The sequence below is a fragment of the Hibiscus syriacus genome, unplaced genomic scaffold (assembly GCF_006381635.1).
Source record: "Hibiscus syriacus cultivar Baekdansim isolate YM2019G1 unplaced genomic scaffold, ASM638163v2 tig00112968_pilon, whole genome shotgun sequence".
Taxonomy (NCBI): domain Eukaryota; kingdom Viridiplantae; phylum Streptophyta; class Magnoliopsida; order Malvales; family Malvaceae; genus Hibiscus; species Hibiscus syriacus.
The window spans coordinates 19,367-91,455 of record NW_024063428.1 but is presented as its reverse complement, the minus strand read 5'-3'; the positions used below and the strand labels follow the sequence as shown (position 1 = coordinate 91,455).

At 33.8% G+C, this 72,089-nt stretch overlaps 1 protein-coding gene and 1 non-coding gene across 2 annotated transcripts; both read right to left on the bottom strand.

Moving 5' to 3' along the window:
- Positions 1-35,616: 35,616 nt before the first annotated feature.
- Positions 35,617-47,660, bottom strand: LOC120184896 (diacylglycerol kinase 4-like). The gene is made up of 12 exons (XM_039189256.1): positions 47,195-47,660; positions 46,985-47,107; positions 46,460-46,597; positions 46,291-46,376; positions 46,008-46,095; positions 45,411-45,486; positions 38,400-38,482; positions 37,529-37,599; positions 36,661-36,738; positions 36,400-36,487; positions 36,148-36,264; positions 35,617-36,039 (listed from the first exon to the last, which is right to left on the bottom strand). Exons 1-12 carry the CDS (start codon positions 47,552-47,554, stop codon positions 35,881-35,883), a joined length of 1,467 nt encoding a protein of 488 aa, XP_039045187.1. The 5' UTR covers positions 47,555-47,660; the 3' UTR covers positions 35,617-35,880.
- Positions 47,661-56,862: 9,202 nt separating this feature from the next.
- On the bottom strand, positions 56,863-56,969 carry LOC120184902. The gene has a single exon (XR_005522080.1). It is a non-coding gene; the product is annotated as a small nucleolar RNA R71 (small nucleolar RNA).
- Between the last annotated feature and the right edge of the window lie 15,120 nt (positions 56,970-72,089).

Genomic DNA, 72,089 nt, shown 5'->3' with positions numbered 1-72,089 from the left:
ACATTTTGCTTGCGGTGGACTATGTTTCAAAGTGGGTTGAAGCAATTGCTACGCCAAGGAACGACTCTAAGACGGTGCTCAAGTTCCTTCACAAGAACATATTCACTCGATTTGGAATACCGAGAGCCATCATCAATGATGAAGGAACCCACTTTGATAACAAATTAATTGCCAAGGCATTATATAAATATGGAGTGTGACATAAGATTGCCATGGCATATCACCCGCAGACAAATGGGCAAGCTGAAGTGTCCAATCGGGAAGTCAAGCAAATCCTTGAGAAGGTGGTGAACCCTCGAAGGAAAGACTGGTTCCCTAAGCTCGATGAAGCATTATGGGCCTATAGGACGGCATTCAAAACGCCTCTGGGAATGTCGCCTTTTAAGATGGTATATGGAAAAGCCTGCCACCTCCCAGTTGAGTTAGAACACAAGGCATATTGGGAAATCAATAAATTAAACTTCGATGCACAACTTACTGGGGAGAAACGATTGCTCGACTTGAATGAAATGGAGGAGTTTCGAGCACAAGCATATGAAAATGCCAAGCTCTACAAGGAAAGAACCAAGAACTGGCATGAAAAAAATATTTTGCCACGGCATTTTCATGTGGGCTAGAAAGTTATGCTTTTCAACTCAAGGCTTAAACTCTTCTCTGGCAAACTAAAGTCACGTTGGTCGGGACCGTTTGAAGTTCATCATGTTTACCCATTTGGCACTGCTGATATCAAGAACATGGACGATGGATCCATTTTTAAAGTCAATGGCCAGCGCCTGAAGGCTTACCAAGGAATCCCACCTGCACGTGACAAGTAGGCGTTACTCCTACACGATGTCGATACTGGTCCACATCTTAAGGATGCCATGATATTCTAAATTTACTCTTGTGCATAAATAATTTTATATTACTATTATTTTAGTCTTTATTATTTTTAATTAATTCTGTTTATTTTATTTTTGTTGCAAGGGACTTCCTACGCATATTGCACGTGAGGCGTGTAGAGAAAGTTAGGAAAAATTTGGGCGGCAAATGAAAACAGAAAAATGAGGGAAATTTTTAACTTTTTGACTTTTGACTTGGGGGCTAATTTTTTTTTCCTTTCATTTTGTTTCTTTCCCGCCTAGACCCCACCTTTTATTTAACCTTTCCCCACAAAAATCTTCATTTTGTTTGTATCTTCATTTCACTTTTTTCTTTCTCTTTTTACTTTAACTTTCTTTCATCTTCTTCCTCCCTTCCTTTTGACTGAACCTCCACAGCCGGCTAACCCAAGTTTTTCTTCTTAGTTCCTTTGTGTGTTCTCATCATGGTATGTTCCCGTCCCCCTGCGCCATCTTCGCCACCACAAATTGTGGATGATTCCACCGTGAATGATTCCAAACAATCAAGAACCGCTGCGTCCTTTTCGAGTTGGGATTTGTCTTTTCTGAGGAAGAAGATGTTACCTTAGGGAGTGAGGTTCTCGATGTTGTCACCAAGCATAAGTGAAATAAATTTTCCAAGCATCTCGCCGTCAACACCACTTTAGGGAAGGAGTTTTACTCTAACATATCCGAGCCAAACTAGTATGCCGTAACGGTTCGCGGTATTTCTATTCATTTTACTCCTTCTGCCATTAATCGTTACTTTAAACTGCAGGGTACAGAAGATCATCATTTATCTTTTGCGCAAGAAGCTGACAATGAAACATACCAAGGCATCCTTGAAGACCTCTATCTTCCCAACACCCAGTGAAACGGTCAGCAAATGAGCCGCAAGACCGTGGATCGGGAAAGGCTGCTCCCGCCGGTGAAGTTGTGGAATCATTTCATGAAGCACAAAATTTTACCCATATCCCACAACACTACTGTGTCCTGCCAGCGGATGCTCTTGCAGCATTCAATCATATTCAGACGAGCCATTGATGTAGGCAAAATTATCGTGGAACAGGCTCATCTATGCCTGAAGCGACCTGCGAGTACCTTGGTATTTCTGAATCTCATCACCGCCTTATGTCGAAAGAAGAAGGTTCATGAAGAAATGTTTGATGAGATTTTACCAGGTATTACTGTAATTACCAAAGCAAAGATCCCTTTGTTGTGGGGATTGAAGGAAGCAAAGGGGAAGGAAAAAGAGGCTTCCACATCTCATTTTTCACCATCTCCACATGCCAAGGCATATTCAGATGCCCAGGAGCACGTATTCTAGCACACCCACGATCATGTCGGGTAGCTGTCTGACAAGCTGATACCATATTTCTCCTATGCCAAACGGCGAGATGAATTTCTCACCAACGCCTTGATGGAATTCCTCCCGCACGTAAACTTCACCACTCCTGTCTTCCCTGACATAATCGTTCCACCGAATGAGAATTCGAGGCATCTGCAGAAGCACCTCGACCTGCCAATACCGATACCCCTCAATCGCACAATGCAGAGGGTCCCCAGCTACTGAACCTGAAGTGCCTGCTGATGCTGAAGAGACTGATGACCTTGATCCCGTCCATGTTGTGGCACCCGATGCCGATCAAGAAGCCAACCTCTAACTCGTTCATTATCCAGAATCTCCCCAACATATTGAACCCTTGGCAGCTAAACACCTGATATACCGCAACCTGCTGTACCCATGAAGAAGAGCACCCTGAAGTACCCAATCCCACCGAGTCAACCAAGGAGACACAATCTTAGATGCCATGGTAAGCTCCTTTGCGTAGGAGCCGACGCCGCCTTAGGAAGACATCTCAGCATCAGGAGCCCCCGCTCCTAGCCGTTCCAGAAGGACCTAACACTCTTCAGCGTACCTGCATCTGACTTTGAGCACTCTAGCCCCGCCAAGCTACAAAGCGCACTCGTCGCGCAGCCACTGCACCACCACCTATTTAAAGCCAGGTAATTTGCATTTGCATTGCATTCATAGCATGTATTTCATTTTCCTTAGTTTTAGTAAGGATTGGGGACAATGCTTCTCTCAATTTTGGGGGAAGTAGGGTTCTCACATCATTGCATGACAGTATTAGTAAAATAAATATGCCATGACATTAGTAATTGCGTGAATAGTTTTTTGGAATTAGTTAAGGATGTCGATGATGATGAATTTGATGGCTAGGAAATAATGTACATGACTGGTTGAGGATGATAGAACCAACTCTAGGACTTGCTTCTTTAAAACCCTTAATTACACGATTGTATGTTTTCCATGCTTGAGAAACTTATAAATATTTTATAAGAGAATTCTTAAAATGTCGTGGCATAAAACTTTGACTGTTGAACGCCCCGTCTCTTTGCGTTAAAAAAATTGAAGTTATGAATAAATGCCAAGGCATATCTGTAGAGGGACACTCCACTATGCTATGGCATATGAGTGAATGAAAGATGTCACGGGATGACTCTACCTTACTAGCTCGGGGGTGGAAGGTATGATCCCTTTCACTTAGAGTGTGGGATGATAGAGTGATAGGCTATCTCCCCTTGTAGAAGAACTAATAAAAGAAAAGAAAGGCAAGGTGGGAGCTGATTTAGAAAATGTCATGGCAAATTAGGAAAGCTTGCTTAGAAAATTTTTAATTTGTTAAGCATGGACTGGATACAAACACGCACAAACCCACACAAAGAATCTTTCCCTAGGGGACAATACTAGATTTCTCGACCTAGTCTATCATGTTGAAGCCATAGGTGTTGAGGGCTGAAATTTTATTCCATGAAACTATTTGGCTTCTGAACTTGTCATGGTATTTTATTGGCTTATTATTATCCATTGCTTGAGGACAAGCAATACCTTAATTTAGGGTGTGATAACTCCGTAAAAGGCCACATTTTGGTACCTTTTCACTTAAGTTATTGAATGTCTAAAAGCCTATTTAGGACCATGTAGATGCATTTAGAAGCATTTAGTTGCATGTGGTGATTTCGATTTATCGTGGCATTTTATTTTTACAACGGTGCTACTTTATGGGAAAGGTACTTGTCTGATGTTGTGAAGGTATTGAAAGCAAGGAAAAAAGGAAAGAAAATGTCGTGACATAAGGAGATTGCTGAGCAAAATGAATTTTCCAAGTTCAACCGGCATTTCGAAAGTGCTTAAAGTACGGGAAGATATTTTTGAAGCCAGTTGTATCCAGTTGTCCAAGAGCTCTACCTGAGAAATCCACCTTGAAGATACGCCTGGAGGGATCAACGCTACAACCACCGGTTCTACTGATGACGTCACCTGACCCTACAGATCCTGGTTGTCCTTGGTGTTTGCCACGAGATTATGCCGGTCACTCAGCCAGCTACCCAGGCTGTATCATCACCTGTCTTGCCCAACTCCCAAGCAAAGTTAACCAAGGTTTGGGAAAGTTAACTCTTAGTTCAAGGTTAATTTTCCCCTATAAATAGAGGATGAAGCCACATTGTTAGAGACTTTAGTTTCACACTGGTTTGAGTTTAAAAAGCTAGAGTGAGAAGGTCTCAACTCTCTCAGTCAATCCGTTTCCGTGGCATTTCTCCTTGACAAGCCCGAGGGAGTGGCGTCCTGAGCATCCGAGAGGATCCAGTTCGCTATGAGCAGTGCTTGGTGGACGAGGGAAGCATTGGGCAGTGCACGTCGAAGGCTTTCTCTCCTCCCTTAGTTCTTTGCTTTCTTATTTTGTTATTGGGTTGTAAGGAACGAATGATACTTGCTCTGTGCTTGTTTATTTCGAACCCCACCATGAACTAATCCTATTTGGTGGGAGTTCACTTGAATGTTTAAGTTTTTATCTTAATGAATGGTTACTTTGCTATGCATTATTCTATTTTGTTTATGAGATGTAAAGCCTTAAGGTTGTAGGAGCTACGAGAGTAGCCTTTCCTTAGGAGGTTCCTTAGGTTCGAAATAATACATTGAAAATTATCTTTAGTCTTCGAGAGAAGCTAGGGAGGAGCTACATAAACAACAGGTTCTAGGTAGTAACTATGCCTAATTCACTTTAGAGATAAGGATAGGATTTCATTCGACTAAAAGAGTAGAGCATAGCCGATAGGTTAGATATTAATGTTGCTGCAAAAAGGTATTGCCGAGATATATCTTGTTATCTGAACCAATAGGATCACTGCAGGGGTTTACTCCAATCGGACTTGCCAGGGCATCTTTAATCTATCGAGTCCCTTACTAGAGATATCATAGGGCACTTCAGTAGACTCTGTCGGGTAGGGTAAGCATAGAGGAAATACCATTCAAGAAATAGACTTAGGTTTTCTAGTGACTTCCATCGCTCATTCCCATAGCTGCTTGTCGTGTAAGAAATCTAAAGTCCTATATATTAAATCTAGTATTTGCAATTTTATTTTGCCATGGCATTTACATTTGTTTGCATGCATTACATTTTAATTTACCACAACATAACCATTTGCTACCACATTACCATCACACCAGTAATTCCATTTTGCCACAACATTATAATTTGTATATACCATCACTAACTTTACTTAGGTGACAAAGTAAAGTGCCTTGACAAACCTATTTGATTTCCCCAATTCCCCAAATTTTAGTGTTTGTGTTCACACTAGGATTAATGAAATTTATGATGAATCTTGATGTTTTTGAGGTTGTAGATTTATATTCAAGCTTGATTTATGATTAAAACATGTTCAAACTTCTTAGAAATGCTTCTATGATTTTTGACCAAATGAAGAAATTGTAGAACATTGTGTTTTGATGAGAACTGATTAGGGCTTTGATTGTAGAGATGTTGTGAGGTTGATTGGAAGTTGATTTCAAGTTTGAATCGAATCAAAATTGAGCAAAATCATGAAAACCTAGTTTTAAAGGTTTAAAACATTCGACCATCATATGTTTGATTGAGAAAAATTATGGAAAAATTATGTAAGGGATTGAAATGATGTAGGAAGTATTCTACAAGCCTAGAAAAATTAGGGGACCATTTTGTAATTTTTGAAAAGTTGGGGTACCAATTCAAGAATTTTAGAAAAGTTGTGAATGGTTGTATAATTGTTTAATAGTTGATGTACTATGCTGGAAATTATGTTTTAGAATTGAAATTATTGTTAAGATGTGAAATATATCATTTTGGGAAGTTTGAAAAGTTTTGGGATTAAACTGCAATATTCGTATAGTTGTGGTTCTTAAAGGTAATTGTGCCTTTGTAAAAGCCCTTTTATGGTAATAATTTCAATGTTGGAATTTTGGTATTAAAAATTTAAGTGATAAAATGGTGAAGGACCATTTTGTGTAAATTTGAAAAGTTGGTGCCAATATTAAAAGAATTATTGAGTGTTGAAGAATTTTGGTACAAAATTTATTTCAAGTATAATTATGGATTTTTTTTGGAAATGTGTTTATGTTAGTACAATACTAACATATGTATCGCTATCAATATGTGATTTTGAACAAATCGTTATTGATTTTGTGATCAAACCAAGTCATGTATAAAAGGACTTATTGTAAAACATAGTGAGGCACATCTTTTGGATATATAAAGTGTCAAGGTGAGTGCAATACATACATGACATTGTACATAGATGTTTTATACATCATCAGGAAGACTTGCGACAAGTCTACCTTATTTATATCAGCATGATATTATGTCATTTTTATAACTTCAACATTACATTGATATGTCATAGTGTGAAATTATAATGCTTTGATCGCGAATAATGTGATATTTTACCATGGATGTTATTTTGGGTATGAACTACCCTAATGTTAATTATATGGTCAATGATACCATGGATGAATGAATTAGACTATATGCCTAAGTAAGTTGTTGAAGGACAGGATATAGTTGGCATGCCATAGAGTATAGCAACTGCAGGTTTATATTAGCACTATAGTGTGTGAGGGCACTAAGTGTATATGGTGGGCACGACCTTATGTGTAAACACTACGTTGCATATATTACTCGAATACCCAGGGTCATCACAGGTTTACTTACGGGCTATAGTTATTGGTAAAAATGATAAATATTTATATCATATCATTTTGAATATGGTAAAATATTGGACTTGCAGGTAACATGATCTTATGGTATTTGAATATGACATTAAATTTCATGCATGAGTTGTATTACACTATTTATTGTTTTGATTGCCTCACTAAGTATTACTTAGCGTGTGATGATTTTTATGTGTAGGTAAAAACCAGGTTTAGAAGTAAAAGTACAGAGTAACTTCAAGCATCAAGGAATATACTACAATAGCAGTAAGACATCCTATGATGAAATTTTGACGTAATTAGTGGCATGTACTTACAAATGTCCTATTAGCTCTGTTTAACTATTTTGAAAAATGGTTTGTAATGGAAAAACTGAATCGTTTTATGTTATTTTAAATATGGATCATATGAACCAGCATTATTATTTTAGTAGACATATTTGATTAAGATATATATATATATTTGTTTGTGTGTGTTTTAAATATCATGTGATAGTTTTACTTGAGATAATATTTTTATATTATCAGTTACCATTTCAAGAAAATAAATTAATATCACTTTTGAATTGGGAAATGTTTTAAGAAATTCATGTGACATCTATAATATGTATTGGTATAATTATACGAGTTTTAGGTGTTACATTTATTAGTAGCTACAGGTTTAGATGTTTCTGGACATGGAAAAAGTCTATATTAAGTTAAGAATGTATAAATGTCAATAGGATGTCAAAAGTTTATTGATAGTTGTATATATACTATGAGATGCTTATTAGTGAGTAAAGTTACTCTTTACTAATGTTATATGATTTTGATTATGTTTAGATGATGGAAACAAAGAACAAAAGTAAGAAAGTCGATAATGTTAAAGGGAAGGTCGAGATTGAAATCGACCCAACAAGATCCGATATTCCTTCAGCATTACACCTTAGAAGAGTTAAAGCTATTAGGGATTTTTTTCCATTCTGTGGAAGAAATGCCCCAGTGTTTAACGAAGTTCTGCATTAGAGGAAAAAGAGTAAATTTGTTAAATAGTGTGACATGAGCATTAACTGCTATGAAGTTATTGCTACAAAATTTGTTAAGTTTTCTTATTGTACGATGTGAACATTTAGACTTTCATTTGAGATGGAAAATATTTCAACTACTCAAGAATAATTTCTATGAATCTGGAAAAGTTATACAAATTAATTTAAGAACGAAATAAGGAATTCTAAATTAGATATATTCATTTCAATTTGATATCAAGTGATATTATGACGAAAAACCTATGAGCCATGATGCAAGTGTTAGTTGGACAGGTATTAAATGTCCGATAATGATTCAGGAGCTTACGTTCCTAATGAATCTGATAGGATTATCATTTAATGAGTTGGTTGTCTTTGCATTAAGGTTGGATTAATGGTCGCAAGAAGTGATTAATTTATAAAGATACAGAGAAACTGGAAATTTTAGTTATTGATGAAAAAGCGAAATCATCACAACGTGATATCAGCAATAGTTACGATTAAAATGATGTAAGAAGTATGTATAGCTTTTCTAGCTAAGGTGATAGATACTCAAGTATCTGAAGTAAGATAGTATGGTATTCCCAAAACTCAGGAATTTCCAGATGTCTTTTTAGATTAATTATCTGGGTTACCTCCATATGGAGGGATAAAATTCAAGAATTATGGCTCTCAGGGCATTGATCCTGTTTTTATGGTAAAATATCAAATGGTTGTGATTTAGTTGAGATAATAAAGTCTCAATGGTAAAAACTACTAGATTGAGGATTCATTAGACCGAGTATTTCACCTTGGGGTGCTTCGGTGATGTTTGTGAAAATGAAAGATGGATTTATGCAATTATGCATAGATTATCGGCAGTTAAACAAAGTAACTATCAAGAACAAGTATCTTTTTCCGAGGATTAATGACTTGTTTGATCAGCTTAAAGGAGTATCATTTTTCTCTAAGATTAATCTTCGATTGGGATATCACCAGTTAAAGATTAAAGAGGAAGATATTACAAAAACATCTTTCAAAACATGATATGGGCACTATGAGTTCGTGGCAATGTCGTTTTTTTACAAATACACCGACAACATTCATGGATTTGATGAATCGAGTATTTCAACCTTACATTGATCAATTTGTGGTTGTATTTATTGATGAAATTCTGGTATACTCGAAGACAAGATAGAGCATGATGCTCATCTTTGTTATGTGCTTGAGATACTTAAGGAGAAAAAGCTATATGCCAAGCTGTGAAAGTGTGAGTTTTGGCTTTCAGAAGTTTCTTTTTTTTCATGTTGTCATGGCAGAAGGCATAAGAATTGATCCTAAAAAGGTTCAGGCAATAGTGGAGTAGAAATGCCCAAAGAATGTTATAGAGGTCCGAAGCTTTTTGAGACTTGATGGTTATTATCAAAGGTTCATGAAGAACTTTTCGATGAGTGCCTCTCCTTTGACCAAGCTTTTGAGAAGGGATGCGTCATTTTCTTGGACTGAGAAATGTCAAGAGAGTTTTGAAGCTCTAAAGAAGATTTTAACGGAAGCACCAGTGTTAGTACAACCGAAATATGGCAAAGAGTATATGGTGTATAGTGATGCATCTCATCATGGTTTGGGCTATGTACTTATGCAAGAAGGTAAGGTGGTAGCTTATGCTTCCCGATCACTAAAGACGCACCAGAGAAATTGTCTCACTCATGATCTTGACTTAGCAGTAGTAATATTTGCTCTAAAGATTTGGCGTCATTATTTGTATGGTGAGCGGTACTACATCTACACGGATCATAAGAGTCTGAAGTACCTATTGACTCAAAAAGAACAAAACTTGAAACAAAAAAGATGGATAGAACTCTTAAAGGTCTATGATTTGATCATTGATTATCATCCAAGGAAAGCAAATGTTGTAGTAGATGCACTTAGGGTCCGTTTGTTTTACTGAAAATGTTTTTCGTAAAATGAATTACATTATCTGGAAAACTTTTTACGATGTTTGGAAGATGTTGTTTAAACCCTTTTTGTACTAATTGATAATATTAAAAAAAATTATTTATAATAAATATTAAATACAATAAATAAAATTATTTATTATAAAACTTAATATTATTATTTTTAAATTATTAAAATAATTATTTATAATTAAATTATTATTTTTTAATTTTATTAATAAAAATATTAATATTGGTATATTTTATTGAAATAAAAATATTATAAATTATATTAATTATTTATTAAAGTAATAGTGTTATTTTATATTTTAAAAATATTAACTAGTATATTTTAAATATTTTTATTAAATTGTTATTAGATTATTATATAAATAGTAAATATATAAATAATATTATTCATTATTAATAATTTAATAATATTATTTCTATGAAAATAATAAATAATATAAATTTTATTAATAATTTATTACATATTATTAAAAATAAAAAATATAATATCCTATATTATTATAATATAATTGATTATTTTATCATAATATTAAAATTATAATTTTATATTACTAGAAATATTAATAAATATATTTTAAATATTTTAATAATTAATAATTTGATTAAAATGATATTAAAATATTTTATTAATATTAAATTTATAAAATAAAATTATTTTGAGTATTTATTCTTTGAAGTAAAAAGTTCGGAAAATGACTTACTGAAAATCAGATCGTAAGTCATTTTCCAGAAAACACAAAGGAAATTTTGTTGACCATGAAATAGTTTTACGTTGACCAACTATTTTTCCTCCAACCAAACACTGAAAAATTAGGAAAACATTTTTCGGAAAACGCTTTACGTGAAATAAACGAACCCTTAGTCGGAAAACTTTTACAGCTTTACGAGCTATGGATGTGCGACTATTGTTGAAAGAAAATGATGCACTATTGGCTGAATTAAGGATAAAGTCGATACTTCTAGTTCGGATAAAAGAGTTAATACTGAGTTTGTCGCTACATGTCTGACGTGTCAACAAGAAAAAGCTGAGCATCAAGTGCCTTCGAGATTGTTGCAACATATTTCTATTCCTGAGTGGAAGTGGGAAAGAGTCACTATGGATTTTGTTACAGGGCTACCTTTGACATCAAATAAGAAGGATTCCATTTGGGTGATAGTTGATCGGTTAATGAAGTCGGTACATTTCATTCCAGTGCGAATGGACTATTCATCAGATAAGTATACAGAGTTGTATAAAAAGGAGATAGTTCGACTGCATGGAGTGCCAGTATCGATCATAACTGATAGGGAGCCAAGGTTCACTTCAGGATTTTGGAATTTTTTGCATAAAGCTTTAGGTACTTGATTGAATTTCAGAATGTCCTTTCATCCGCAGATAGATGGTCAGTCATAGCATATTATTCAGAAATTAGAAGATATGCTGAGGGTATGTGTTATTGAGTTCAAGGGATCATGGGAAACGTATTTGCCTTTAGCAGAATTTGCCTACAACAACAGTTATCAATCGAGCATCAAGATGGCTCCGTATGAAGGTTTATATGGGAGAAAATGCCGAACACCATTGAATTGGTTCGAGTTAAAAGATCAAAATTTTGTTGGCCCGATTTATTGAAAGAAATTGAGGATAAAGTAAGGATAATTCAAGATAATCTCAAGATGGTTTCTGATCGGCAGAAGTCTTATGGAGACCTGAAGCGAAACGAGATTGAATTTCAAGAAGGCGATAAAGTTTTTTCTTAAAGTGTTGCCTTGGAAAAAGATATTGCGCTTTTGGGTGCAAAGAAAAACTTAGTCCAAGATTTATTGGACCTTTGAGATCTTAAAGCGAGTTGGACCGATGGCTTACCAGTTAGCATTACCTCCGGAGTTAGACAAAGTTCACAATGTTTTTCATGTGTCAATGCTTAGAAAGTATTGATCGGATCCTTTACATGTCATTACACAGGAGGAAATTGAGATCCGACCAGATTTGACATTTGAAGAAGAACCAATACGGATCTTGGCTTGAGAAATCAAAGAATTTTGTGGCAAGTCGATTCCTCTAGTCAAAGTGCTTTGGCAAAAATCATAAAGTCGATGACGCTACCTGGGAAATAGAGGAGAACATGAAGAAGCAATATCCACACCTCTTCACATCAGGTACGTCTTAAAATTTGAGGACAAATTTTATTTAAGAGGGGGAGAGATGTAATACCACAAATTTTAGATAATGACCAAAATGCAAATTTTGAAAGTTTAATGACCTAAGTATAAACTTTGGAAAAGTTCAGGGACCAAAATTTGGACTGTTGAATTAATGTGGCAAAATTGGTATTTTTAAAAAAAGTAAGGGCAAATCGGTAAAGTAAGATTTTATTTGTTCATCTTTGACTTAAGGAAGATAATAAGGTTGAGGTGTCTAGGTTTGATGGTAAATATGAAATTTCATTAAGGGTAAACTGGTCTTTTCCCAATTAAATGAATTTAATATTCACTAAAGTTTAAATTAAAGGTAAATTAGCATGAAATTAATCAAAAAATCATGCCAATTTGTTATCAACTTCTCTAAGTTACCGTGAGTTATCCTAAGGTAAGGGAATTTTTTTCCATTTTTGAACAATTTCCTTTGGATTTCAAGTTATGTCGTGAAATAGAAAGTTGATCTATTTGAAAAATACTATTTTTTGTGCCAATATGCTTACTTTCAAAGATCCTAAACTTTAGGGTTTGTGTTCACAATAGGATTCAAAAAATTGATGATGAATCTTGATGTTTTTGAGGTTATAGATTCATATTCAAGCTTGATTTATGATTAAAACATGTTCAAACTTCCTAGAAATGCTTCTATGATTTTTGGCCAAATGAATAAATTGTAGAACTTTGTGTTTTGATAAGAGTTGATTAGGGCTTTGATTGTAGAGATGTTGTAAGGTTGATTGAAAGTTGATTTCATGTTTGAATCGAATCAAAATCGAGCAAAATATGAAAATCTAGTTTTAAAGGTTTAAAGTATTCGGCCATGGTATGTTTGATTGAGGAAATTATGGAAAAAATATGTAAGGGTTGGAAATGTGGTAGGAAGTTTGGAAATAAATTGAGGAAATCTAGTTGTGAATGGTTATATAATTGTTTAATAGTTGATTTAATAGGCTGGAATTACTGTTTTGGAAATAAATTGAGTGTTAACATGTGAAATATGACCATTTGTGAAGTTTGAAAAGTTTTGTGATTAAAATGCAATATTCGTATAGTTGCGGTGCTTAAAGCTAATTTTGCCTTTTTTAAAAGAACTTTTATGGTAATAATTTCAATGCTGAAATTTTGGTATTAAAAATTTAAGTGATAAAATGGTGAAGGACAATTTTGTGTAAATTTGAAAAGTTGGTGCCAATATTAAGATAATTATTGAGGTTGAAGTATTTTGGTACATAATACGTTTCAAGTATAATTATGGATTGTTTTGGGAAATGTGTTTGTACTAACAAATGTATCGCTATTAAACTGTGATTTTGAACATATCGTGATTGATTTTGTGATCGAAGCAAGTCAAGTATAAAAGGACTTATTGTGCAACATAGTGAGGCACGTATTTTGGATATATAAAGTGTCAAGGTGAGTCCAATATATGCATAACATTGTATATAGATGTTTTATACATCATTAGGAAGACTTGCGATAGGTCTACCTTATTTATATCAGCATGATATTATGTCATTTTTATAACTTCGACATGACATTGATATGTCACAGTGTGAAATTATAATGCATTGATCGCGGATAATGTGATATTTTTCCATGGATGTTATTTTGGGTATGAACTACCCTAATGTTAATTATATGGTCATATGATACCATGTATGAATGAATTAGACTATATGCCCAAGTAAGTTGTTGAAGGGCAGGGTATAGTTGGCATGCCATAGAGTATAACAGCTGCAAGTTTATATTAGCACTATAGTGTGTAGGGCACTATGTGTATATGGTGGGCACGACCTTATGTGTAAGCACTACGGTGCATATATTACTCGAATACCCAGGGTATTCATAGGTTTACTTACAGGCTATAGTAATTGGTAAAAATGATAATATTTATATCATATCGTTTTGAATATGGTAAAATATTGGACATATATGTAACATGACCTTACGACATTTAAATATGACATTAAATTTCATGCATGAGTTGTATTGTACTATTTATTGATTTAATTGTCTAAGTATATACTTAGTGTGTGATGATTTTCATGTGTAGGTAAAAACCAGGAATAGAAGTAAAAGTACAGAGCAACTTCAAGCATCAAGGAATATACTACAATATAAGTAAGACATCATATGATGTAATTTTGACGTAGTTAGTGGCATGTACTTACAAATGTCCTATTTGCCTTATTTAACTATTTTGAAAAATGGTTTGTAATGGATAATATGATTGTTTTATGCTATTTTAAATATGGATCATATGAATTTTAAATATGTGGGTTTAAATATAATGTTATCGTTTTACTTGAGTTAATATTTGTATATTATCAGTTACCATTTTAAGAAAATGAATTTTAAATAACTTTTCAATTGGGAAATGTTTTAAGAAATTCATGTGACATCTATAATATATATTGGTATAATTATACGGGTTTTAGGTGTTACAAATCAAGAAGAGATCTATGTATCTACCATGAAGCATTTTTGCACTTGCATTAAGCACATTGTTTTGTTTGAACTCGTTTTGTTATATCTTTTGCTTAAATATTTTTTAAGTCCTTTGATGATTGAGCTTATGTTACCTTCTAAGGTTGTGAATAATTGAATGAGTTTTAGTCTTTTAGTTCTTTTAATATCATTTGAAGTAAGAGCTCTCTTGAGAATTAAGGTTATGGCCTTTGGGCAAGTGACGATATTGAACTTTTGTAAAATAAGAACCCTTAATCTTACTCTAGAAAAAACTCCATAATACATACCCTTGTCTTGCAGGGACCAAGCTAGCTTTCTTCTCGTATGAAAAGACAATTAAGGGCTTGGCATTCAGGTCTGTATGGATGTGGACAAAATAGGGTGTCTTGCACATAAGATTGCAAAGCTGATTAGTTTATACTTCTATTAATGATGTTCGATTATGATCATGATCTTTACACATGGAATAGTCGAGTAGGTTAATCTAGTTTAGGTCAGTTGCTTGGAAATTGAACTCTAAGGATAAGATTTTCTAACTTTCAACAACACCTGGACTATAACAGGTTCTTCTTGACAAGCTTAAGAAATTGAATTCATATACCCAGAATGTAATTATATATGTATACAATAAAGCTTGAGCTATCCCTCTAGAGTAATTAGTTAAACGCCATGGCTTTATGAATAAATTCAACTAGCCAATTAAAGGCAATTATAAAATATATATGTACAATAAAGCTGAATTAAGCTAACCAAACAATGGCTAATTAATTCGAATTTACTAAATAAGGAGTTTCTGTGAAGATGGACTAAGGAAGTTAAAGAACATCTGTTATAGTCAATTTCACATGAGCTCTCAGGAATTTCATTTTTAGACAGATATTTTTGCATTGCCTTTGTTAAAGAAGTCTATAAAGCTTGAACAAATGGAAGATTTCAAAGAACTGAAATATAAGTGTTCTAAAAGATTTATCAATTGATTATACTAGTTAAAACATTTTGTTCGTACCCAATTAAATGCCAAGGCAGAAATAAGGGGCATGTATAAAATTTTCCAAAGAGCAGGGACAAGAAGAATAACTTGATGGCTGAAACCTTAGAAAATAGGAAGCCAACCTGAAACAAATCCCTAATCCTGACTCTTGTCAAAGAGCTATAAATTTAAAGGAGTGATTAATTCTTTGATATCCAATGAACTTTTGTATTATGATTTGTCTCAATTGTGAAACCTAGAAATAAAGAAATGATACATTTGTGGCATTATTGAAGGTCCGTATCATATAGGAATACAAGATCATTGAATTGATTATTTTTAATGAGTCAGAAAGGTGTGAAGACTAAAAATGGTGAAGCAGAGACAGTGGAGCTTACTATATATGACTGTTTTATCAACCATTACAACATATAGTTGTATCATCTGATGATTTGTCATGCAGTAATATTGAAGTCACAAAAAATGATGAATGCTTTCTGTATCAGTAGTTACGAAGTTGAGCCAATGTTGAGTTCATAAAGGGTTTCTAAATCTTAATTAGGAGGTCGTGTTCTGTCTACACCAAGATCAAAAGTGACAATGGGAAGTTCTCTTTCCGCTAAATGGGTGACATAACTTTGAAAAAAATCAATGCAAAGCTTGGAGAGCTGAATTCAATGTTAGGAATTGAGCAAATACCTTCAATTTTGATTTCGATCGCCTATATGGCTCCAACTACCATTTTTCCATGGATATATAGTGGGGCTCGTCAAGGACGTGGATGTCCCATCGATTACTGTAGCGGTATATCTAGACAGTGGCTATTGATTATCAGTTATAAGATAGCAGCACATACATAGTCTCCAAAGCTTGAAATGATGGATTCTCTTTTTAAAGAAAGAATGAAAGCTCTTTTGGATTTCTACACAAGTTCAGAGAAGGGAAGCCAAATTTATCAGGGGAAAATTTTCTGGGGCAAGAAACGAGTCAAGAATTGTAAGGATGCACGTTGGTGCTTCAGAGTATGCCCAAAGACCAATCATATGATGATTGTAATAATACATTTATTTACCGATTTTATTGAATAAAGGCATTGCCAATATTATTTTCAGTTATATGTATGTGTTTAACATAAACTAAAGATAATAAAGTCCATATAATAACATTATTAAAAGATCCATAGTCAAGTATTATTATGGGCATGAACAATAATAATATGATTAAGACTGACATATTATTGATTGATGACAAGGAGTTGTCATTGACATAGAGATGTCATAATTGATACATGATTATATTATTAGAGAACAGTGTAATGGATTGACCCATCATGAGCATATGTCTTAGATTATTAAGTAACGATCATAACATTGCTCATGGTGATGACTATATGTATGATCCTCAGACTTGAGATCAATATCATCCCGACATATATTGTTGTATGTTTTGATACAGTTAATCATGCTCCGTAACTGGTTGCACTATAAAGACTGTTATTGAATATATCTCGATATATATAGTGGGGTGTATATGATTAAGATAGGATTTTTCCTTCCTACATAATAGGAAATATATCATAGGCCACTTGATTGAGTGAGACTAGAAATACATGGCCATGCTCGAATAGGTTGATATGTGATATCACAAATTATTCGTTAATTATAGTCTACTCTAGATATCAAGAAACAATAGATGGGCTATACAAGTGTGACTATTCTAAGACTTGTGCCTATTCTAGATATAAAGGACAAAAGTATTTAATACATAAAAAAGTTAATCACGAAGATGATATGACGAATCATAATTTCTTATAACTTAGGTAACAATGATATATTGCTAGATGTCACTCATTGTATGTAATATTATAATTGTTCTAAAATTAATACTAATGTTACAAGAATCTACAGGGTCACACCCTAGGATTGAAATGAGTAAAGATGTACAATTTGTTGTATGTTACTAAAATATATCTATAGTTAAGATATGTATATTTGATATAAATATGATTTTAATTATCCTGAATATAGTAAGTAAGCATTAAAAGAATGTAATTTAGATTACAACTCTTTTAATTGATATATATAATTCGAAATATTAAATAAGTTTTTAAATAAACATTAATGATTGTAATTTAGATTATAAGTCTATAATGTATATTTAATTTGAATTAATTAAATAATATTTTATTTGTTAATTTGAAATAACTTTAAAAACCCTAAATGTTAGGGTAATTGATATATTTAAAAGGAGGCAAGGTCTAGCATCTGTTTTGCACTTCAGTCATTTTCTCAAAACAGATTTTGGGAAAAAGAAAACTTTACTCTCAATCGGGTGAACTAAGTAGAGGTCGAGACGTGTTTTCATGGAGGCTTTCGATTTGAACAGTTTGTGATCAACACTTCTCGTTGCTGCCTTTTTGTTTTTCAAGGAACCCCCTGTAAGTATTCGCATCCCTTCCTCCTGATTTCGGTTTTACGTACTTGGATCGCTGGTGAGACCGTCGAGTTTTATTTTTGTTGAGTTGTGGGGTGCGCTAATGGTCCCAACAGTGGTATTACGTACTCAAAGAAAATGAGCAGTGTCATTCTTAGACAATTAGACTTCCTCAAACTGTGTTATCTTTAAATTATCCAGATTGACTAAATTTCCTCAGTGAGAAGGAACAATGTCATATGAAAGTGGCTAGAACTCTTCAACATGAATGATCAATGTCATCTTTAACATCGATTATCTCCATATTGACCCAATTTCCTCAGAGAGAAGGAACAGTGTCAACACCAAATTATCTCTTGATTGACCCGACGTCTTCAGAAAGAATGAATAATGTCATCTTCAAAAGCAACCAGATCTCTTCAATGTGGATGAGTAATGTCTTCTTTAACATCAAGCTTCAAAGCGAAAGAGAGAACATGACAAAAACTCGTTGTCTTGTTGTCTTTTCCCATTCTTGTGTTCTATTCTTGTTAACACAAGAATGGGCAAAGAGGGGCAGTTATAGACACTCGTTTTTATCTGGATTTTAATTATTATTTATTATAATTAATTATTATTAATTGTTATTACTACTACTATTATTATTATAAATAAAATACTAACATTTATTTGTTTATAGACATATCTAAAATACAAAATTGGCCCAAATGCTATTAATTACAAAGGAAATGGGCCATTATAGCCTAAAAAGATCCAAGCCCGATACAATTGTCCAGGCCCAATAATGAGCCCACTCGTGTGGCCCGAACCCGACTAGAGTTTCATCTTAAGTGATGCACTACTCTCATCCACACGATCTAGACCAATCCAATACTCCATATTAGTGCTACAAATTTAAAGTTTCTTAAACCCTCAACAGTAGACGCTGTCGTCACCACCGGAGCTCCACGCCACCACAGTCATCAAGACAGATTCGAGCTGCTCCTGTTCCAGAAAAATCCACCAAAATAAAAAATCATATCAAATCCCAACATATCCCAAAAAATCCGAGAACCATACCCCAAAAATCTAGGATCTCCGTAGCAACACCACGCCATCACCATGCCTCACCCATGCCCAGCATGTCACCAAACAAAAAAGAAAATAACTTTTTTACTGTCAAGTAATAGGGATAAAAACCAAAAATCAGATTGTAAAAAAGGGGAAGACTCTCCCCCTGATTTTTTCTCTTCTCTCTCAAAAAAAGAAGAAAATATTTTGTAACAGAAAGGATAGCAATAGAAAATTGAAATCTTTCAAAGATATCCCAACCTTCATCTTTCATTTCCAGCATTCAATTTTTTTTTCAAACCGAACAAGGTCAAAAAGAGAGAAAGGGTTGAATCAGTTTAACTTAGTCAGCAAAACATCGTTGTAGTGGAAGTCTAGTCGAGTAGAGTTAGAGGTTGATTTTTGGATTTTAGGCTTCGATTTTTTGAAGGAGATGATGAAAAGTTTAAGGGAAGTTTAGGCTAGCTTTAGTCTCCTCGACTATCAGTTGTGGTTATTGAATGAAGAATCGACCACCATGGTTTGTGGTCAATGTTAGTTTGGCTCTTTTAGGGGTTTTGATTGAGAATTTAAAGTGAGTTTTAGGGAATAGTGGATCGAGAAGGCCGAGTCATTTTAGCCTTGTTTGGTCATCGATGTTGGTATCTGGAGTGAATAGAGTATCACCATTTCACGGTGGCCGGAGCAACACAAGTTTAGGATTCTCGGCGATCGTGAGTTTTAGGAGAAAGGGAGAGCATTTAAAGAAAAGGTGGGTGCTTTGTGGCTAGGGTTTGGCTTTTCATCCAAAATAGTTGAAAATATATATTTATAGCATTAATTTTTGGGTTATTCACACAAAAGTCCTCCTAGTTTTGGCACTTTTTCACATTATTGTCTTGCCAAATCACCATATGGTCCCTCTAGGTTTGCATTGATTTTGCAACTTGGTCACCAGATATTCCTCTTTATTTATTTATTTCTAATTCAACATGCAAATTTCATTTTATTTTATTTTGGTCACTTTTTACATATTATTTATTTTATATTTGGCTAACGTTCTTCATTTTGTTTTCATTTAGTCACTTGTTTGCTATGTTATTTATTTGAAATTTGTCACTGATCTTTATATTATTTTATTTTACCCACTGCTTTTACTTTTAAATGTGAGCTTTCATGGGTATATTATATATTTCATACTTACTGTTTTGTTTCTCTTCTGATTTAATCCTCACATAATTTGGCCTCTATTACTTTTATTTTTTTACCATATAAGTATGTTTATGTATGTTTATTATCATTATTTTATCATATTTTATTCGAATGTTTTCAAGAACACTCTATCGTAGAATGGGAGTGAAAAGCATTGCTTGATCGATGTAGTGTGATTCGATACGACATTCGAACGCAAAGTGAAATTGAAATAAGTTGAGTTTATTTTTATAAAAATGATAATTAATTCATTTTATTTTAACTCAAATGATGGCAATATTTTTTTCTTTAAATAGTAACTTATTTTATGCAATCACTGATATTTAGTTTATATTCGACTCATAAATTCTTAGTCCCATGAATTAAGAGCGGGCATTCTTTTATAGAAAAGAAATCGATGAGATAGCATTCCTAGTAGTTGGGGTACAAATCTCGTGGTCTCTTCTCAAAATATGGAATGTTCCTTAACAAATAATTCGAAATAAATTAATTTTCAATAAAAAAGAATCTTTAGAGAAGCGCAAATCAATTTTTGTATTAAAAATGATTTTTCTTAAAATAAATTTAAAGGACGTTTTTAGGTATTCGATCTACCTAGCCCAAAATTCGATGGCGACTCCCAAATAAATTAATCAAAATAAACACAAAAATTCAAATTTTCCAAAATAAGTCGTAATTTAGGGTTTTCATTGAAAAATCATTCGTTCGTAAAAAAATATGTTACGATAGCTTGGCGACTCCGCTAGGGACACTTTAGAGAGTCAGGCTGTAAGTCGCTTATACATTGTCTTTGTGGTGTGGAAATTATGAGTTTGAGTTTAGAGTTAGCTTATGATCCTTTTATTGAAATTTTGTAATTCTATACATTCTTTATGTAAATAGTTGTACTAATGTTCAGATTCATGTTTTTAGCTTCACCAAAATTTCTCTTGAAAGTACTCTTGTTATTTTTTTTGTTTTTGTTTTTGTTTTTTTTGGTCGAAGGTTTGTGTATTCCTCCTCACACCCTATACCCGAGCTTCGTCCCAAGTAAGTAGGAGTGAATGATTTACCCTCGTAAAAATTTATTCTTCGTATGAGCCTTAGTAAATAATCTCTGGGGTACACATGCCTTATACCTTCGTAGGGATTTATTCCTCGTATGGGTGATAAGATGCATATTAGACATATATTCTATGATATTTTCCTCATATTTGAATAACTATAATTATTTAAATCATGGATTTTGATTATATTTCGTAATTTATGGATTAGGTTGAAGATTTGGATAAAATAAGTTCAAAATCTAATGATTAGCATGATCTTCACAAAATCACCAAATTAAGGAAGAAAAATTGGAATTCAAGAAGTTGTCAAGACCAGAAGAGGTTTTCGCATAAGGCGTGGGCACGGCTTATTCATCCTGAGCTATCGCAGAAGAAATCTTCAGTTAAGGCGTGGGCGCGCCTTATCAGTCTGTACAACCCTAAATTAAGGTTACGAATCTACAAGGGAAAAAGAGTTTAATGACAGTTGGAAGACTGTTTTTAATTATTCTTATCTTTAGAAAAGGATGTGGGCATTTAAAACTCCTATTTTTGTGAGATTTTCTTTAAGTGAAACTTCCTTATGTAGAGTAGGAAAATCCTTATAAAAGGGGAGCTAGGGCAATCAAGTTTGACATCAAGTTTTTCATTAAGTTTTGTTTATTTTATTTTGGTTTTCTTTCAATTATGAGTGGCTAAATACTTTTGTTCCAACTGAAGGATAATTGAAGTCTTGGTTCTTCAAGGATTGTGAGATCTAAATAATTTTCATTGTTCTTTTACTTCTTTGTTATTTATATATATTTTGTTTTTATTAAGAATTATTATCTTGATTGATTGTGCAAAGGTCACGTTATTCAATTGTCAGGTTGATAAGTTGTCATTTAGAACTTTAAATTCGTAATTGTTTAAACGTTCTAATATTAGTGGTAAAGTAACATAGTTGATTTTGATTATGTTATGAAGGTATGTAACCTAGTCTAAATGAGCCGTGCTTGTGTATTCGTTGGCTAGAATTGGTGGTCCCTCTAGTGGTTAATGTTGTTGATGGATTAAATCTTAAGAGCTTATCTAGGGTTGTTCATTAACAAGGGAAATAATCAAAGAGTTTCTCTTGATTATCAAGAAACTAAGGAGAGACAGGTTGTTAGAGTTTCTCAATAACCATAACCAATTTAGTGAAAAGTAGAAGATTTTATCATTACATCTATGATCAATTCTCTGAACCAATTCTGAAATTATACCTTTAGTTGGATATTTGTTTTATATTGATTTCTCTAAATTCTTAATTGAATATAATTGCTTTTTATTTTTATTTTTCTCAATTTAAAAACCCCCTTTATTTACTTTAATTTTCATTAAAATAAGTCTACCCAATCCCTGTGGATTCTATCTTGTTTATCACTACTACAATTTTATATTTCTAAAAACAAGTATTATTATTTGTTGGATTCGACACCCACCAAATTTTTGGCGTCGTTGCCGAGGATTGGTGTCATTTAGATGTGTTTTAATGCCCCGTTCTTCTCGTGCAAGTGAACTCCAATACGACCGTGAGAGCGAGAAGACCACTCAGAGGTTAAGAAAAGAAACTAACTTACACAACAAACAAGCTTCTTATTCTTCATCCCCTGAATCGAAATTTGCACTCAACTTGGTTGATTCATCTAGCGATTCTGAAATAAAGGAACAATGGCCAACGAAGAAAGAACTCTAAGAGAATTAGATGCACCAAATGTGATCAACAACCGCTCAGCATTGACTACCCAGCTTTGGAGGTAGCTTTTGAATTAAAATCTTGTTTGATTCATTTGTTGCCTACTTTTCATGGACTTGAGAATGAAGATCCTCATAAGCATTTGAAAGAATTCCACGTGGTATGCTCAAGTATGAGACCGCAAGGAGTGACTGAAAAGTAGATAAAACTGTGTGCTTTTCCATTCTCACTAACCGATAGAGCTAAAGATTGGCTCTTCTATTTACCCCTTGGTTCTGTAACTACTTGGGCCGAGATGGTATGGATGTTTCTTGATAAATGTTTCCCTACTTCAAGAGTCGCTGGCATTCGAAGGGAGATATGTGGAATAAAACAAAAAGATACTGAGACCCTTCACGAGTATTGGGAAAGATTTAAACGACTGTGTGCAAGCTGCCCTCAACATGGGATTTCTTAGCAACTTCTCATCCAATATTTCTATGAAGGACTACTACCCATGGAGAGGAAGATGATGGATGCAGCCAATGGAGGTTCCATAGTGAAAAAGACTCCTCACGATGCTAAGGAATTAATCTCCATCATGGCCGCCAATTCACAACAATTTGGCTTTAGGCAAGACACAACTTCAAGAAGGGTGAATGAGGTAGGTTCTTCCTCCATTAAACATCAATTATCGCATCTCATCTCCATTTTTCAATAACTAGTTGTAGGAAAAATGCAGCAAGTGAAAGCTTGTGGGATATGTGTTGCGATTGGTCATCGAACTGACATGTGCCCTACACTTTAAGATGATTCTCATGAATACGCCAATACAGTTGGAAGGTTTCCTGGTCCACCACAAAGGAAGTATGATCCTTACTGAAATACCTATAATCTATGATTGAGGGATCATTCTAACCTTAGCTATAGACCAAGACCATCGTAATTCCAGCGTTTTCCACCTGAGCAGTCTTCTTCAAACCCAGGTATATCCCTAGAAGAAATTGTCAAATCACTTGCAACTAATACACAACAATTTCGGCAAGAGACAAGAACAATCATACAAAATTTGGATAATCAAGTGAGTCAATTGGCATCCTCCGTGAGTCGGTTAGAATCCCAAGGTAAGTTACCTTCATAAACATTGTTAATCCAAAGCAAAATGTTAGTGCAATCACATTGAGAAGTGGGAAGGAGTTGAAGGAACCTAGTCCATTGGCACATGGGAAAGCCTTCGTGGAAGAAAATGAAAAGGAAGTTGTTGCTCCCCATACTCAGAAATACCAACCTAAAGGACTCAAAAGCAAAATACCGAAGGAATTTGTCATAAAAACACCTTTTCCTGCTAGATTCGCTAAGTCTAAGAAAGAAGCAGAAGAGAAATAAATTCTTGAGACATTTCACAAGATCGAGGTAAATATTTCTTTACTTGATGTAATTAAACTAGTAGCTCGATATGCTAAAGTTCTTAAAGAATTGTGCACCAATAAGAGAAAGCTCAAGGGTAATGAAAAGGTAAGTATGGGGAAGAATATTTTAGCTGCCCTCCAGAAAACCTACCCCCAAGTGCAAAAATCCAGGTATGTTTATTATCCCTTGTAAACTCGAAAAAGTTAGGATTGAGAGAGCAATGTTAGATCTAGGAGCCTCAATAAATATCATGCCTATTTCTATTTACTCAACTCTGAATGTTGGTCTTTTGAAAGAAACAGGAGGGATTATTCAACTTCCTGATAGATCTAATGTATATCATGAGGGTGTTTTAGAGGATGTTTTGGTACAAGTTAATGAATTGGGTTTTCCTGCAGATTTTTATGTGCTTGATATGCAAGAAGATGATTCTTCTAAATCAACAACAATTTTGTTAGGAATGCCATTTTTTAAAACATCTAGGACAACAATTGATGTAGATGATGGTACACTTACCATGGAATTTGATGGTGAAATTATTAAATTCAATATTTATGATGCCATGAGATGTCCTAGTGATATGTCCTCTATTTTTTTCATGGATGTTATTGACCCTCTAGAACAGGAAACTTTTGATCAAAATGAAGATGGCAAGTTGAAAGATACACTCAACATGAATTTAACTTCTGAAAGATTGCAGGGAATCATAAAAAGTTTGTGTTGGATCTTGATTTGCAAGATACAATCCAAGAACTAGAATCACTCAAACCCATGAGGTACGATGTATCTTATATTGAGTCACCTCTTTCTCACACCAAGCTTCTTCCTTCTCTTGTGCAGGCACCAAAATTGGAAACGAAGCCTTTGTCAAATCATTGAAGAATGTATATTTAGGAGAAGAGGAAACTATTCGGTGATCATTCCCAATAAACTCTCTCGTTAGAAGAACAGAAGTTGGTTCGAATGCTTAGAGAGTACAAGGAAGCTATTAGGTGGAGGAAATATTTCTCTATCGATGAAATACAAAATTTGGACAAGGTCAAATATTTAAGGTCGATGATCATCATTTCAAACCTTTTTATGAAGGTTCTCTGGTGCATATTGTTGGTCAAACCATTTTGGAGTACCCAACTTAGGATAATTAAGAAGCTACGACGTCTAGCCAAAGACATTAAAGAAAGGCGCTCTTGGGAGGCAACCCAATTTTTCCATTTTCAATTTCTATTTTCGCTCTTTTTATTTTGATTTTATTTTTATTTTTTCCTTGATTTTTCAGAGTACAATTAATCTTGCTTTCATCTTTAGGTCAGAAGATGAATTTTTGTAACCCGTGGGCACGCTTTACAAAAGCAAAATTATTCCTAAAGTCTCTCACTATCCAGAAGATGTTTTTGTATAAGACGAGCCCACGTCTAAACTCAATGCCACTTCTGGTTCAGGAAACAAGACTCAAAGAAACTTTTTAAACATAAATGTGCCTTATCTTTTCTTTATTTTCTGTGCTCCTTCAAAAAAATACGTGCCACCAGCTGTCCTCTCCGCTCCACCCGCACCATGCCTCCGCTCATTCCAAGAACCAACCTAGCCAACGAACAACACCTTCACCCCCCAGCTCGTGACAGATATTGTGGTTAATTACCAACATTTTCAAGGGCATTTTCTACTTTTATTCTTTTATGTTTTTGAGCATCTACTTTTGATAAATTGAGGACAATGTATGAATTTAGTGTGGGGGAGAGTATTTCATACATGGTTTTGCTTTGAACAGGATTTTGCTTCACTTTTTTTGGAAAAACAAAACAAGTATGTTTTAGTTCTTTTTGTGATTTTTCTCTTCGAAATTCCAGATTCGTTCGATGTTTATCCTTACATGATTTGGATTGTTGTGAATTATCGAATTAAGTTTAAACATAATAGGGGATTAGCTTGAGTAGTTGAATTCTTATTTGTTGCACACTGGTTGATTACTCTTGATGATTGATTGAATGAAAAATGTGTGGGATTTAATACATGTTTACCCTCTTTGCGAGTTTTTGGGCCAATGAGCACTCATTTTCAGCATGCTCTATTTCTTGATTGAGTGATTGCCATACATAGTTAATTTTTCCAGAACTTGTTTTCTATACATTTCAAAACCACAATTTAGAATTAGATGCATCAAGAACGATAAGGGCATTTAAGTGAAACCACTTTTAGCTTCCATAAAGAGCCTACCCTGATTATTATCCTTAGAAAGCCAATTTTGAGCATAAGCCTTATTGTTTGAAATTAACCATGGTACAAGCAAATATCAATTCCTTTTTGTTAATTTCTCCATTTTTGAACCTTGAATTGGAGGATTATATGAGCTTCTTCACTTGAGAATTCAAATTATCTTGAGAAGATCGGAAGATTTTGGAATATAGTGACTCGAGTTACAATCTCTTTCATTAGAAAAACAAAAAGAAAAACAAAAGAAAAAAAAAGAAGCAGAATTGTGCAAAGGAAAAGAAGAAAGAGAGATTGTGTAATAAAAAAAGTTATATGGCTTGAAGAGAATATTTAAAGATTGAGTTTCATGTGGATAAGTTAGTATGACTCCTTCAATAAAACAGCTCAAATTTCTTTCCTACCAAACCTCACCTAAGCCCCATTACACCTTGTTTAAGACCCTGAGGTTTTTATGCATTCAATTCATTGATTAGTGGTGGTGATGTGTTAGGTTAGTAAGCTTATGGTAAAAAAAATTTATGTTTTAGCTTGAGAGTTTATTGACACCCTAAACACTTCGAGTGTATTGAGTGAATCCAATGTGAGGGTATTAGATCCCATTGTATTTTGACTTCGAAAAGATTGATGGAGTGATTATTCATGTGTGTTGGTTTATGAGAATTTGTTCTACGAATTTCCCGTTCCTTACCTGTGTCTAGATTTTAGCTTTAAGGCATGACAATTTTGATTGTGGAAGGATGAGCAAAGGAAGAAGGATTGATGTCGAGAAGAGTTATGAATTTGAACTATTGTATGCTTGAGTGCAAGCATTGGTTTAAGTGTGGGGGAATTTGATAAGATGCATATTAGACATATATTCTATGATATTTTCCTCATATTTGAATAGTTACAATTGCTTAAATCATGGATTTTGATTATATTTCATATTTTATGGATTAGGTTGAAGGCTTGGATAAAGCAAGTTTAAAATCTAATGATTAGCATGATCTTCACAAAATCCCCAAATTAAGGAAGAAAAATTGGAATTCTAGAAGTTGGCAAGTCCAAAAGAGGTTTTCGCATAAGGCGTGGGCACGGCTTATTCATCCTGAGCTATCACAGAAGAAGTCTTCAGTTAAGGCGTGGGCGCGCCTTATCAGTTTGTACAACCTAAATTAGGGTTACGAATCTACAAGGCAAAAAGAGTTAAATGACAGCTGGAAGACTCTTATTAATTATTCTTATCTTTAGAAAAGGATGAGGGCATTTAAAACTCCTATTTTTGTGGGATTTTCTTTAAGTGAAACTTCCATATCTAGAGTAGGAAAATCCTTATAAAAGGGGAGCTAGGGCAATCAAGTTTGACATCAAGTTTTTCATTAAGTTTTGTTTATTTTATTTTGGTTTTCTTTCAATTATGAGTGGCTAAATACTTTTGTTCCAACTGAAGGATAATTAAATTTTGGTTCTTCAATGATTATGAGATCTAAATAATTTTCATTGTTCTTTTACTTCTTTTCTATTTATATATATTTTGTTTTTATTAAGAATTATTATCTTGATTGATTGTGCAAAGGGCCCGTTATTCAATTGTCAGGTTGATAAGTTACCATTTAGAACTTTAAATCTGTAATTGTTTTAACGTTCTAATATTAGTGGTAAAGTAACATAGTTGATTTTGATTATGTTATGAAGGTATGTAACCTAGTCTAAATGAGTTGTGCTTGTGTATTCGTTGGCTAGAATTTGTGGTCCCTCTAGTGGTTAATGTTGTTGATGGATTAAATCTTAAGAGCTTGTCTAGGGTTGTTCATTAACAAGGGAAATAATCAAAGAGCTTCTCTTGATTATCAAAAAACTAAGGAGAGACAGGTTGTTAGAGCTTCTCAATAACTATAACCAATTTAGTGAAAAGTAGAAGATTTTATCATTGCATCTATGATCAATTCTCTGAACCAATTCTGAAATTATACCTTTAGTTGGATATTTGTTTTATATTGATTTCTCTAAATTCTTAGTTGATTATAATTGCTTTTTCTTTTTATTTTTCTCAATTTTAAAACCCCCTTTATTTACTTTAATTTTCATTAAAATAAGTCTACCCAATCCCTGTGGATTCGACCTTGCTTATCACTACTACAATTTTATATTTCTAAAAGAAAGTATTATTATTTGTTGGATTTGACACCCACCAATGTGTATAAAAAGTGAATCCCTCCAATTTTACTTGATCCGTTTAAGCCTATAATGGGTGAGAATTGAGGGCTTGGCAGCCTAATGGGGCACCGACAACAAGGATAATTCGAGTAGTTTTCCCTGTTAGAGCCGAAACTATACATATAGTGAACCATAGAGTGGTCACCTTAGGTAAGCCATACAAAACCTCTGTCCGTTAATAGGTACCAAAATAAGTGTGCATGAAGAAGAATGCCTCTAAACCTTTACATTTTGCTTTAAATTCATAGAATAGATTTCTTTTCAAATGAAAGTTGCGAACTAGATACAATACGATTAGAATCAATTTCTTGAAGTAAAAGCATGCCAAGTAGAAAGCATGTATGGGTAGGATTGTTATTTAATAAAAGCATGCTTGGGTAGATACCATGATGGGGTAGGTATTATATTCATCTCTAAATAACACTTTTATCTATATCGATTATCTTACCTATACTAAGTTATATTTTTTCTAACTTTTTGTGTTAATTTTCATCTTTTTACATTGCATCATCATAACATAAAGCAAAAATGTTTATCCGCAAGGGGATATGTAAGTGAAAATTTTCACAAAGAGAGATAAATGTTTTCAATCAAGCAGCCGCATACACAGACATGCACCGAGGGATAAAACAAGTTTAGAGAGTACAATAAGGAAACTTGCGTGAAGATCATGCAACATTCGAGACTGGAAGGATGATCCATTGATCCGAGAAGTAATCCAGTAGTAGAGTTTTACCTGCGATCATTCCATCGTTAATCACCAAGGAGTGACGTGTGACTTCAGCACCGTAGGGGCATTAACTGAGTTACGTTATAGAGCGTTTGAGTGGCATAATTTTCAAGGACAAAGCTCTGAGATGAAGCATCGACCCCGTTTAAGCTCAACGTCTAGGCAAAATCATGTATATAAAATGGACTATCTTGTAACTTGAATACTTTTATCTCTGATGAAAATTGTTCTACGGTATTCGTCGTTGGGATCAACTATTTTTGTATCTGCATTTACATCTTTTCATTTCACACCTGCATTTCATTTATTTAAACATTTTCACATGCATCATTCATGAAAACATGGGGATTAATTTATGGAGAATTTGATGGAAGTGGTCCTAGTCACGTGGCCTAATGGAAGCAAATTTCAAAAAATTGAAGGAATAACTACAAGAGTATTTATAGAGAGTTCAACAAGATTGGGAAGCTAAATTAGAGCAATCATAAAAGGATACCATATACCACATCTTACAAACTCAAGCCAGCATGATCGATCAAATTGTTGAGAAATTGGCTAGGCTCAATCAGGATAAAGGCAAAGAGCATGCTTTTTCATCCACGGAAACCATTGATTGTGTGATGGCACATTCTAATCCACAACTACTCATTTCACCCGAAATGCTTCCAATCCATCGAGTAGGCTTCTCCGCCACTAAGACTCAAGTAATTGTGTTATATCCTCGGGATAACCCTACTGATCACAACATGTACAATCCTGATGAGATGGAAAAAGCCAAGAATAAGATCCCTGAGAACTTAAAAATTTTGTGTAGAGAGACATTCAAAGGAACGAGAGGACAAAGCTCTCATAATGAAATGGATACAAGTGAATTAGTTTTGGTTCCTGACTTTATGCTCCCACCTAAATTCAAAATGCTCGATTTTGAAAGGTATAATGGAATCAGTTGCCCTACTACCCATTAACGATGTTTATTCGAAAGATGATTGGATACACTAACAAAGATCAGATTTGATCCACTATTTTCAAGACAGTTTGATTGGACCCGCTTCTAAGTGGTATAATCAATTGATTCGTATTCAAATACACTCTTGGAAGGATTTGTCTCATGCCGTTTTGGGTCAAGACAAGAACATGACTAATATGGCCCCTGATCAAACAATGCTACAAAATATAGAGATGAAACGTAATAAGAGCTTCTGATAATATGTACAATGATAGAGGGATGTTGAATCTCAAGTGCATCCACCAATGATTAAAAATGAGTTCATCACTTTATTCATCGATACATTAAAATCTCCATATATCAACCATATGTTAGGTATTGCCACTAAGAGTTTCTCTAATGTCATCATGTGTGGAGAAATAATTGAAAGGACGATCAAGAATGGTAAAATAAGGAATACAAGCAGTACTGACACTGAGAAAGAAGCTGAAATCAGTATAGTGGGAGCCTATTCAACTGGTCGTAAGGCTGAGCCTTATAGGATATTCCAAGAAAAGAGTTAATTTGACCCAATTCCAATAACTTATAAGGAATTACTTCCAATACTGATTGAGAAGAACTTAATGACTCCAGTCCAATCCAAGCCGAAGGTACAGCCATATCCTGAAGGCTACGATGTCAATGTCGTATGCAACTATCAAACAGGAAGTTTAGGGCATTCCACTGAGAATTATGGGGCATTGAAGTGAAAGGTCTAGAATCTGATTGATTTAGGGGCATGGACATTCGATGAATGATGGGGCATTCTGATTCTTATCAAGAAGAGATCTTGACATCTACCATGAAGCTTTATTTCACTTGCATTAAGCGCATTGTTTTGTTTGAACTTGTTTTTGTTCTATCTTTTGCTTAAATATTTTGTGAAGTCCTTCGATGATTGAACTTATGTTACCTTCTAAGGTTGTGAATAATTGAATGAGTTTTAGTCTTGTAGTTTTTTAATAATATTTGAATTAATGATAGAATGATATTTGATCGCATGATTTTAAACATATATTGTACTAGTTAATGAAACCTAAATTTTGAACAAACCGAACTGTTAACTGAATCAAACCATTGACCATTGACTTTCATCGTTGACCATTAAATTTATTCGTTGACTTATTCCAATGAATTTTTCACTTCTTTTATATTTTTCGACGCTATGTGTCTGTTTTCGTAGTCTGTTTTACAATATTCTAACTCGAAAGCCTTTTTTACATCATTTATCGTTTAAAGTCATAATTATGTTAAGTATATTATGTGATTTTGGACTCACTTTTAATGTTATATTCTAAAGGTGATCACGAGTCTCTGCATCATTCTTCGATAAATCCTGACACTCCTATTCAGCTCAGTTCGATTTTGTATGTTCATCTCGAGATACCCGTAAGTGTTTTTTATTGACTTAATAGTCTATTTCTATTTAGATATATGGTTTCTGTACTCATAGAATGATGGTTATTTTTAAGTCATCATTCCACAAGACCAAGTACTACCGACCATGGGAGGCGTAAGACCTACCCGGTATTGATTAGCTACTATAGGTGTGTCCCCTTGACCTGTATGATGCATTTAATATTTTATGTTATTTTATTGTATGATGTTTATGTATGCATGTTCATATTCTGATTATGTTTATCTATGATATGTCTAATTTCTTATTAATGTTGCATCACTTTTAATTTGTATGTTGATACATTTCTGTCATCTGCATGGGATCCTCTAAGAAGGGAAATATCCCCATTTGTTTCTGTATGAGATCCTCTTTAGAGGGTTATATCCCCATTCTGATTTCTATTTCTACTTGGGATCCTCTACGGAGGCGATATCCCCATCCTATTTCTGACTGAGATCCTCTACGAACCCCATCTTGATTTTTGTATTCTAATTTAGGTACATCTTCGGAGGGTAATATCCCCATCATGTTTATCTATGGTGAAAGGTAATGTTGTGTGAAATTTTCTATTATAATATACATGTAATGAAATGTTAATTTGTTGCGACCTGTGTTATGATTTACATGCCATATCTTGTCTGATGTACTTAAGATTTGTTATCAATACCTGTTGTATTTAGAGGACACACTGAGCTAAATAGCTCTTTTTTTATTTATCCATGTCCCTAACTTTACAAACGTTACCACTTTAAGTGCCCAAAACGTAACGTACTTTAAAAACTCCGTGAAGTGACATGTGTCACATTTTGGTAATTTTGAAAATTTTATTTTTAAAAAAATAAAATCATTTTTATATTTTAAAAAATAAAATTAATTTCTCTTTAATTATAAAAAAACCCAAATTCTTAAAAAACCCCTAACCTTAACCCGCCGTTGACGCCATTGCCGACTAGGACCACCACTGTCGACGTCGTCCTTATCATCTTCCTAATCAAACGTCGTCATCCTTGTAGTCGATTCATCATCAAGATAAATTTGTAGCGTCAGGGTTCATCAAAGTACAAACATCGATTGGCTCTTGTTCTGGTGGATTTTCATGGGGTTATTAGTCTTTGGGTGGATGTGGGGTCGAATGGAGGTTCAACGATTGCAAAGGGTGATAATCAGTGTGGGTTTAAGGGTTGAAATTAGGATTTTTAAAGTTTTAGGTTTTTTATTTTTTCCAAAATTTTGGGGTTTTTAAAGATAATAAATTTTGAATTTTAATTTTAAATAAACTTTTTAAAATTACCAGAACATGAAACGCGCCTTTTAATGACATAATTTTATGTTTGTTACGGCCGAAGCACCTAAAGTGGTAACATTTTTAACATTAGGCTTCTGGATAAATCGAAAAAAAAGTTTGGGCATCTATTTGAAAAAAATGTATAGTTTAGACAGTTTTTCTAATTAAACCTTAATCTTTATGTGTGAAAAATGTAATCATAAAAACATAATTATTGTGACAAAATTCATTAAATTTTTCACTAATATAATGACGAAGTTATTAGTGACGACGTGTGATGACTAAAAATTTTTGTCTCTATGATATTAAGTGACTAAATTTCATACTTTTAATGACTATTCTTAGTGTCACTGAAAATTCAATTTCTTGTAGTGATTGTTTGAGTTCATAAAGAGCGATTTAACTTGAGACCAAGAGGGTGCTAACAAAGAGGGAGAGATGGTAGTTCACGGGGAATCCCCACAAGAAGATGAAGATGAAGATGAGGAAGACGACGAAGGTTACCACTCACTTGGTGAAGATGATATGGAGGTAAATTTAGCTAGAAAGATAATTATATATGATGTCATATTATCATATATCCTTTTGAGATAATTATATAACTAACTTTTTCTATTTAAAGTGTAATAAAATTCATATTGCATGATAAAATAAAATATCATATGTTCTTTATTAGAAAGTTAAAGGTAAATAGAATGAAGAGCATCAATTTCAAAACTCATGGGAAATATTTTTGAAACTTTTGAGACATATTATTTTGGATTTTAAAACCAAACTCAAGATTTCGAAACCTTTGAGATAGTCTATCTAAAGTTTTGAAACTCATCTTGAAGATTTCAAAATTCTCAACCTAAATTGACTAAATTGATCATTTAATTCTCTTTTGATGTTTTGTATTGTTTAGGGACTTCCAAGTTTATTATAATTGATAATTTATTCCTTTATAAAGTAATTTATGATGTTTGCAATAATGAAATATTCGATTTGTTTTCAATTCGAGTATGATTCAGTTAGTGTAAATTAATGTGATATATTTGACTCAATTTTTTGACTAGATCAGATCGAAGGTGTTACAAAAGATGACAAAACTGAGATACCTATTTTGAATTATGATGACCCCGTTTTGATTGGTGATAACCTTTCACATGCATGAAATATATTATGGTGTAATAAGGGTTTTTGAATTCTTAAATATGCTACATTTAACTTTATGTCACTTGGACTTTTTTATTCGTATACTTAGATGAAGTGTCCATTAGAGCTCTTTTAAGAAAAAGATATTATGTTGGAAATTAAGGATTATTGCATCAAAGGTTAATAATGGTGCTATTTGATGATTGAGATAAATTGTATAATGAGCTTCTAGTGTTATTACAAGTAATGAAATGATTCATCTCATGAACTATTATGAAGTACATAACGATGTCTACATACACCTCGAAAAGTCATCTATGATAAAAGAATATTCCATCAATTGTTTTGATATTCAAATCATACATCAACGGATTTTCATTTTATAAACATATGATCCAAGTTGATGATACACAATTGTATGAAAAGTACAAACAAATATTGTTGCTGACAATTGCATAAGATGATTGAAATATCTTTCGAATTATCTGTCATTGTTGAGGTCAAGACAACGAAGATTGAAACTTCTTTTTTATGTAATTTGCGTATGTCTATCATCCAATAAAATGAGGTTTGCTTGATATCTGATAGAGCGAGACACATTCCATCTATAGTTAAATGATTATGAAGTCATTTGACGTCTCTACATGCATATCTTGTATTCTATCTGTCATATTACAATAAATAGCATACATCAGTTTTATAATAAAGAAATTTGTAATTAAATTTTAAACATGAATAAGTTTTTGCATATAACATTTAATTGTGTGTATCCATTATATTTTTTATGTTTTCTTTAGTCTTAACTACATATTTTAAAACATGATATGAATTGTCCCAATTAAACTTCGATGCAAGGTTAGACACTATAAAAGTTCACATTAATAAGGTTTATAAATGCGTTAATAACATTAAGAAGAAAAGGTTGACGCTACATACACATGACAATCTCGTTGAGACTATAAATATAATGTTGAAAGAGACATGATCTACCAGTAGCAAGTTTGGTGAGAGACGTACATGTTGGGTAGAATTTAGGTCGACAAAAGAAAATGTAACGCTAGTTAACAAAATCAATAAAATGCAACCTTGATGTTTATTCACAAGTTCTCATGAATGAAGTTTTTATTGTTGATACGTTAGTATGCCCACTAAAATAAGGTGTTTCTATATCATATCAAGTCAAACTTAAGTACAAATGGTATGATTATGGTCAGTTTTGGGCACTTTGATACAGTGTTCTCGTGCAAGTCATTGCTTGTATGTTCCTATTGACATGTACACTTATGTTAATGAATGCTTTATTCAACACACGATGTTAAATGTTTACATATACAAGTTCAAAGAGATCACGAACGAAACTTATTACCTGAAAGAGGATCATGATAGATGGGTATTGAATCTGTTGCTTCGTAAAAGATAAAGGATCAACATGAATCTACTCAGATTCAAGTTCATGCGTCAACCTAAATCCACTCGAATTCATAACTATATGGATAAATAACTGCTGCTACATGCAAAGCTTTAAAAGCCAGTTGATGAATATAATGGATCATTTATAAATCCGGTTCCTAAGCCATTGTTTGGGGAAACACATACAATTTACAACTTACAAGCCCAAGGTGAGAACCATGAAGGATGATGCTTTACAAAGATGATGATAATGGTTAGCCAATAGCCACTGTCATTCTCCACTTATCATTACTGACTGAAATGGCACTCTCTTAATTTCCACTATGGTGGAATACTCCCTGCTCATCGGCTGTTTCCATGGCTCCCCATCCATCTGCAAAAATGCATCTCTCCATTCCCCTCCCCTTAACTCCAGTCGAATCGATGCCGCCTAAAACACCAAAGGAACAAAGTTCAGTCCATCCTAATCTTGTACTCCTACAGCATTATTTTAAACTAACTTCGACTTGTTACCATGAAAACTTCCTGGTTACAGTACCTGTGCGATGTGTTTTGCAGATATGAGTTCAACCATTACAAATGATGCATGCCATCCTTGCTTTAAGCCAAAAATTTCCAGAAGGCCATCATCAACATGGGCCTCAACAAAGCCTCTCTGAAAAAAAAAACAATGAAAATTGAGGCCAATTGTTTTAGAATTGGAACTCAATCAAGCTCCTCCATTATCGTAAGTCGGACATTGATCCATACAAAGAGTATTATCAAGTAATCTGAAGAAAATGTACCATACTTTTTCCAAATACTCTGGCTTTAGATTCCCCCATGGGTTTCGTCCACTTCCATAACTATGAAGATTTAGAGCAACAATGGCTCTCACACTAAAAGAAAATAACATACTATTAGAGAGTGATAAATCATAAGCCTAGCAACAATTTCCAATACAGTTTGTTATGTATAAGCTTCATTAAAAGAAATATTTATGGATATACTAAAAAATGATTGATTAGGGTGCTTATGCATCATAAGGCAAAAGTAAATGCATGAAATGTACCTTCCAGGTATTGTAATTGGCTCCCACTCTGAGCAGTTGGCCCTTTTAATGTGGATACTTAAAATGTTATTGAGTCCCCTGCATTTGAAAACATCTTAAGAATATATTTACTAGAAAAGGAACGTTTGTTCACAGCAAAACACCATTAACAAGAAAGAGAGTTTCTTCATAGAATTCATGGTTTACTTTCTCTCATAAAACAAATTCTATTAAAAGAACTTCTTGGTGTAAATGTAAACAAGCATTTCAAGACCACATGGATTACAACAACAATGATGTTTTACTAGTTTGAGAAATGTTTAAGACGCAAACAATGTGTTAAAGGCAGAAGAGACCGCCAAGGCACATAGACTTTGTATTAACAAGCACGAAAATAGATTTGCATGAGCAAAGCAATGTGCTGATATAATACAAATAATATAAATGGAACCCTTTAAGGTTTCGTATGAACACATATTATCAATTCCGAGTAGTGATTTAAAAAACATAAAAATAAAGGAACACTTCACAGAGGCACTCATCTTTCAAAACAATGTGCCTAACCATCAAGGGCTTATCTTAGGTAAATGCACCTTTCAGCATTATTCTAAGGAACAAGGAGGCAAGGATGCCTTAGATACACCTTCTCCATATGATTCAAACCTTAGCTGAGTGCTATTACATTTAAGGCACTTCATGTCTTGTGCCTCAGCACCATCTCCAAGGCCTTGGCTAAACTGTCTGAGGAACAATCACATCTTAAACAAATGCTAGTTACACACTAACATACCCATCATACATACAAATATACGTAGCATTTTAATTTAGAAATCGGAATATGTTCTTTATTGGATAAGGAACAGGCCAAAAAACTATCAGAATATCTAACCTTAAAGATGGATCACTCATGCAAGGTGTGAGAAACCAACCCTGACTGCAACTGTAACCGGAGTAGATAATCTGCCACAAAAGATGGACCAATTACAGTCTAATATTAGCTTTAGCAAAGCAAACCATTGACGGGAGCAGAGAAACTAATTTGAATTTCAAATGCTATCCCACACATGGAAGTTTAACTTTAGTGATATTAGTAATACATTTTGTGCAAATCAATGCTAACGGAAATAATAAGACAATCAAGTATTGCAGATATTAGTTCATAACATTATCAGTGGCGATGTTTGTGAGGGAATTACTATGAATGGATTTAAGTTACGAAAGAGGGGGAGCTGAGCCCTGAGCTTGGCTACTGTTTCTCAGATTACCTGTGTTATCGACGAATTCTACAGCAGTAGTTATATAAAAATTAAATTGTTAAATGATATTTTCCTGGACTTTGAAATTGGCAATATATATATATGTTTATACAATTTTCAAAAGAACTCTGGAACAACCTCTTTAAAAGAAATATATCAAGAGAAGAACATGTGTGGTCACAAGATATATAATATATATTCAGAAAAGATTTAATTTATACTAGCAAGACAAATCTCTTCCAATATATATACTGAGAGACGGACAGAGAGATTTAATTTATACAGGCAAGACGATAATTTTTACCCTCCTTTTGGCTATACCATACATAGTCACTAATATCATAACATGGCTATAATATGTAGTAATCCATATAGTTTGATAGATAGCAATATACCCTTATGCACTTCAAACTAAAAAAGCTACATTACAATATAATGTCAAGAGATTCAAGACAAAATGTTATTGTTCTTGCATTCAAATTTGAAAAACCGAGATCCGTATACCTTATTTGAAATAGGACCTTGTGCAAGGTAAGGTTTGTCATTCCGTAAATTATGGAATCCGTAAGCCACTTGTGCATCCATTCCTGAATGTAAAATGAAAACATAAAGATTTGTAAGAGCCCAAAAATGGTCATAATAAAAATACAAAAACACCATAAGCAAGAATGAGAACGGTGTTGCTCCCAGCAAGAAAAATTCATATATGATTTGAGAACTTTTCATGACTCCCAACTTTTTCTATACGTTGTTAATTTTTTTTTATAGGAATGGTAGGCCTCATTAAAAAACCAACTTCATGATTAATGGAACTTGAAGATAGTTCCTTAATCAGCGGAAGGAGGAAAATAGTGCCCTAGAATTCATTAACATCAAATAATTACATAATAATACAAGGTCTAATCTCCCTAAAGAGATAGAAAACCAAAAAGAAACAACCCTTAACAGAACATAATTATCAACCAATGCCAGCCTTAGCTAGGACGTCCGCCTCTATATTGGTTGTCCTATTAACCCATCTAATAAGACCTTCACAAACACTAAGCTTTTGAATAATGTCTTTAACAATTTGAACATAAACGACAAGACATAAAACAACATCCTTAACCCAGCCAACAGCCACCCTACTATCACTCTCGATAATCAACCGATCCTTAAACCTATGACAAATAGATTCATAAAAATCTAAACCCTTTAGGATAGCTTTCAATTCCATCAAAGTTGGAGGCCCCGGAGCAGCAACCTCTTTGAAGGAGCCAAGAATCGAACCAGACATGTCTTTTAGAACACCACCTAAACCACTCCTCTTCCAATCACTAGAAATAGCCGCATCCACATTAAGTTTAATAAAGCCCTTTAGAGGAGGGGACCAAGGAAACTTAGTTGAAATCCGATTAGAATAGGACGAGCAAGAATCCCCTAAGGAAGGGTCAACAATAAGAGCATCCTTGGAGATAGAAATCTGAGTTTCCTTAGCTAAAAACCATGAAGCAAGCCTGAACCTTGTTAGAAAGAAAATTTCTACTCAATCTAGCTTCCCTCCTTCAAACACTATAGAATTCATAGTTTTCCATATTGTCCATAAAACCACTCCAGGGATAATTGACCAATTTAGAGAGTTGGTCTTCAAGTCAGCCCATGCTAGTAGGAATCTTTTACCATCTTCATGAAAAACAGACTGCAAATTCCAGTAGCCCATGAATTTAGTCCATATTGGCCAAACAACCGAACATGAAAAGAATAAATGAGATGGTAACTCTTCTATTAGCTTACAAAAAGGACATAAAGTATCATTTATGCCCTGAACACCTCTCTTAACCAGAGCTGTCTTCACTGCCAGCTTCTTTAAGATCACTTGCCAAAGAAAAGTCTCCACTCTTGGAGGCAGCAAGCCCCTCCAAACAATAGTCTTCCAAAAATTAGCTTCCTCTGAATCAGAAGCACCCGAATAAGATAGATTAGCACATGATTTAACAGAGAAAACCCCGTCTCCAGTACCCTTCCAAAACAATCCATCAACAGAATCAGTTGAAATACAAAAATCCGAAATAACAACCATCAAATTGTCCATTGTTCAAATTCCCAGTCATTCAACTCCCTTCTCAACTGAACGTTCCAAAACCAGCCCCACGAGTTGTATTCCCCAAACTGAAATAATTTTCCAGTTTTGTTCACTGCAATAGAGAAAAGCCTAAGGAACACGACCATTAAAGGATGATCCAATGCCCAATTGTCTTGCCAAAACCGAATATTCCTCCCATTACCAATTTTATAGCTATATTTGCTTCTGATTATACAGCCCATCGAATCAGCTTTTAAATGATTACTCACCATAGATCTCCATATCCAAGAGTATTTAGGAGAAACATTATTGTCAAACTGCATTAAGGAAGAGTCCATTTTGTATTTGATGCAAAGCATTTCCCTCCAAATCGCCTTCCTCTCAATAGCAAACCTCCAAGCCCATTTTTCCAAGAGTGCCCTATTCATCACATTTAAATTAGGAATTCCCAAACCTCCTTCAATCTTTGGTTTACAAACATCGGACCAGCTCACCCAATGAATCTTTTTTTCCCCATCTCCACCACCCCATAAGAAATTTGACATAATAGAATTAAGGGTTTGTATACTGAAGCTGGAACCTTGAACATTGACAAAAAGTATGTGGGAAGTGATCATAGGACTGATTTAATTAGAACTAGAGGGACCAAGAGGGAGCCCACAGAATGTTGGAGTTTCTGTGTGGATCAAGAGGGTGTCCCAAATATTCTGAGGGAAAAGTACCCACTGAACATCCAATTGTAACTGCCCATTCCTTAATTTCCTCTTCATTCAAATTTACCCCAAACAATTTACACTTCTTCAAGTTCAATTGGAGTCCAGACATAATTTCAAACACTCCAAGCACCCTCTTCACATTCAAAATCTATTTTTTTCGACGCACCACAGAAAATTATAAGGTCATCAGCAAATTGAAGATGCGTTAAATTAAAATTTCTCTCCTCATTTCTAATGATCAAACCCAAAAAAAGCCCCTCTGAATCTGCCTTGAATATCAATAAATTCAAAAGTTCCCCGACTATATTGAACAATAAGGGAGACAAGAAACAACCTTGACGAAGACCCTTAGCCATTGGAAATTCCTCGGTTGGAACCCTATTCACCAAGATTGAAACAGTTGCTATTGTGATACACTTCGAAATCCAACCTATCCATCTAGAACCAAAGCCCATTTCCTTCATTATTCTGAACAAGATAGGCCAGTCAACTGTATCATATGCCTTCTTAAAATCAACTTTAAAAACACATCCTTTTAAACCATTCTTCCTCCAAAAGTCGATCCCTTCATTGGTTATAAGGGAGTAGTCCAAAATTTGTCGACCGGGGATAAAAGCGAATTGACATGGATTGATTAAATCTGAGATACAGCTCCTAAGTCTCCTCGACAAACATTTAGAGAGGATCTTGTATAAACCACCAACTAAGCCTATAGGTCTAAAATCATCTAGACCACCAATGCTTGAAATCTTTGGAATAAGAGTGATAAATGTATGATTTATTCCATATTCCCATTCCTTTCCCAAGTAAAAATAATGAAAAATTTCATAATATCTATCTTAAGGACCTTCCAAAACCTCTTGAAAAACCCCAAATTAAAGCCATCAGGGCCCGGAGCTTTGTTACTACCACAAGACTTCACAGTATCCCAAACTTCCTCCTCTGAAAATTCCTGCTCTAAGAACTTATTCTGATCCAAAGTAATTCTGGAAAAATCAAGTTTTAAGTCATCCATTTCTAAAGTAGATCGGTCATTGTAAATTTTAAAGAAATAATCCTTAACTATGGCCTTAATTGCAGTCGGGTCTTCTACTGTATCTCCTTTAAAATTTAGGGCAACCAGAGCATTCCTCTTATTCCTAACCGTAGCACAGGTATGAAAGTATTTAGTATTGCGATCCCCATCTTCAATCCACTTCGATCTTGAGTACTGAAACCAAATCTACTCCTGAATCTTGTGAAGTTTCCACGATTCTGCTATGTAATTATTCAACTCTGCTAATACCTCACTGTCGATAGCACCTTGCTTCTGCTGAATATCAACCTCTTCTTCAAAATTTTCTTCTCTAACTCAGAAATCAAGGCTCCTGGATACTTATCTCTCTTTCCAGCCCACTTCTTTATTGCATGTTTAGTACTCCTTAGAAGACTAAAAGACCTGCCTTCTTTTGATTTTTCTTACAACTCTGTAGAGAAGAAATAACCAGATCCTCAAAACCTTCCTCATCCATCAAGTAGTTGAAAAGTCTAAACGGTTTTGGACCCCAGTCCACACCTTTATTCACAAGAACTATAGCATTATGATCTGACAATGACCTTAGTAGAAGAGACTGAACAATGTCCGGAAACAGCGCCAAAAATTGACAATCAACCAAAAACGATCCAATCTTACAAAAGTGGGATTCTCTTGGTTATTACACCAAGTGAACCTACCCCCACTCATAGGAAGATCAATAAGACCCGTATGAAGAATAAACTCGTTAAAGATTTCCATTGAACTCCTGTTTTAACCTCTTCTCATCTGCTCATCTTCTTGTAGACATTGAAATCCCCTCCCACACAAACGGGATAACTCTGTCCACTAAGATAACTGCTTAATTCTTCAAAAAACCAGGTTTCTCCTCTTCCACTGCTGGACCGTAAACATTGATGAAACCACAACTGAAATTATTATTCCGAAATTTACCAAAAGTAGCTATAAATCTCCTGCTAATAAACTACCTCTCCAACTCAAAAATATTGTCGTCCCAACAGCACAATAGACCCCCTGCTGATCCAATTGAAGGGGATTCCAAAACTCCTTTTAGCTTATTAATCCCACTTCTTCTAAAAAAAGACCTCTGAAATTTCTCAGTCTTGGTTTCTTGCAGCTAAAGAAAAGTAGGATTTAAGCTAATGACTAAATTCAGAACAACCCTCTTTTTTTCATTTTCCCCAAACCCCTAACGTTCCATGAACATATTACTAATTTTGTCATCTTCATAAGGAAACAGGTACAAACTAAAACCTTCAATCAACCATACCTTGGTTAACCCCAATCAAGCCTTTCTCTAGAACTATAATTTTCTCCAAAAAGGCTTTTTTCCCTTCCTTAAAAGATACCCCCAGAAGCTTACTAACCTCCCAAGTTGCTAGAGCTTCTTCCATTAAAACCGAGAATGTTGAGGAGGAGGTTGTATCAATGCTCACCTGTTCAAGGGCTTCCCTTAACAGATTCCTTCTAGTTCTTCTAATTAGCAAACCAAATTTGGATCTTAAGCACTCACCTTCTGAAAAGTAACCTTCAATCTCCCTATTTACACTCCCAACCCCAATACCACTATAAATGGAAGGAAGAATACTCCCATCAGCAGTGAGCTCTGCTGATAAACTAAGTTGTTTTTTAGTACTGGAATCCACATCAAACTTTCCCTGACTAACTATGATTCCAACTGCTTCAGTTGAGAGGTTCAACAAATCCCCGTACCAATATCTTCTTTCCCTCAACCTTCTATAGACCCTTTTGCAACTGCTCAAACTTCTAGTTTCCAGCACATCACTCTCTGTTGTGATCTTTCTTCTAGATCAATGTAACTGTCTCCCCCTTGAGATGATTCCTAAATCAGTTGTAACCAATTCAACCGGTCTTAAGACTTCTTCTTCAGCCTCTATTTCTGCAGTAACCGACTTTTTTGCAATTGGGCTCTTCTCCAAAACTTTTAACATTTTACTGTTTTTTTTCTGATATGTTAAGGTTTTGAACCAATTCCCCAAACTTATTAATTGTAAATGCTGGCCCAAAAGTAAAACCCGAAAAGCCTTTTGACCCAGACATCCCAGAGTCTTCAGAATGGGCCTGAGATCCATCAGCCAAGTAATTTTGACTTCTAATCCCCAAACTTACAAACTCACCTACTTTTAAACTTCCAACATTTAGACTTTCTGACAAACCACCATTAATACCTTTCCTATCTAAGGAAAGTCTTGATAGTTGTCTGTCCTCACCAGCTCCTCCAGAAACATGAAAAACTCCCTGGTCATTCCAATTGTCCACTGACAGAAGATCTTTCTCTGCTGCAGATGCTTCACCTTCCCCACGATCTGACAACAATCTGCCTTCATCCTCCTCAGATATAATCTCCTCAAAAAATGCCCCACCGGAATCTTCCACCGAAAATTTACTGAAATATGAACTTGAATACTCACTTGCTGATCCGATCTTGATACTTACTTTGAATGATCTTCCATAAGATCCAAGAGTGATCACGTCTGGAACATCAAAGGGATTTGCCACCCTCAATAAAATTCTTGCCATTGTAAGGTCTTCTCTTTTCCTTGTACCATCGTGAATATCCACCATTGTGCCCCATCTACCTGCTATATTCTCGAAGAAAGGTTCATTCCAATATAACAAAGGAACCCCTATTAATTCTGCCATGCAAAAGCCATTAGAACTCCATCCTCATTCAGTAAAGGTTCCACTCGTTCAAACCATTGTTTTAGAACCTCTTCCTTGTTCCTCCATAAATGCAGCATCTTCTCATGAGATTTAAGAATTATAACACAAGAATTCCATACATAACCCCATCTGGCAATTTGGTCATCATAGCCTTCTTTTAATAAGGAATTCCGAATAAACTCAACCTAAAAAGAGTATTTGATAATCCCTGTTAAAGATCTCTTAACCCAGTTGGCACTTTCTGATGGAATATGCATTTCCAAAATATTTTTCTTGACATTCCTCCTCTGAAGATCCTCGGAAAATAGTTCTTTGTTCCCCCTTGCCTATTGGACATCAGAGCATCCCTATAAGTTCTGTCGTACCTTCTGCTTCTGTTGAAATTTTCTACTTCTCTTGATTTTGAGGAATCTGCATTATTCTGACTAGAAACCTTGTTTGAAGAAATATGCATCCCCCCTGACCTTGGACGCCCGTCCTTAAATTTGGTAGGACTAACTGAGATCTTCCTTCCATCAATCAAAATATCGTTTAACTCGTCAACAGCCCTTTTTAAATCTTCCTCGCTCTTAAAATGTACAAAAGCAAAGGTGGAAAATTTGTACTTTGGATTTCTTTTTTGTTTGGGAATAAAGACTCTCATAACAGGACCATGGACTAAGAATATTTCTCTTAACGTACGACGAGAAACCCTTCTACTAAGATTGTCCCTTCTTGAATATTTTTGCGATTGTAAAAGGAAAATAAAATTTGGATGTTTTATAAGTTAAAATTTATTTTAATAAAGCAAAGGAATCTTTATTAAACTTTAATTATCCATGGACTCTATTAGGGATTTGATTCAGAATGCTACCACTGTATTTTGTTTCTCTTATAATAAACTTGCTAGTCTTGATGTTAGCTAGCATGCTGATGATTACGAAGGTTCTAAGATTAAAATGCAACTACCTACTAAGTGTATTTCCACATGCAAGAAATTAGAAGAACCAAGATCTTAAAGTTAAACCGGTGTACTATACCTACGCTAAAGTAATTATAGAATACTCCTTGATAGTAGTTGACTTTGTCTGGAACATGCCCTTCAATCTTCAAAGTCTGCAGTCAAACAAGAATTTCCCCACTTGAATTTGAAATTCCAAATCATATAAATAACAATTAGAATAAATCTTCTTTTTAAAAGAAAATACACACATTAATGTGCCATGTCTAATTAATCAGATGGTAGGCCACAATGAATGCTAAGAAACAAATAGATATACAATGCCGCAGTTCATTTGAGAATGTGTTATGTTGGATTCAACTATTAAAGCACATTTTGACCTATTACCTAAAATGTAAACTCTTTTCAAAACTTGTCTCTACAATGTAATCTGCAATGAAGAGAGAGCGGAACACAATTTTTTACACAATTACCTCACTACAAGTTATTATCATCTAACTTGGTGAATTGCATCAATGCCAAATTAAAGAACTTAATGGCCACAGGTCATAAACTACAAAACTTTATTAATCCATAAAAGACTCAATAAAGCATCAATGTTCACAAGTTCAAAACTAGCCACACAATAGAAGTTGATTGAGTAAAATGGAGGATTTAGAGCCGAGAATTTCACTACCTGATCAACATCACACTCTTCAGTAGCCTTCAAAGAATGAGGAGGATCGACAACTTCTCCGCCAGGCATTTGCACCACAGTATGCCAACTACATCATCAAAGAAACAATTACCGATATAACATAACCACAAAGTGGGATTTATACAACGAATACGTCTTATCCAAACTCATTTTTGAAGCTAGGAAACTAAAACATACAGAGTCCTCGATATAGGATTATGAAACTTATAAAACAAAAGGTAATAAGTACTCTAGTAAAACATAGAACTAGATGTCTAGTTACCTATCTAAATGGCAAACTGGACCAGTAGTAGCTCTCTGCAAAGTTCTTTTAATAGCTGATTTCCAGGAAAAAGGAAATGAACCTCCCTGCAGTAACATTCAGAGAATGAGACAACGAAAGAAGAGAAGAAAAACAGTAGACAACATCAAATTTAAAAAAGGTATCTTACCCAACCAAAACTTCTAGACAAGTCATTGCCAGTACCAAGTGGAATGATAGCTACGGGAGGAACCGGCAACCGACCCTCTTGATGAAGCTCTCCAAGACATCCAAGCACCCAACCAACTGTACCATCACCACCAGCAACCTGCCCATTCATCAGAGTCTTAAACCATCAGCTTGGAATGTTTTGTTTAAGTTAACTTCGTTATTTATTTTACTCTTCGTAGAGAATCGCTAAAAGCCAAATCATAGTTGATCAAACATGAAACCCAATACTATTAGTTCTGTATAAAGCAAATCATGTACTTTCTTCTTACAAGAAAAGTTATAGTTATGAAATTTTATCTTTAAAAAATTATTTACTTTTATATCTAAAATAGTCTCCCTTTTTAACTCTTTCTGAAGTTTAAAAATAAAATCCGAAAACGAAAACCAAACTGTAACTAAACTAAAAACATTAAAAATACAAATAAGAGAAAAAAGAGAATAGTGAAGACAAGTTTGGTTGAATAAAAATCAAGTAGAAACATACCACAACTCTGATGTTCATCCTTGTCTCTTTGGCACAAGCGTCTCCACTTTCAGCCCACTTCTCAAGGCAAGCCAGTCCGTACCGTACAAATTCACGCGGTTTCACATCATGGAGGTCAAACACCTGAATATCCAAATTAGAAGTTCTTTAAAAACTAAGGCAACCGAAATTCAAAAACATACACATAAAACGGGAGAAAAGAAGTATTACCTGTTCTTCGCTGATTAAGTTCTGGAGACGTTCTTTAAGGACGGGGCCATGGCGGCCGCCGCTCTTGGAATTAATAAAAACGACGATAGGGGTTTCACAATAGGGATCATCGTCGGAGCGAGGCATTTGGAAATGCTGGTCACCGCCGTTGACGTCTTGTTTTCTAATGGAATCGAGTACAGCTAAGCGTAGATATTGAGGCATCGCAAGCCTCGCGAAATCTTGCTTCTCGGCCATAAACGTTGTGAAATTCGAAAAGCCGCAGCCCATGGTCGCCGTCTCCCTCGAGATAATACGCGTACCGGTCCGTGACGTCGAAGAATCCCCGGCCGACGTTGGGTTATCCATAACTTTTTCCATAAATTTCGAACTTTATTTTATAAAACATAAGCAAAATATAAGACTGAAAGGCGTATATGAAACATTTCAAGATCTGAGTGCCCGAGAAGAAGGGAGGAAAGGGAGAGTTTTTAATTTTTTTTTTTTTGAAAATTGAAAAGCGTTGTAGTTGTTAAGATGCCTTATATTAAAAAGGAAATTATAATTAAATATTAAATTAATGCTAATAAAGTTGATTAGAAGATTTGTTTCATTTGTTAAAACGAAAATAACCTTACCTAGAGGGAGTAGTAAATTACGAAACTGCCGGCTACGATTGTTGATGGTTTTCTGGCGGGCAGTTCATGTTCGACTATATTTGACTCGGGTTTTATAGGAATAAAATATATAACGAGATTAGACCTTACAACACATGGGGATGAGATCAACGATAATGATCGGAATTGCATGTGCGCCACATAAGATTCTCTCTCCCAAAGCTTAGAATATGCGTTCTAAGAAGAAGAAAAAAACTTAGAATCTGCCCTCACGAACACTTCGAAACATTTTTTTTCAGTTAATCACTCAGTTAATTTTAAGTTTGTTATGTTAAAGGTTAATAATTGTTTTAAAGATTAATTATCTGTTAATTCGATTCAAAATCGGTTAATTAACCAAATTAACTGAAATTTTTAAATTTTTATTATATTATTTATATATTAATAGTTTTAGGAGTGTTTAAATTTCGGTTTACATCGAATTAATTGACCGAATTAATTGAATTAGCTGAAAAAATTAAATATTTCATATATATAATACATATTATTTAAAATATCGGTTAATTCAATTAATCGATCGATTAACAGAACTCTTTTCGATTCGATTAATTATTTTTGGAAAAAAATTAGTTCGATTAACAGTTAAAGCAAAAAAAAATCGATTAATGAATTTTTGAAAGTTTGGTTCGGTCAATTAACCGAACCGACCGATTGAACACTCCCACTTTGGAATCCACACAAATGCATGAGCTCAACAAATTTTAGGTCTGGATTGGTCACTTGACTTTTAGATATATGCACTTTAGTCATTGAAATAAAAAAAAATATTTCGACTACTCAACCATTAACATTAACATGTTCAAAAATATTTTAAAAGGTGGATATATATATTAACTAGATACAATTTTATAATTGTGTAAGAAAACAAATGAAATTTGAGGAAGTACACAAATAGCAAAATGGATAACTGACAGAAGAAAATTTAAATTTCACGGTAGGCACTTACAAACCTAAGGGTACGTTTGGTTCATGGAAAAGATCGTTACCAAGGGGAGTAATCTTTTCTAGAATTATATTCGCATGTTTGGTTCGCGAAAAAAATCATTTCTAGTTAATAACTTATTAAGAGTAGTAGCATTTTCTCATTAAAATGGTGGAAATGTCATTACCTCCTAATTCTTAGGTAATGAATAATTCTCACCACTTTGGACATAGGGATGGCAATGGGTCGGGGTTTTTGTCAACTAGAACATGATTTAACCTAAAAATTTTATAACCTCCACTAGAATCGACCCGACCTGAAAAATATATATTCTCCACCCGACTCCGACCCAACTCGAAATTTTAGAGTATAAATTCGACACAACCCAACCTTGCTCCTTAAAAATCCGACCCAGACCTGATTTTTTTAAAATCTGACCCTATCAGGTCGGGTCGAGTCGAGTCGGAACACGTAATATTCGAGTTAAATTATCATCCCTATTTGGACACAAATATCCATAAAATAATGAATTCTTTTCATATGGACCTTTCTCGATTCTTATTGTTCATTTTTTTACTCAAAATTATAAATTTAATAATAATAATAATAATATAAAAAGAGTTCAACTTAATAAAATATTAATAAATTTGATTAGTTGATTATTTCATATTTTTAATATTTTTATATTAATCATTTTATAATTTTATCAGGTGAAAATGTTATTATTGTATAAAAATATAATTATTTAAAATAATATTTAATTTTGAGTTATTAAAAAGTAGATCTTATATATTGAAAAATAATATATTTATCTACTTGAGACTACAATATTATTTTTTATCTTATATTATATTTTATATAAATAAACATGATACCTATGAAAATTATTTAAAAGTATAAGTTTGATATACTAATTATATTAAATTATATGTTAAATATATTTTTTTCTTTAAACTTGGATAGTGTAACAATTAAAATATTTTTATGAATTTTCATTCAAATATTTGTAATTTAATATCAAAGTTTAACTTGTTAAGAAAACATATATCACAAGGATAATTTGGTAAAACATGCATACAAGTAATTTTATATTCATCCAACCAAACACTGTAATCTTGCATTCACGCGAAATAAACCAAACAAGATAATACAACATTCACAAAGTAATGTTACATTCCAGTACTTTATTCCAAAAAGTAATGTTACATTATGTAAACCAAATACCTTAATTATAATGTGAATTTCTCATTGATCATTGAAGCATTGATGGTAATTGATGTGTCACCACGTATCATCTTTCTTAATAAATTAATGTCATTCAATAAAATGAGTAATATATTTCATTATCTTTTAGATAAGAAAATGATGAAAAAAATAATCTTGGAAGGGTGAGATTCAAACTTAAGACCATGAATCAACTTTTTAATTGGATAAATTACACGTTTATTCACTGAAATTTATTTTCTATCCTATTTTACTCACCGTACTTTTTATTTTTTCAATTTACTCACTAAACTTTAGATATTGAATTTTTTTGCCACTCAACCGTTAACTTTATAACACTGTTATGATGTGGCTTATTTTAATATTAAAACTAATCACAATTGTTTATATTTAATATAATAAATATTAACACATAAATTTTATTTTTAGGTTCAAATTCCCTAACTAACGTGAAAAGGAAATTTGACTATAGAAGAAGAACATCTCCGCTCCACCGGTTAGTCCTTTCTCCGATGAAAGTACTGCTGCTATGTTCCATACTTCCTTTAGTTCACTTTCCTTTAAAGTCACCATCCCACGTAAAGATGTTATTGTAATTGAAGGTTTCGGTAATGTGTGCAAGGTAGAATTGAATGATGGCACAAAAGTTGCTGTCAAAGTGGAAATCCATAGTCTCAGCAAGGACTTGTTGAGTTTCGGACTGAAATTGAGATGTTGTCCCAGTTTCGACACCGCCATTTGATTTCGACACAGCTGGTGAAGTCTTAAGGGAGGTAACTTTGTGTGAGACAAAAAATCCTGTTTGTGTTTTATACTGCAGAGTTGAGACACTAGTTTTCAAAGTTATTTGGTTCTAAAATGGAACCGCATAATGTGTAATGAGCTCTTTCATGCACAACAAGTGAGCTTTAGGAAATTGAATGAGATTCGTGGGAATGGACATTAACGGTGAAGCTCACAGTTGAAGTAAGATGGTGACATTCAACTCATAACTGTCGTCCATGTGGGGAACGGTCATGTCTGTCTTCGTCGACTGTATCCTTTGCCCGAGATGGGGGACAAAGAAGAAGTTGTGATGGTGGTCGCAATAGCTACTACGACGGAGGCAACCGCAGTAAACTAAGATGGCAACGTGGAATTGTAAATTGTGAGCTATGGTTCTTCTTTCTTTTTCTCTTCCTGTTTTTTAATAATCTCTCCAATGTCTTGGCCACGCTCGGGGTGTTAACACCGGTACCGGTGCATGCCCGACCTCCAATGAATAAAGGTTGAATAGTTGTTTCTGGATATGTTTTTTGGAGAGAGGCGATGAAGATGACAAAGACGAGAGGTTGCCATGGATGCTTTCCTTTCTTTCCCTTTCACAGTAAATTTTTATGGTTAAGGATTTTGACATAAATATTAATTCTTATTTTATTAAATATAAAACTTACGTGGCTGATTTTAATTTTATAATAAACCACATCAATGTCTAAAGTTTAGTGAGCAAATTGAAAAAAAATTAAAAATACGATAAGTAAAATAGGAGAGAGAGTAAATTTCATTGAATAAGTATGTAATTTACCCTTTTTAATTTCATATATTCTTGGAAAAATAAGGATTCCTATAAAATGACATCAACTCTAGCCTGCAATATTCATAATTTATATAAAACAAACAAACAAACGCATAGGGGCATTGTTGGCACCACCAAACTCAAAAGCAGATGATTCAGATTGAAGTTACCCGAAATGGCTGAAGCAACAGCTCAAGGGAGTAGTGATGCACAACATCAGAGAAACCCGTGGATCTAACAAGAACTTGATGTGTTTTGTTGAATTGTTAAATGAATAGATGGATAAATATAGTAAGAAAGATCTTGTTGAAAGTCCAATTGGTGATTCAATTCATTGTTTACTAATGTATATTTAATTGTAGAACACTTAAACAATATTTGAAGTATGTAGTTAAAATTATCAATTGACACATCTTTTTTATCTCAAGTTGCGGGTTCATCATCACACGTTAGGAAATATTAGTATCACTTATGATGATTATTTTGTCCGAATTCGATGGATTTTGATTCGATTTAATCTGATTGGTTCAATTTTTTATTTTAAAAATTTGGATTCGAGTTGAATCAAATTTTTTTATAAGTGAAGTCGGGTTCAGATTTAAGTCGAAAAAATTTGACTCAACATAATATTATAATTATCCCTTATACATATTCAAGTGAGATCAAGTCAGAAATGAATTTTATCTAAAAAATTGAATCGAATTTTGAATAAGGCGAGACCCGATCTGACCCGTGATCATCTCTTATATTACCACAATATAAATTATTTAATCATAACACAAAATTATATTAAAAATATTTACCCCTTACTAGCAGTAGATGGATTTAGATTGAAATATTTTAATAATTAAGGAAACCAAAAATATTTACCCCTTACTAGCAATAGATGGATTTAGATTGAAATATTTTAATAATTAAGGAAACCCCATTGGCGCTCTTTGAATGGGAAGGTAAGATCCACGCACTTAATGGCCGTTGATTCCGTTGCTGGCCCACCAAACCTGGAGCCGAAGGGTCAAATGCAAAGCCCCCCATTTTTGAAAGCAATATGAGAAATGTCTTTCTAGAACTAAGACTGGAATTTCAAGTGTTGTTTTCATGGGTATGTGAGGTTAATTCATTTAATGGAATTATGCTTGATGACTTTTTTCACAAATTAGAATATGACAATTTGTCCAATGTGCATGAAAATATCAGCTTCTGCTTTAAAGATTTTTTGTTTAAGGTAATTAATAATTATAAAAATATGCTAAATTATTTAATAAATGATAGCATATATACATTTGAAAAGTTATACATCTAATTAGGGGCGTTCAAAAATACCCGACCCGGTTGACTCGACTCGTCAACCCGCTGACCCGAAACTAAAAAATTCGGATAATTCTTTAAAAAAAATGCTCGACCGGGCCCGATACCCAACCCATGATTTTTTTCAGGTAGTTGGGTCAGGTCTGTGTCGAAATGTTTTATAAGCGGACACCCAATTTGTCCCGGTAGTTTTAATATATATATTTAATTTAAATTATATTTTTTATTTTATGTTACTTAATATTTTTAGCTTCTTTATTAGATTTAAATCCCTAAATTTTTTTTAGGTTTGTATTATGTACTTTTAAGTTTTGAATTTTTCAAAAAGTCTTTATTAATTTGTCAATATGGGATTCGAAAGAAAAACATGATCGATTTTAATATTTTTAATGTTTTCTTCAAACTAAATTCAAATCACTAATTTTGTGTATGAATTATATATTATAAACTTTTAAATGTTTATGTATTTCCTATTTGACTTTTTTTAAAAATAAATTACACACATATATATATATATATGAACAATGTACACGTGACCTGAAAATGCGGGTACCCGAACTTAACAGATCATGTCACGAGTCGACAAATACTTGAAGAATTTTCGGATACCCGATTTTGAAACCCCTAACATATATGTAGCTTTCATTCTTATGTTACCATTAAATTTAGGTGTGACTATTCGATCAAGTCGAGTTGATTCGACTTGAGTTGTTTGAATTTCTTTTAAAATTTATTATTGTTAGAAAAGAGGATGAATTACATTTGATGAATTGGATTTTTATATTAAATTCAAATTCCTTTTAAATATTATAAATTAAAAGATATTATTTAATTTAAAAATTATTAGGATAATTACTCTTTCAATATGTCAATTTAAAAAGGTATTTGTTATCCTTTTAACTTTTGATATTAAAGATAATTATATACTTTTGTATATTTCAAATTAAAATAATATACTTAAGTTTGAATGGTAAAAGGAGTGCATATATTATTAATATTTCAAATATAAAAGATATATTTATCTATTTATTTTTTTATATTAAAAGATATCTAGTTGGAGTAAAACTCTCTTGAAAATTTCTTATAAATAGTGAGTTAATCTGCTAGGTTAAACACAAGTTACAAGTTTTTTTTTTCAATTTTTACAAGTTGAACTTTGAATAAGTTTCCATCTCAGATTTCAATAACTTCTCTTATCTAGGAAAAGTTTTCTCTTCCACTAGTTTTCTAGTGATAGTCGAAGGCAAGGATAGTTCGTAATCTCTGTAAATGTGCTATTGTAGCTGATCATAAGTTTTTGTATCCTGGGAGACAGACGACTAACAAACTCGAGCACCAAAGTAGTGGCCGAAAATCTGTCTTAGGAAACTGTGTAGCAAAAGGCTTCAACTGTTTCCGATCACAAGATTAAAGTTAAAGAGTATTATATCTTCCATTTGTTCTCTTTTATTTTTAAAGAAAATTAATTTATTTATTTTATTTTTCTCTGACTCAAATTTCATCTCGGATTGTTACTTCGGTTAACAATCTTAAGGTATATTAATTCATCTTCTACCTTTTCTTAATCTGAGATAATTCAGAATTGTGAGAAAAACGAGATAGTAAACAAATTTGTTTCGAGATTTATTCTGCAATCTTAATGGGCTTACTAAATCTCAAAGTGGACAAATATGTATAATAGAGATTGTCGTGAAAGTAACTTTGGTTACTGATTTGGTTTCAGAATATTGATTATGTCCGATAACAAAATAAAAATAAACAAGAATTAATTTTCTGTTTATTGGAATCTTTGACTTCGTATTTCAAATCAATTAAGATTTAATTTTGTCGCGTGACAAAATTATTTGATTTATATTAATAGAAATCGTTGTAAAGTAACAACTCTTTTACTGATTTGTTTCAAAATTTTAGTTCATGACTAAATTATGTTGATTGAATAAATCAAAATTTAATTTTGGTTTATTGTTGGAATTATTAATTTAGCGTTAAATGAAATAATGAGTAATATCAGTGATTCACCTAATTTGTATTTGGAACGTTAGTTCATACTTAAAGTTCGAATTAAAAATCAACGGTTTTGATGGTTGTAAGCAACAACGAGAAACTTGTAAAATTATAAGGATAGAATTTCACGATATGACAACATAAGATGTTTTATTTGGTCATTGATAACTCTCCAAAATAGTTATCTTTAGGAGCACTTTTAGCCTAAGTTTAGTCTGATCTTAAGCATTTTAGAGCATTTTAGGATTAGTTTTAATTAGTTCTTATGATTGTTCATGTTTATCTTTTGTGGGTTGCTTTGAGCTAAAAATGAATTTTAACGCTGAAATTGTGCACTGACGTTGTAGCATTGCAGGAAATATTGTGTAACATCCTATGGAAGCTGATGATGATGTTGTGTCATTTCAATGCTATGGAGCATCCCAATGCTGTGGAGCATCGGTGACTCAGCTATCAAAAGGGCTAGATCCTATCTGAAACATGGAAACAAGCCATTGGAGGATCTGATTTCCTCTTCACATATAAATAGAGTATCAGCCTGCTCATTTAAGGAACACACACCGAGTACATCACATTTCAAGAAAAAATCTATACCTCTGCCACCATTTTCTTCACCGATGGGAGCCTAAGCCTTATTCTATGGATTACTGCAGTAGAAAGGGAGCTTGCCGAGTAGCATCGGTCATCAGCATATAACTGTTCGAGCATTTCATCAAGAGAAGGGAGTGTATGAATATACTTAAATTTGTATTGGATGATATTTTGGATTTATGGTTTTATGCTACTATGATTATGTTTTTAGGATCTTGGATAAGTAGATTATGAGTAGAAAGATTTGTTATCAATGAATGGTTATTTTAAATGCTTCTAGAAATAGATTCGTTTAACTTACCATCTACTTTTGATAACCTAGTTGATGCTGAGTAGCATTGTGTATATTGAAAAGAAGACAACCTAGTATTAGCCTTGTTAAAATGTTGGATCTTTGATTTATGAAAGTGATTAGAGTAATTCAATAGGTTTTAATCATTGCTAATAGCATAGAAATCATATCCATTGTTTGTTTGAAACTTTAATCCCTTAATACTTCCAATTTTCATTTGATAGTTGACTTGTCGCTCTCTGTAATGTTGTAGCATTAACTGGAGTTTTACATTTTGATTTTTTTCTCATCGTAAAGCAATCAATCAACATTTATCTGTTTTTAAACTCTATTGAACACCATCTGCTCTCTATGGGATCGATAATCGTAACTTAATCGTTATCACTTTTTTACTTGAATTTTGAAACGTGCACTTGTACTATTGCTATAACAGTTTACACATCATCAAGTTTTTGGAACCATTAATGGGGAACATCAATTTGATTTAGAGTTTTATTTTATTTTGCTTTTGTTTTTATTTTTTAGGTACTTGTTAGTTTTCAGTTGTTAGTTTATTTCCAGAAGCGGTGATGAGTTAGAGCTATTTTTTCTAGAGATAAAATGTACTTTCTGTTAACGTCGAAGAGAAGATGCATTGAATCAAGCAAACATGAATGTTGTGAATAATAACAATGCTTTACCTCCAATGCCACATGGGGAGAATAAAGATTTGCCAGCTAGTTAACCAAATCAATATGTTGACGATCGGAATCGCCCAATTCGCGAGCATGTGGTACCAACTTTGGATGATTTGCATCCGGGTTTTGCGAGGCTAGTGGTCAGTGCTGCAAACTTTGAATTAAATCATGTCATGTTTCAGATGCTGTAATCTATCAGACAATATGGAGGAAGTATTACAAAGATCCTAGAGTCCATTTAAGAGCTTTTACGGAGGTTTGTGATTCGTTTATACAACACGAAGTTCCAGAGGAGGCTCTGAAGTTGAAACTATTTCCCTACTTGTTGATAGAAAAAGGTCGAGGTTGCTTAAGTTCATTACCACCTAGGGCTATAGCATCTTGGAATGAATTAGCCCATAAATTCTTGTTGCGTTTCAACCCGCCGAACATGAATGCTAAGCTGCAAAACAATCTGACTTCATTCAAGCAAATTAAGGATGAAAGTTTGTATGAGGCTTAGGAGAGATTCAAAGAATTCCTAAGGAAATGTCCTATGCATGGATTTCTGCATTGGACTCTAATGGAGATGTTCTACAATGGTTTAAACATACACACTCGTATGGTTGTCGACGCTTCAGCAAATGGAGCTTTGCTAGATAAATCATACAATGAAGCATATGAAATACTATAAAGGATTCCAACTAATGATTTCCAATATCCTAATACAAGAAATATGTTTGGCTGTTGAAATGCTATAATAATCGATTATGAAGCTTTCAACTCTATGGCATCATAGATCTCAACCTTGAAAGAAATGGAAAAGAAACTGCAGCAACCAAGAGAAATACATGAAGTAAAAGCTACATCTCCCATTACTCGTGTGTATTGTGGTGAAGAGCACAACTTTGATGAATGCCCTCAAAATCTATAATCTGTCTACTACGTGAAGAGTTATCAAATAATTGACAATGCTTTTGGCAACACATACAATGCAAATTTCAGAAGTAATCCAAATCTCTCTTGGAAAAGTCAGAAAGTTTCCAACCCACAACATTTACAACAATAACAATATCAACAACATCAACAATATCAGCCTTATAATCATCAGAACATGATGCTACAACGACAAGCACAATATCCTGTAGCTCAGCCACAATAAAGATAGAATTATCAAGGCCATTATTTAAATCAAACTTCTTATTTTTCATCTCTTGAAGCTTTAATGAAATAATATATGGCTAATCAATCTGCTTCTTTAAGAGCTTTAAAAAATTAAGTTGGTTAGCTAGAAAATGCCTTGAGTGATAGACAGCAAGGAACGCTTCCCAGAGACACTAAAAATCTGAAGAACAATGGGAAATAACATTGTAAAGCCATCACCACCAGAAGTAGAATAAGAATTGGAGAGCCAGTGGGAGAACCTAGAAAAAAAAGACGAGGATGCTCCAAAGAATGGTAAAGGAAAAATCAAAGAAGTTGAGCCTTAGCTACCTACTGTTCTCTTTACAGCATCAGATGCATGCCAATGTAGTAATTCAGAGCCATTACCGATAGTGACACCTGCTAAGTATGATGCTCCACTAATTTCAATACTGCAGCCACAATAACAGAAATTGCCTCCAATTTTCCATAATGCTTTAAAAAGATAAAGGAGGAACAACAATATAAAGTATTCATTGATGTACTTCGCCAACTTACCATCAATATTTTGTTGATCGATGCGTTAGAGAAAAACTCAAACTACTTCAAATTTATGAAAGAAGTGCTATCAAAGATGAATTTAAAACTATCACTCTGCTAGAGGTTGCATTGCCATGGCTACAAGTCAATTACCACTAAAACTTAAAGATCCAGGGAGTTTCACTATTCTATACAATATTGGTGATACATTTGTAGGTAAAGCTTTATGTGATTTAGGTGCTAGCATAAATCTAATGCCTTTATCCATTTTTAGGATATTTGGAAGAGGTAAAGTAAGGCCAACTACTGTCACGCTATAAGTTGCTGGTCGCTCCACTGTGCAACTGAGTGGCATTGTGCAAAATATGCTTGTGTGAATAGATAAGTTTATTTTTCCCACCAACTTTATCATTTTGGATTGTGAAGCCGATAAGAAATTTTCTATAATTCTTGGACACCCATTCCTTACTACAGGGTGAGCCTTAATTGATGTTGAAAAGGGATAATTAACTATGCATTTAAATGATGAGCATTTTACCTTTAACGTGTTAAATAATGTTTTTTAGTTGAGTACTAATACTAACTATTTTTCACTTGATGTGAATGATATTTTTTTCCAGGAGCATCTTGACGAATGCTACAACACTGAAGAAGCTATTGATGATTTTGTAGAAATTGAGGAGACTACAAACAATGAATGTTGCATCAATTATCTATAGAAGTACGAATCTCTGGTTATGCCTGAGTGTGTTCCAAGTGCACCAAAGCCCTCTGTCGAAGAGCATCCAAAGCTGGAATTGAAACTGTTGCTAGAGCATTTGGAGTAATCTTATCTTAGAGATAATGAGACTTTGTAGTCATTATTACTGCGTAGCTAACAATAGTATAGAAGGAAAAATTAATTGCTATGCTGCAACAATATAAGAAAGCCATCGGTTAGAGCATTGCTGACATAAAGGGCATTAGTCCTTCACTTTATATGTATAAGATTTTGTTAGAAGACCCTATTAGTAGCTCAATTCAACATAAATGCCAATTGAATCCAATCATGAAGGAGGTAATTTGAAAGGAGATCATTAAATGGTTGGATGTTGGAATCATTTACCCAATTTCGAATAGCAAGTGGGTCAAACCTGTGTAGTATGTTCCAAAGAAAAGTGTCATTACTATAGTGACCAATGAAAAACATGAGTTAGTGCCAATAAGAACCACTACTAGCTGGAGGATATATATGGATTAGAGGAAGCTCAATAAAGCTACAAGGAAAGATCACTTCCCATTGCTATTCATAGATCAAATTATGGACCACCTTGTTAGTAATTCTTTCGAATGGGTGTAGTGGATACAATCAGATTGTTATTGCACTAAAGGATCAGGAGAAAATAACGTTCACATGCCCTTATAGCACCTTTTCTTTTAGACATATATCGTTTAGCCTGTGTTGTTGAATTAATCGATTGACTGAATTGGCCAAGAGGGGGTGAATTGGCAATAAAAATTTAGATGGAAGCTTTTGCAAAAAATTGAAAGAAATTACAGCGATTTAGAATGGTTCGACTTTATCAACCAAAGTCTACGTCCACTACCTTAGCTATCCACACTAAGGATTTTTCAACAAATTCACTAATTTGTTCATTCTTTTGAGGCCAAAGAGATAACCTTAAAACTCCCTCAAGAATATACCCCAATTCTTGAGAACACTCTTTTCTCAAAGAGAAATACAAATTTGCAAACTTACAAGAAAAACCTCACAAGGCAAATATGTTTGCACAATTCTAGAACAAAGAAAGAACACTCAAGAATAATACAATTGAGCACAATAAGTGTTCTTGAAAGCAAAATGAATATTGAATGAAAAATAGGCTTGAAATGCTCAAACTTGGGTTTGATGTTTTCTCTTTGATTCTCTCTTGATTCTAATTGCTTGATGTTTCTTGTTGTTGATCAATGGCTTCTAAGCTTGCTTAAATACACCTTGAATCACTTCTGAATGTTGGGGATGATTAGAGAAAATAATATAGCCGTTTTAGTGTGAAAACAATTAATAAAACATTTTGGAGCGTGAGGGAATCGGTACCCCCTATGGGGAATCGGTTCCCTAAGTGTAAAATTCAAATATTTCGACCGTTATACAAGGGGGAATCGGTACCCCCTGGGGGGGAATCGGTTCCCTCCGAGCATACTGGAATTCTCGGAGCCAAACCATTCAGGGGGAATCGGTACCCCCTTGGGGGGGAATCGGTTCCCTCTGAGCAATCTGTAATTTTTGGCTTTGAAATGATTCAAAATACTTTGTAAAATTATTTTGAAATTGTTTTAAGATTAAAAGTTAATTTTACACTTGAGTAAAGATTAAAAATGATCTTTAAAAGATTTGGAGTAATGTTTTGATATTCGAATAGTTATATCGAATATACTTAGAAAATCATTTGGAAAAACTTAAAATTCATTTAACTTAATTTGTTATATCGAAATATCAAAATGTTTTCAATAATCTCCCCCTTTTTGATATAACAAAACATTTTAGTAATTTTAAGATTTTGAGATTTTGAAATCAAGTTTTGAAATTACTCCCCCTTACTTTAACACTAACACTTCTCCCATTTATCATTTAAAAAAACATTTAACACTTCTCCCTTTTTGTTAAATCAAAAAGACATTTTAAAGAATTAAACAAGGTTTTGAAATCATTTAGCCAATTGATTATATTTTAAGCTGCTAAGATCGCAAGCAAGAGAAACGTTAGCCATTAGTTTCATAATCAATATTCATAGTTAATGTGAAATGGCAAAATTGGTCATATATCTAATCATGAAATAAATGATGCAATAATGAATAAATTTAATCACACCAAATAGATAATTTCTAACCATTCATAAATCCAAACAAATTCAAAGTCAATCAATCCACAAATTCAAACATTCCAAAATATTCAAAATGTTAAAACAATAAGTTTGGAGTTCAAAGCAAAACAAAGAATCACATATCAGGATCAGGAGGAGGAAAACGAGCTCGCATAGAGGCCATTTCGTGAGTAAGGTCATTAATACGCGCGTTGGTTGCTTCGTTGTTTGCACGCATCTCCCAAAAATTTCTAATTGTTGAGCTCCCATTGTGGATAAGTGGGACTCTATAGAAGTAAAGCACGAATCCATCGTAGCATATCGGAAATCAAATGTCTCCATAAAGGATTGAAAATATGGAGGCATTTGATGCGTTTGTTGTGCTTGCTCCTCGAGCTGCTCAGGCTCATCTTCGGCTTCATCGATGTCTCGCATTAATTGCTCAAGCTCGAGATCTTCATCAGCTTCGGGTGGAGCTTGTGAAGAACTAGCTCCCGGAGTATTTGCAGAAGATCGAACCCATTCACCGGTTTTCTTATCCTTAATCCATCCCGCTCTCGTTAAGGAAAGAAGGTTAATTTGTTTCTTAAGGGGGAAAACGACATCTAGACCGACTCTAAGCCTAGTTTTGGAAAACAGATTACTCAAAATGCAACCGTAAACTAGGGATGAACATAGTTTCTTGTTAGGAACAAGATTTACGGTTTTAATAATTTCAGCAAAAATAATCTGAGGTAGGTTAATTTTAATATTATTTTCGAAACAATGTAACCACCAAAGATCTAAGGCTCTAAGAGTAGAATAACGACCTCCGGATGGTCGAAACCACCAAGAAATCATTAGATGAAGAAAACATTCATGAAGGTCTAAGACACTTGCACTATCCTTTCTTTTATAACGAGATCCTAAAACCTGTTTTTCATTTGAAATACCATCATTATCTAATCCGAATGTATTGGCTATATAAGCCGAGTCCATATATAAGAATTGTCCTAGGAGGTAGGAACGAATTCCAATGGTTTCGGTTTCAGTTTGGTTTTTAACACAAATGACATTAGAATAGAAAATACGAACAAGTTGATGGTAAATGATGGGTTCAAGGTCAAAGAGTTTATCAAATTTCCACTCTTGTAAAAGAGGAAGATATTTAAAATTAATAGCTAACATAGCTTGACGAGAAGGAATACGTTCTTCCCGGATTTTGTAAGAGTCGAAATATTGATAATACCAAAAACGATGATTTCTAGGACCAGGATGATTGAAACACGAATTTTGGATAGTCAAGTTAGGATCAATGGGATTAGGATAGAAATTGGAATAGGAGGAGGATTTGGAGGTGGATTTGGTTGACGGTGTGAGCGACTAGATGATGACCTAGCACGTTTAGGATTGGACATGGTTTAGGAAATCGGAATAGAATTGATAACCTGTAATTTAGAAATTACATGCATGCAATGCAATCAATCCCAAAACTCAATTGAGTCCTCAATATTTCAAGGTTCTCTAAATCAATCCTAATGGGCAAAGTTTTTGAAAAACTTTTGAAAAATATGGTTTGAGAAACAATATATGTATAGTTTTCATAACAACAACATAATTTAATCAAAACACAATAATTTGAAAATAACATTTTTTTTAATTTCGAAAATTTAAATTTTTTTGGAAAATTCTTGTGTTTTTGATGAAATTAGTTGTAATATTTAGTTTCTAATCACTAAAGAATCAATGCCCGATCTAAAGTTCATCCTAGAACTAATTAAAACTAGTCCTATGTTCAAAATCAATAAAATAGTGAGTTTAGAAAATTTTACCTTGAAGAATGAGATTGAGTGGATTTTGATGTTGTTTGCACGATTTTAATGATGATTGCAAGTTTAGGAGGTGATATTTGAAGTGAATTCTGATTAAAATCGATGATTTGAGGCAAGAATGGAGATAGGGAGAGAGTTGAGAGGGAACAGCGAAAGAGAAATGAGAGAATTTTTTAGGATTTTGAAGGGTTCTGCCGTGTATAACCAGAACCCCAAGGGGGTATCGATTCCCCTGTGGGGGGAATCGGTTCCCCTTCAAAGGGGGAATCGGTTCCCTAAAGGGGAATCGATTCCCTCTGCACCAAAATGCTAAAATCCGATTTTAAACACCCAAAATGCTAAATTAATTTCCTCTAGTGGTATTGTCAACTCATATATTGAAAATTAACCATGTTCAAACAATTAAATTAATTTTAAACGATATTTGAACATAAAATTAATTTTTCATCAAGAATCATAAACTCCCCCTACCTAATAGCAGTAATGCAATCAAAGATTAATATTATAAGCAATTTTGAATATTTATTAAAAGTGCTAAAAGTATTTTAAACACTAAGCGAAGATAGGTCAGTTAAACCTAATTCTCTCCTAAGTGTCCAAAATCTTTCCTTATCTAAGGGTTTTGTAAAAATATCCGCTAATTGGTGCAAAGTATCAACAAATTCTAGAGCTACATCTTCCTTAGCGACATGGTCTCTAATGAAGTGATGTCTAATTTCAATATGTTTAGTTCTAGAGTGTTGGATGGGATTTTTAGTGAGACAAATAGCACTAGTATTGTCACACTTGATAGGAATAGTACTTACTTCAATTCCATAATCTAAAAGTTGTTGTTTCATCCATAAAACTTGTGCACAACAACTACCAGCTGAAATGTATTCTGCTTCAGTGGTAGATAATGCAACACAATTTTGTTTCTTTGAAAACCAAGAAATTAGCATATTTCGAAGGAATAGGCAAGTACCGGAGGTTCTTTTCCTATCTAATTTGCATCCTCCATAATCCGCATCTGAGAAGGCATGCAAGCTAAAGCTACAGTCTCTAGGATACCAAAGTCCTATACTAGGAGTGTCCTTAAGGTATCTAAAGATCCTCTTAACAGCTAGTAAATGTGATTCTTTAGGACATGATTGAAACCTAGCACACAAGCAAACACTAAACATAACATCTGGTCTACTTGAGGTTAGATAAAGCAATGAACCAATCATGGATCTATATATTTTAACATCCACACATTTACCTCCTTCATCCAAGTCAAGCTTTATAGAAGAACTCATTGGAGTGGCATAGGGTTTCCCATTTTCCAATCCAAATTTCTTGAGCATATCCTTGACGTACTTAGCTTGATTGATGAAGATGCCATATTTTCTTTGCTTGATTTGGAGTCCCAAGAAATATGAGAGCCATCATGCTCATCTCGAACTCACTTTGCATTAGCTTAGAAAATTCTTGGCAAAGAACATCATTAGTAGAACCAAATATTATATTATCAACATAAATTTGAACTACTAATAAATCTTTACATTTTCTCTTTAAAAACAATGTAGTGTCAACCTTTCCTTTTGAAAAACCTTTTTCAATTAAAAAATTTGACAATCTTTCATACCAAGCTCTAGGAGCTTGTTTTAAACCATAAAGAGCTTTTGTCAATTTTAAAACATGATACGAAAATTTGAATCTTCAAAACCTAGAGGTTGTTCCACATACACTTCTTCTTTTATAAAACCATTTAAAAATGCAATTTTAACATCCATTTGATATAATTTAAATTCATTGAAACATGCAAATGCTAATAACATTCTAATTGCTTTTATCCTAGCTACGGGAGCGTATGTTTCATCATAGTCTATGCCTTCTTCTTGAGTATAGCCTTGAGCAACAAGTCTAGCCTTGTTCCTCGCTATATTACCACTTTCATCAAGCTTATTTCTAAATACCCATCTAGTACCTACAATAGTTTTATTACTAGGCCTTTCAACTAATGTCCATACTTTACTTCTCTCAAATTGATTTAATTCTTCTTGCATAGCCATAATCCAATGTTCATCTTTTAATGATTCTTTGATGTTCTTAGGCTCTATGCATGAAATAAATGCAACATAATTACAAATATTTCTAAAAGAAGATCGAGTAGTTACCCCTTTGGATGGATTACCTATAATTTCACCATCCTTGACATAGTTGTACTCTCTTGGATAAGATGCTCCCCTTTCTTCAATGGTTGGATTCTCAAGAGGATCATGAGTTTCCTCATTTTTCGTTTCTTCCTTTGATGATGGTTCTCCAACGTCATGTCTAACGTCATTTGTATTTATAACACCTACATCATCATTCACACAAAAATCCTTCCTCGGAAGGGGATTATCATTGAAAACAACATGTATAGACTCTTCTACAACTAAAGTTCTTTTATTAAATACACGATAAGCTTTATAATTTAAGGAATAACCCAGAAAAATTCCTTCATCACTTTTAGTATCAAATTTGCCAAGGTTTTCTTTACTGTTGTTTAAAATAAAACATTTACATCCAAAAGGATGAAAATAACTAATGTTAGGCTTTTTATATTTGAAAATTTCATATGGAGTTTTCTTTAAAATTGGCCTAATCATTACTCGATTTACAACATAACAAGCGGTATTTGTGGCTTCTGCCCAAAAATATTTTGGCAAATTATTTTCACAAAGCATGGTTCTATCCATTTCTTCTAAAGTTCAATTTTTCCTCTCAACAACTCCATTTTGTTGAGGGGTTCTATGTGCTGAAAAATTATGGCTAATACCGTTAGAGTTACAAAATTCAGTAAATCCAAGATTTTCAAATTCAATTCCATGATCACTCCTAACACTAGTTATAGAGTAACCTTTTTTATTTTGGATTACTTTTGAAAACACGATGAATTGTTCTAATGCTTCATCTTTAGTACTTAAAAATAGAACTCAAGTATATCTAGAATAGTCATCTACCAAGACAAATGCATATTGTTTTCCACCCAAGCTAGTAGTTCTAGTTGGCCCAAAAAGATCTAAATGGATCAATTGTAAAACTCTACTAGTTGATACATCATTAATGGATTTAAAAGAAACTCGCTTTTGTTTTCCTTTAGCACAAGCATCACAGATTTTATCATTATCAAATTTAAGCTTAGGTAACCCTCTTACTAGGTCTCCTTGAATTAAGGTCTCCTTGAATTAATCGTTGTAAAACACTCATACTAGCATGTCCTAGTCTCCTATGCCATAACCAACTATCGTGCTCATCCTTAGCAACTAGGCATAAATTAGTCATATCAAAAGAATCTAAATGCACCATGTATATGTTTCCTATTCTATGACCAACAAGCATAATCTGATTAGATGCAATGTCAATGACTTTACAACCATTAATTTCAAATAAGACATTGAATCCTTTATCGCATAATTGACTAATACTCAATAGATTTTGCTTTAATCTATTCACAAATAAAACATTTTTAATTTGTATGGAAGAGGTATTACCTATTGTACCAATACCTTCAATGTGACCTTTTGAATTGTCTCCAAAAGTCACTTCTCCTCCATTTTTGGCGTTAAGCTTAATGAACCGGCTTTTGTCTCCGGTCATGTGTCTTGAGCATCCACTATCAAGGTACCATGAATTTGAATTTGTTTCCCGTGCCTTGTAGCAATGCTCATTTCCCTACAAACATAGATTAATTTTTGATTTTTGGTACCCAAATTCTTTTGGGTCCATATTCATTAGTTTCCAAAATCCTAGTCCCCTTAGGTATCCATTTGTGTAGGATATTTTTATCTTTAGTAGTAATGAGTTCTTTAGGAACCCACATACTTCTAACGATTTTTCTATTAGAGTTTCTTAGGGGACCTCTATGATGTAGTTTCTAAAACTTTTTCTAACAAAGTTGGATTTTGAATTTCCACCTTTTTCAAAATGTTTTGTTCCAACTTTATCAAAAGAAGTTTTAAGATCATCAATTTTCTTTTGATGATCATCATTGATCTTTGAAAGTAAATTTTGCAAATCTAAATTTTCTTTTCAAACTCTTCTAGTTTGATTTGCAAATCTTTGATTTTACTTTCAAGATCGTTGTTGGTTTTGGATATGAGTTTGTTTTCATTTTTTAATTTTGAAACATCATTTTTATATTTTAAAAATAATTTCTCATAATCCGAAGCCAACCCATTATATTCCTCTAATAACTCATCATAGGATAAATCATCAAAATCGAATGAGTTAGAGGTTACCTTAGAATCTTCCCCGAATGCCATCAAGAACAAGTTAGTTACTTCTTGTTCCTCTTCATCAAACTTTCTTCATCGCTCCATGTAGCCACATGAGCCCTGTGCTTATTCTTTGATTGACCCTTTTTCTTCAATTGTGGGCAATCATATTTGACATGCCCTGGCTTTTTGCATTCATAGCAAATGATTGAGTCCTTCTCTTTCGGTTCATTTTTTAGGCCTTCATTTCGTTTGAATTTTCTTCCTCGATAAGGTCTCATCATTTTTCTGAACCGTTTGGCAAACAATGCCATTTCCTCGTCATCGTCATCGTCATTCGAATCACTCTAATCTTTTGTGGATTTGAGAGCAACTCCAATGTTTTTCTTCTTCTCCTTCTCCTTTGGTGTCTCGTCAATCTTGTTGAGGTCCACCTCATCTTCGAGAATCATTTCATGAGTGAGGAGTTACCCAATTAGCTCTTCAAGAGTTAAGGACGTTAAGTCCTTAGACTCGATGATTGCCGTCTTCTTTGATTGCCACGATTTTGGGAGGGAGTAGACTAACTTCCTCACAAGCTTTTCATTTGAAATGATCTCTCCATATGATTTGAGACCATTGAGAATCGTTGAAAATCTATCCGTCATAGCTTTGATATCTTCATTTGGTTTCATCCTGAAATTTTCATAGCTATGCGTTAGAATACTAATTTTAGATTTCTTTACCTCATCGGTACCTTCATGAGTGACTTGAAGTTTGCCCATATTTCTTTGGCGTTTGTACACGATGAAACTCTTCTGTATTCATCTGGTCCAAGAGCACAAAAAATGATATGGATGGCTTTGGAGTTGAGCTGGAACATTCTTGTCTCTCATTCACTCCACAACCTTGGATGAGTGAGAGGTTTGATGTATCCTTCTTCTATGGAATTCCATGCTCCCATGTCACTTTCTTGAATGAAGTACATCATTCTATTCATCCAATAGGCATATTTAGCTCCATTGAAGAAAGGAGGCTTGTTGACGGGCATCGAATCGAGACCGGAGTCGAAGTTTGAAGCGGAGGCCATTGATGACTTTGATTATCGATATAACTTTCCCGAATTGACTCAAGAGGCGATTAAACCTTTAAATGAGTTAGGCTCTGATACCAATTGTTGAGTTAATCGATTGACTGAATCGGCCAATAGGGGGTGAATTGGCAATAAAAATTTAGGTGGAAGCTTTTGCAGAAAATTGAAAGAAATTGCACAGCGATTTAGAGTGGTTCGACTTTATCAACCAAAGTCTACGTCTACTACCTTAGCTATCCACACTAAGGATTTTCCAACAAATTCACTAATTTGTTCTTTCTTTTGAGGCCAAAGAGATAACCTTACAACTCCCTCAAGAATATACCTCAATTCTTGAGAAAACTCTTTTCTCAAAGAAAAATACAAATTTGCAAACTTACAAGAAAAACCTCACAAGGAAAATATGTTTGCTCAATTCTAGAACAAAGAAAGAACACTCAAGAATAAATACAATTGAGCACAATAAGTGTTCTTGAAAGCAAAATGAATATTGAATGAAAAATAGGCTTGAAATGCTCAAACTTGAGGTTTGATGCTTTCTCTTTGATTCTCTCTTGATTCTAATTGCTTGATGTTTCTTGTTGTTGATCAATGGCTTCTAAGCTTGCTTAAATACACCTTGAATCACTTTTGAACGTTGGGGATGATTAGAGAAAATAATATAGCCGTTTTAGTGTGTAAACAATTAATAAAATAGTTTGGAGCGTGGGGGGAATCGGTACCCCCTATGGGGAATCGGTTCCCTAAGTGTATAAAATAATTCGACCGTTATACAAGGGGGAATCGATACCCCCTGGGGGGAATCGGTTCCCTCCGAGCATACTGGAATTCTCGGAGCCAAACCATTCAGGGGGAATCGGTTCCCTCTGAGCAATCTGGAATTTTTGGCTTTGAAATGATTCGATATACTTTGTAAAATTATTTTGAAATTGTTTTAAGATTTAAACTTAATTTTACACTTGAGTAAGGATTAAAAGTGATCTTTAAAAGATTTGGAGTAATGTTTTGATATTCGAATAGTTATATCGAATATACTTGGAAAATCATTTGCAAAAGCTTAAAATTCATTTAACTTAATTTGTTATATCGAAATATCAAAATGTTTTCAACATGTGTAATTCTCCTACAACATTCCAACCCCGCATGATGGCTATCTTCTCCAATTTAGTTTTGAATTGGGAAAAATGCTATTTCATGGTAAAGGAAATGATAGTGATAAGGCATCAAATCTCTTGCCGCGACATTGAAGTGGATAAGGCCAAAGTGAAGGTTATTGAGAAATTGCCCCCACCTACAAATGTGAAGGTTGTACAAATCTTCCTTGGTCATGTGAACTTTTATAGAAGGTTTATTAAAGATTTCTCACAAATTGCTAAGCCTTTATGTTCATTGTTGGAGCAAAACCGAAAGTTTGTCATTGAGACTTAAATGTTTAAATCATTTGAACAATCAAGAAGAAATTGGCCAATACCCCTATTATAATAGCACCAGACTGGAAACTGCCCTTTAAATTGATGTATGATGCTAGTGACTTCACTATAGGAGCAGTGTTGGGGCAGCACAAGGATAAAATGTTTTATGCTATACATTATGCTAGTCGAATGCTGAACAACACACATATTAATTACACCACAACTGAAAATGAGTTGTTCACTGTGGTGTTTTCCTTTGACAAATTTCACTTATATCTAGTGCGAACAAAGGTAATTGTTTATAATGACCACTTCACTCTAAAGCATCTGTTTGCGAAAAATGATACAAAGCCTAGGTTGATTTATTGGGTATTGTTGCTAAAAGAATTTGATATTGAGATTCAGGATAAGAAGGGATTTGAAAATTAAGTGCCTGATCACATGTCTGGACTAGAATCCGATAGCGAAGATGGATGCCATGTAGCGACTCCAGACACATTTCTAATGAACGACTATTAGTTGCTAGAGCATTACCATGGTATGTCGATTTTGCAAATTATTTGGTTAGTAGAATGATGCCACCAGATCTTAATTATCAAGGCTGAAAGAAATTTCTAAGAGATGTGAAATAATATAATAGGGAAAAGTTGTTTTAATTTAAATAATGTAATGATCAACTTACGCGACGATGTATTACATAGTGTAAGTAACAAAGAATTATATAGCATTGCCACAGTGCACCATATGTAGAAAATTTTGGTGGTATGCGAACAACAATGAAGTCAATGTGAATATTATTGGCTTTCACTGTTCAGCAATGCCAATAACTTTGTGAAACATTGTGATCGCTACCAGCTGACAACATATCTCGACTAAATGAAATGCCTATGCAACCTATCTTGGAGATTGAAATGTTTGATGTGTAGGGATTAGATTTCATGGGTCCATGCCCATCTTCCTATGGTAACCTTTTCATTCTAGTTGTTGTAGACTATGTTTCCAAATAGGTGGAAGCTGTAGCATTGCTAAACAACAGTGCCAAAGTTATTTTGAAATTTTTGCACAATAATATATTCACTCGTTTTGGGAGACCCCTTGATTTTATCAGTGATGAAGGATCTCAGTTTATTGGTCATCAAGTTGCTAGAGCATTGAACAGATATGGTGTGAAGCATAAGATCACGACAATATACCAACCATAATCCAATGGCCATGGCGATGTATCTAACTGAGATATCAAACAAATTCTTGAGAAGGTTGTGAATCCTTCTAGAAAAGATTGGTCATAACACCTTGAAAAAGCTTTATGGGCCTATAGAACCGTATACAAAACTCCACTAGGGATGTACCCTTATCATCTTGTCTATAGAAAAGCTTTCCATCTACCTGTACAGTTGGAGCATAAGGCAATGTGGGCATTAAAGTAGCTGAACTTTGATCTCGATGCTACAAGGCAACAACGAATGCTAGAAATTAATGAATTAAAGAAGCTTGCAATAATCCTTATAAGATCTCACGTATTTACAAGGACATGAGTAACAAGTGCATGATCAACATACTCTACCAAGGGAATTCCATGCTGGACAACAAGTCTTGTTATTCAAATCACGATTAAATTATTCCCTGGAAGGTTACGATCACACTGGTCAGGCTCCTTTGAAATTCTTGATGTATTCCCTCATGGAGCTATTTTGCTGAAGAACTTAGTGGATGGAAGCATGTTTAATGTCAATGGCCAACGCTTAAAGTATTACTTCCAACCACAACCCTTAAATTGCTTCAATTACACAAAGTGATCATTCTCTTCCTTACTACTTGTGAAATTTTGAATAAGTCGATTTTGTTGGCAATATATATTTTTAGATGTTTAAATTATTCTCTTTCATTTTCTTTGTACAAGTTTTATTTTCATTCACTCTCTGATATTTGGTAATTCTTGCACATCTTTACCCAGTTTTTCACTGTATATGGTGTTCTGTCACTGCATGGATGTTGCAGTGAATTTATAAAGGCAGAATTGCTATTCTTCTATAATATTTCAGTGTGAATTGTTATCAGTTGATTTCCTCTATTTTCTTACCGTCCATTTTGTCCAATCACCACTGTCAATTTGAATTTCACCATTATCTATCTATCCTAAAAATTTGAAATTCAAAACAAAGATATTTTACCCTTTTCACGGAACATCATAACCCCCATTTATTACTTTCCCTTTCCTTTAATCAAGCTGAAAACATTGCTTAACCTTTCCCAAATTTTTTTGCAAAATATTTTCAAGCTTCCATGGCACCCAAGAAGAAAAAAAACATCAAATTGTCCTACCACCCACTAACTCCATGCCACGAGTTCTGCTATGAACAAGGGTTTGATTTCTCCACTGATGAAGAATCGTAAATTTTTCAATATGTCACCTAGATGATTTCCCAAAGAGGTTGGGGCACATTTTACGCACATCTTGGAAATGTAAATAAATAAGTTGTTTGGAAATTTTACAGCAACTTAACTGATGAATCAAAGAGTTGTATTCGTATGTGAGAAAATGGTACACTGGCGGGCTACATCAATTAAAAGTTATTTAGAGTTGCAGATGAGCCCTGCGAACATGCCCTGTTTGTGGAGAATTTAATATATGAAGTATTGGAGAAA

Bases quoted from the DNA above. Each gene is read 5' to 3' on its own strand.
- LOC120184896 (XM_039189256.1), bottom strand. From the start codon at position 47,554: ATGGAAAAAGTTATGGATAACCCAACGTCGGCCGGGGATTCTTCGACG. The intron at 46,096-46,290 runs GTAACTAGACAT...TTGATGATGTAG, and splicing joins CCAGTTTGCCATTTAGATAG to TTGGCATACTGTGGTGCAAA. The intron at 36,739-37,528 runs GTTAGATATTCT...TTTCAAATGCAG, and splicing joins ATGAGTGATCCATCTTTAAG to GGGACTCAATAACATTTTAA.